This window comes from Lontra canadensis, unplaced genomic scaffold (assembly GCF_010015895.1).
Source record: "Lontra canadensis isolate GAN:19392208 unplaced genomic scaffold, GSC_riverotter_1.0 scaffold36, whole genome shotgun sequence".
Classification (NCBI taxonomy): Eukaryota; Metazoa; Chordata; class Mammalia; order Carnivora; family Mustelidae; genus Lontra; species Lontra canadensis.
Genome location: NW_022631030.1, coordinates 9,819,919 through 9,882,885, shown reverse-complemented (window position 1 = coordinate 9,882,885; position 62,967 = coordinate 9,819,919). Strand labels below are relative to the sequence as shown.

Here is a 62,967-nt window from a genome sequence, read left to right as displayed (position 1 = left end):
AAGTACAATTCACAAAGTACACAGTACAAACAATTCAACAAGTACAAACAAGTCCATCAAAGAATAAATGGATAAACAAAAGTGTATTTTATCTTTTTTTTTTTTTAACATTTTATTTATTTATTTGACAGAGAGAGATCACAAGTAGGCAGAGAGAGAGGAGGAAGCAGGCTATCCACGGAGCAGAGAGCCCGATGCGGGGCTAGATTCCAGGACCCTGGGATCATGACCTGAGCCGAAGGCAGAGGCTTTAACCCACTGAGCCACCCAGGCACCCCTTATTTTATCTTTTTAAAGATTTTATTTATTTGACAGAGAAAGATCACAAGTAGGCAGAGAGGCAAGCAGAGAGAAAGGAGAAACCAGGCTCCCTGCTGAGTAGAGAGCCCGATGTAGGGCTTGATCCCAGGACCCTGAGCTAAAGGCAGAGGCTTAACCCACTGAACCACCCAGGTGCCCCCAAAATGTGTATTTTAACTACAATGGAGTATTATGCAGCCTTTAAAAGGAATGAAATCGGATACATGCTACAACATGGGTGAACACTGAAAACCAATGTTTAGTGAAATCAACCAGACACAAAAGGACTAATATTGCATGACTGTACTTCTATGAAGGACCAGAAATTTTCAAATTCATAGAAATAGACAATACAATTGGTGGGTGCCAGGAGTTAGTAGGGAAAAGTAAATGAGGAGTTAGTGTTTCGTAGGTATAAGAGTTTCAATGCAGAAAGATGAACAAGTTCTGGGACGCCTGGGTGGCTCAGTTGGTTGGACGACTGCTTTCGGCTCAGGTCATGATCCCAGAGTCCTGGGATCGAGTCCTGCATCGGGCTCCCAGCTCCATGGGGAGTCTGCTTCTCCCTCTGACCTTTTCCTCGCTCATGCTCTCTCTCACTGCCTCTCTCTCAAATAAATAAATAAAATCTTTAAAAAAAAAAAAAAAGATGAACAAGTTCTGAGAATGGCTGATGGTGATAATTACATAACAGTGTGAATGTACTAAATACTACTGAACTGACACTTAAAAATAATTAAAATAATAAATTTTATGTTGTATATATTTTACCACAGTTAAAACTAAAACCCAGCAAATTTCTTTTTTTAGATTCAGACAAGATTATTCTGAAATGTATGTGAAAAGACAAAGGACTAGAATATCTAAAACAACTTTGAAAAGGTTAAACTGGAAGGAATCAATCTACCAAATTTATAATATATATGTGTAGTAACCAAGGCTGTGCAGTATTATTGGACAGACAGACATACAACAATGGAACAGAATAGAAAACTCAGAAACAGACCTACAAATACACCCAAATGATGTTTTTACAAAGATGAGAAAGCAATTCAGTGGAGGAAAGATAAACTTTTCATCATATGGCAATGGAACTAGATATTAAGAGGCAAAGGAAAAAAAAATTAAACTTGACCTAAGGCATATACCTTATATAATAATTAACTCAAAATGCATTACAGCCTTAAATGTAAAATGAAAAAATAAGAACTTTTAGAAATAATAAAGGAAAAATCTTTGAGACCTAAGTCTAGACAAAGGATTGTTAGACTCTGTGTCTAACAGATCCCAAAAATGTCATTCATAAAATGAAAAATTAGTAACTGGAATTCACTGAAGTTTGAAACCTTTGCTGTTTTCAAACCTGTTAAGAGGATGAAAAGGCAAACTACAGAATGGGAGAGCACATTTGCAAACCACATATCCAACAAGAAACTAGTAACTAGGACATATAAAGAATTTCCAAAACCCAATATAAAAACTTTCAATTAAAATATGAATGAGATAGGATGCCTGGGTGGCTCAGTTGTTCATTAAGTGTCTGCCTTTGGCTCAGGTCATGATCCCAAGGTCCTGGGATCAAGTCCTGAGTCCAGCTCCCTGCTTTGCAGGAAGTCTGCTTCTCCCTCTGCGCCTCTCTCCACCCATTCTCTCACCTCTCTCTCTCACTTTCTCAAATAAATAAATAATTTTTTTTTTTTTTAAATATCCTGTAAGGGGCGCCTGGATGGCTCAGTGGGTTAAACACTCTGCCTTCTACTCAGGTCATGATCTCAGGGTCCTGGGATGGAGCCTCTCATCGGGCTCTCTGCTCAGCAGGGAGCCTGTTTCCCACTCTATCTCTGCCAGCCTCTCTGCCTACTTGTGAACTCTCTCTCCATCAAATAAATAAATAAAATCTTTAAAAAAAATTTTTTTTAAATGAGGAAAAGAGTGGGGGAGGCACTTCATAAGATACTCAACCTTATTCAAACTCAGGAAAGAGCAAATTAATACCAAACAAATATTACACACCAGTAACTTGGCAAAAATTAGACTGACAGCATCAAATGGAGGGGAAAATCTAAAATACTAGAAACACATATTCTGTTGCTATGAAAATTCTGATACTTTAATAGATCATTCCAAACGGTTTTCCAGCAATTGCATCCTCTTTTCATGGTCATATAAATTGGTTCAATCACTTTTGAAACAGTTTGCCATTATTCTACTCAAGTTGAAGATATGCATTGTCCTAAAACCTATTCATTCCACTCATAGGTATACACACTATTCTCCAGGACCTACAGAAATTCACAGACATATACAACAATGTTCTTAGCAGGAGTGTTAATAATAGTGTCAAACTGTAAATAATCCAAACATCCATTAGCAGTAGAGAGAATACATAGTAGTGATATGTTCATAAATGGCATCCTATACAGTAATTAAAATCAATGAATTTGATACATGCAAGCTATTCATGTTAATGAAAATAAAAAAGCAACACATAAAAATTATATACAGCATAATTTCATTTATATGAAGTTCTGAAACAGGCAAAACTAAACTGTATATAAATAGGGGCACCTGGGTGGCTCAGTAGGTTAAGCATCTGCCTTTGGCTCAGGTCATGGTCCTGGGATCGAGCCCCGCATTGGACTCCCTGCTCAGTGGGGTGTCTGCTTCTCCCTCTGCCCCTACCCTGCTTGTGCTCGCTCTTAAACTCTCTCTCTCTCAAATAAATAAAAATATTAAAAAAAATAAAATAAAGATGCATAAATAGCTAAAAAAGCTAAAGAAACCAAGGAGAAGATTATTATAAATTTTATGATTACTTCTGTGGGAAACGAGAGGGTTCTGAGTGGGAAGTTGTACAAGGAAAGGCTTGTGAGGGTCAGAAATGATTTTTCTGCAATTGAGTTTGATTAAACAGATTAACTTTACAAGTGCTTGTTAAACCATACACACTTTATGTATTTATATTTATCTCAACAATCATACCCACTTCACACACCACAATATGCATATATGCAATGCAGCACACGTTGACCTTTCTATCAAAATTTTAGCTGTTATCTTTGGGTAATAATTCTATTCCTCTCATTTTTACATTTTCCAAATTTTCATCGATAAGCAAACATTACTTTTCATAATGGGAGTAAACACATTCTCCCAACAACACAATGAACACTGCAGAAAAATTATGGCAGTTTATGTTTATTGAATGCCTTTTGTGCAATATGTTATACTATACTCTTTAAATACATTAACTCATTTAAGATTAAAAACAACTCTAAAATGTAGTTATTATCAGTCTCTTTACAGAGGTGGTTGCCAATGCTCACATAATTATAAATGTGAGGGCTAATCTGTCCAAGTCTGAATGGAACTTCCTCCCCATTCTTACACAAATTCCAATAGCTGAGAATTCACCTTCCCCTTACAATATCCTGTAGCATTTTCTTCATCTGATATTTAATTCATTCATTTATTCAACAAATATTTATTTAGGCCCTACTATATTCCACGTACTGTTCCACATACAAAATATATAAAGGGGCACGAAGCGGGGGGGGGCGGATATGCAAACGGGAAATGAAGTCTAAGTTTACATTTTGGTGGGGGAGACAGACAATAAATAATTTGAGATAGTAATCAGTTCTATGAAGAAAACAAAACAGCAGGACAGTGATTGGGAATAGTAAAAACATTTGGGCTGAGATCTGAATGCCAAATAAGCCATGTGAACTGCTGGAAGGGATTCCAGGTGGTGGCAGCTGTAAACATAAAAGCCCTGAAAGGGGAATGAGCTTGGCCATGCTTCACGAATAGAAGTAGAAGTAGATGGATTCTCTGCCTGTAGTATGATGAACGAAGAGGACAGATGGTATATCTTGCAGTCCAAGCAAAGAATTTAGATGCCATTTTCGATGTAGTGGGAAGTCACTGGAGGTTTTTAAACAAGGGAATGTCAGAGTACAATTTATCTTTAAAAAAAAAAAAAAAAGTTAGGACCTATGTCTAGAAAAGACTTGGAGGGAGAGAGGGTTGGGAAATGCCAAGAGTGGAAGTGGGAAGACATTAGTTTTTAGTAAGAAATCCAGGGAGGAGATGAAGGAGCTTGAATTAAGAGTGGCAGCAATCAAAATGGACAGTAGTCTTCAGCTCCCAGATCTATTCTAAGGATATACCGGATCAATGAGTATCTATTTCTTCACTTAACAACTATTCATTGCATGCTGTAAGACATCAGGCACTGTTCCTATAGGTGCTGGGGACACAGAACTGAACACAGCATATAGGATCCCTGACCTCAAGGAGCTTATATATTACATACTGCAATGAGGGAAATAGACATTTAATAGGTAAATAAAAATATCTTATAACATCAGATAGTAAGTGTTATGATGACAAGTAAAGAATGATAGAAGTGGGGTAACATTTTAGATAAGTCAAGGAAAGACTTTGCATAATGGGTGACACTTAAGCAAGGACTTAAAGTGAAGCGCAAGCCACACAAATGTTTGGGAGTAAAGCACTCCAGGGAAAGGGAACAGCAAAGGAAAAGATCTTGAAATAAGAATATGTGCAAAGCAAATGCACCTAGGGCAGGATAAGTGAGAAAGTGGCAAAGCAGGCCCAGATGCTGGTAAGACAGCAGATCCCATAAAGCCAGGAGGTAAAAGAGAAAATTTTGAATTTTGTTTTAAGTGTGATGAAAAGCCATTAGAGTTGAGAACAGGGGAAGGATTCCTGATTCACATTTTTGAAAGATCATTCTGGCTGCCTTTTTGAACTGTTGAAGGATAAGTAATATGAAAAGAGAGGTAACAGTGCCTTCAACTAGAGTGCTTCTAGTAGAAGTGTGAAGTAGGATAGATTGTGAATAATTTGCTAAATTGAATAGGATTTGCTGTATTAAATGTACAATATGAAAACCAAGTCAAGGAAGGTTCCTGGGGTTTTGGCTTAGAGAACCGGAGAGCTGAATGTAGCATTACTGGCATAAAGAGAAACTAGGGAGGAACAGGTTAGAAGACACAGACCAAAAGCTGGTTTTGGTCACATGTTCACTATGAGTCAAGTGGAAATGTCAGCTTGGCTGTGTCTTTAATAGTCGAAAGCTCACAGGAGAGGCCAAAGTCTGAGATAACTGTTTTTGAGAGTTACTAAAGACAATTTTCAAGAACAAAATTTTTCATATTTGAGAATTTACTGGCTCAATTCTTAGGAGTCACCTATCACTTCAAATTTATTTCTCCTATGGATATACTGCAGTTAACACAATTTACCAGTATACACTAATAAGCAATAAACTCTAACAATAAAATTTCACAAGTTCTTAGCTTCAGACTAAGATGATTAATTTTATAAATTACCAGGAAAAAGGAATACAGGGCCCAACCTAATACATTCAAAAATTAATATATATTTTATCAGAAGAACAAAGTCTTAGTAAATCTAATAGTAAAAGAATTAGGAATCAGATCTATTTTTTTCACAGTTTCCTTACTTCTCCCTCCTTTTTTATTCCCTACTACCTAGAAGCTTGGTCACCAAGAAGTCCACAGAGTTAGCTATTCATTTTCAAAATAGAATTTATTTCTGTAATAAAGAATTAAAATATGGCTGTGAAAGTAGAAAATAATATAGAAAAATATTTTAAATGTGCAACAGTAATTTTAGAGTAAAGGTAGTTAAGCACTAGAGTCCATGCTCAACATCTACTTGAAAGACCAACCAGTATTTTATATATTATTAACTACAATGGAGAAAACATATCTACTTGCAATTTTAATTAACAGTTATAATTCAAAAACAGATTTATATATCTGATAAGGCCCTTGTGAAAATATAAGTACAAATCTTGAGGATATATTTTTTGAAGTTGGCTTCACTTTATAGACTGAAAAATTTACTGTCCAAAAGTCACAGGATTGCTTTATTACTAATCCATCCATATAATTAAATCAACATAGAGGAAATACCTACTTTTTGGATGAAACCAAATGTCTTGTCAATAATGCGACAAGAATATCATCTTTCATTACATTGGTATAAAAGCTGGTAAGCTCATGTATCCCCAAAGCTTGGTTTCCATCACATGGGTCTTTAGACACTAAACACAGGATGAAGAAATATCTAACGAATTCTATCCATCGGTTCCCCAAAGCTTTACTTACAGTGAAGATATAGATGTTGTTTGTATGAAGAACATGCAAAAAGAATTGGAAAATGTTTGGCTAGAGGGAAGTCAACTCTTCAGAGACTATTGTTTGCAGTTTGCAGAATAGGATAATCTTCTCTAGGAAGAATAATGTCAACATAGCAGCACTATATTCATCAGGAATCCAATGGATCTCTCATGTGGCAGGAAGCCAAACCTTCTGGCTGCTCACAACATCACTCAGCTTCCCTTTAATCTTCAGGAAGTGTCTCTTGAATTCTAATCCATCACCCTATATTAGGAATAATATCCAAAAATGACATAAAAAAAGAGACTGCCATAAAATCAAACTCTCTTTAGTGGTTAAGAAGAGACAAACGTCCTTAGCTATGTCCAGCTACAATTCTCATCAGGTCCTCTTATGAAGACCAAATATCCTAGAAGAAATGGCTACATAAATAATTCCAACTTGCTTTTGGACCTATCACCATTCGCAACACACTGGGCTCAGAGAGAGAAACAATTACACCTTGTTATTTAAAGCATTGATATCTATGGACCTAAGTCACTGTTTTCCATTGGCACTGGGGGTTTAATTTAAATTTAAATTAAGCTACACAACCTACACTGAAGTCTTGCCAAAATACTGTGGCAACAAAGCCAGTCATTCAGTTATGAGAAGAATTTTATTACACTACAATCTTAATAATTTAATTCCATACTAAGCATCTAGACAATGGTAATGCAGCAAATTTCCAATTTTAGAATGTGACCTGTTTCTCCAACCCCCTTTAGGAGTCATGTACAATCTCTCAGGAAATAGAGAAAATGCTTTTTTGGTCTTATATACCAAAGCCAAACTATAACCTCAGAATCAGTAATCCCTAAAGAAATAATCAGAAATGTGAACAAGACTCTCTCTCTCTCTCTCTCTCTATATATATATATATGAATTATAGACTTACTTATAACAGATAAATGTTCATCAGTTATACTGTACATTTTGACAAACATAACTGTTATTAAAAAGATATATACATGGATTAAATAAGAAATTTAGAATGCTTTAAAATATTCAGGGTAATTACTGTTGGACAGTATAATTTAGGATTATTTTTATTTTTACTTATTTACATTTTCTACAAAAAAATTCTATAATAAGGAAAATGTCATTTGGAAAAACTATGTTTTAGAAGGATAATAACAAAACAAATGTTCAGAATACTGAATGAAAAATAACAAGTTACCACATATTTATAAATGCCATGTATATAAATATAATACCATTTAAAAAATTCTACCATGGGGCACCTGGGTGGCTCAGTGGGTTAAAGCCTCTGCTTTCGGCTCAGGTCATGATCCCAGGGTCCTGGGATCGAGCCCCACATTGGGCTCTCTGCTCAGCGGGGAGCCTGCTTCCTCCTCTCTCTCTGCCTGCTTCTCTGCCTACTTGTGATCTCTGTCTGTCAAATAAATAAATAAAATCTTTAAAAAAAAAAAAAAATTCTACCGTAATGAAGACTACCATAATGAAATAGTATTAGGTCTTTGTTCTCTCTGGATGATAAGATCAAACTTTATTCTTATTTTCTCCATTTTATATTTTCATATTTTTTAGGTTTCTACAATGAACATGTAATACTTCTTTAATATCAGCAAAACAGTTTAAAAAAAAAAAAGTACCTTAGAAAGCCGAAAGTCAACCAAGATCTTCTCATCCATTTCTACCAAATTCACTTTGAAAATCAGTTTATTGTTTCTCCTATCAGTTGTTGATACAGTAACCTAAGGCAATAAAAATAAGGTTAGCCCAAAGGACAAAACCATTTGTAATACTTCTCATTTCAAGGAATGACTAAAAAACACCCTGGTATACCACAATTGTGCAACAGTGAAACTCATGTTCTGGGAAAGTACGAGATGCTTCACACACACACTGCTGGTGGGAACGCACAACAGAGCAGCTGCTTTGGAAAATCACTTGGCAGCTCCTCAAAAAGTTAAACACAGAGTTACTATATACCTTAGCAATTCCATTAGCAGGTATATACCTAAGAAATTGGACATGTGTTGTTATGGGTTGAATTGTATCCCCTCAAAATTCATATGTTGAAGCCCTAACCCCTCAGAATGTGACTGTATTTGGAGACTGGGCCTTTAAAGAGGTAACTGAGTTAAAATGAAACCACTAAGTGGGCCCTGATCCAATATGACTGGTATCTTTGTAAGAAAAAAAAATTAGGATACAGAGAGAGACAGATACCAGGTATGCATGTGCAAGGAGGAAAGGCCAGATGAGGAAGCAGCAAGAGGGCTGCTACCTGAAAGGCAGAAGAGAGGCCTCAGAAGAGACCAAACCTCCCAGCACCTGGATCTTGGACTTCCATCTCTCAAATTGTGAAAAAATAAATTTCTGCTATTTAAGCACCTAGTCTGTGATTATTTTGTTATCACAGCCCTGGCAAAGTTCATAAAAAATTTGTACAAAAATGTTCATAGCAACATTTCTCATATAATAGCCAAAAAGTAGAAACATCCCAAATGTCCATCAACAGGTAAATGGTTAAATAAAATGTAGTCTTCTATCCACATAATGGAAAATTATTCTCCTATAAAAAGGAATGAAGTACTGATAAATGTAAACAACACGGATTAACCTTGAAAACATGCTAAGTAAAAGAAGACAGATATAAAAGGCCATTTATATGATATTATATAATTCCATTTATATGAAACATCCAGAATGGGCAGTCCATAGAAACAGAAAGTAAATCAGTGTCCGCCAGGAAATGAAGGGAGGAAAGAATGAGGAATGACTGCCAATTGCCAGAGTTTATTTTTGGGGCAATGGGATGTTCTGTAATTAAATGATGATGGTAGCACAATCTTGTGAATATACCAAAACACTAAATTACACACTTTAAAATGGTTAAAGTGATGATTTTTAGGTTACATGAGTTTCACCTCAATAAACCTACCTGATTTAAAAAAAAAAAAAAAAATAGGGGCACCTGAGTGGCTCAGTGGGTTAAAACTCTGCCTTCAGCACAGGTCATGATCTCAGGGTCCTGGGATCGAGCCCTACATCAGGCTCTCTGCTCAGCAGGGAGCCTGCATCCCACCCCCACGCCCGCCTACTTATTATCTCTCTCTGTGTATCAAATAAATAAATAAAATCTTTTTTAAAAATTAAAAAAAATAATAAAATAATAAAATAAATTACCTATACAACTGAGAGGAAAATCAGGCTGGCCTCAGATTTCTGCATAGTAACAACTTCCCCTACCTTTTAATTTTGAAAGCTTACAAATCTATAAAAAAAAACCTGAAAGAATCTACAATAAATAACTATATACCCTTCACTGGTCTTATCAACATAGATAAGTATATGTTTATTTGACTTTTTTTATGTGGTTGTCTTTTTTTTTTTTAAGTTTTCAACCAAGCTACTGAAAATACACTTCTTCAACATGTTTCTCCTATGAACAAAGACATTCTCCTACAAACCACAGTATTATAACACCCAAGAAATTTGGCATTGATACAAAAATATTGTTTAATATAAAACCATATTTAAATTTCTCCAATTATCCCAATAACATCCTTTATAGCTTTCTTTTCTTTAAATCCATGATTTAGTGAAAAATCATGCATTACATTGTTTTTCAGACCTCTTTAATACGTAATATTCACCTCTAATTGTTTTTTGTAACATCAGGTTTTTGAAAAGCCTAAACACATTAGAATTTCAATGTTACAAATATGCTATAATAATATAAACAACAAAAATTGGTAGGCGGGAGCAGGGGAGATGGAAGAAATACGGGATTGTTAATATATTCATCTTTCAGAGAAGGGAATCTTTCCTACTGTTACAATTTAAGTATATACAGTTTTTAAAAACATGACTTGCCTCTCTTGATATTTTTAATAAACGTAAAGAAGACTTTCAATATTATTTCTTTTTTTTTTTTTTTTAAAGATTTTATTTATTTATTTGACAGACAGAGATCACAAGTAGGCAGAGAGGCAGACAGAGAGAGAGGAGGAAGCAGGCTCCCCGCCGAGCAGAGAGCCCAATGTGGGGCTCGATCCCAGGACCCTGGGATCATGACCTGAGCCGAAGGCAGCGGCTTAACCCACTGAGCCACCCAGGCGCCCCTCAATATTATTTCTTAAGGTAAAAAACATTTTACTTAAGTCTTTGCAATTTCAATTGTTTTTCTTTCTTTCTTTCTTTACTTATTTATTTTTCTGTCAGAGAGAAAGAGAGAGAGGAGGGGAGAGAGTATGAGAGCACAAGCAGGGGGAGTGGCAGGCAGAGGAAGAAGCAGGCTCCCTGCTGAGCAAGAAGCCTAAGGTGGGACTCCATCCCAGCACCCTGGGATCATAACCTGAGCCAAACGTAGACTAAATGACTAAGCCACCCAGGCGTCCCCCAGTTGTTTTTCAAAAACACTCTGATAATGATCATGTTTTACTTTACATTTTTCTTCAGGAAAATCTATGAAACATACCTGATTCATACAACTCTTTTTCCACTGATAGCCCAATTTCTCACAAGTCTCTTTCAGGCATTGATAAGATTTGTCTGCATCCAATTTGGTAAAAAATCGTGTCATCCTTTTAACCAAGCGCTGCCAAGGGTTCTACATGTCAGACAGAGGAAACTTGAATAAATCTGGTATCACCAAAAGCAGTCATATCATAGCTATTCGGTCTGAAAATTCTTTTCTGTGACTTAAGATTCTTATACAGGAAAGCAACCTTTAATTCTCTCTTCCTTGTTAAAAAAAAAATGTGTATATGCTAAAGTGTTAATACTGTATTTCTAAGATTTATACATTTTTTTTTTTTAAAAGGCTTTATGACAAAAACTAGAGGTTCTTCACCACTTATCTGAAAAAACTGAATTCCCTTACCTGTGAGGATCCTGGAGTGCCAAGTAATTGACTATTCAGGAGCATGTGATCAGGACACGTGGGTTGGGAAAAACTGATCCCTTGTACCAGTTTATCAATATATGAAGGACTGGTGTCCCATAATGAAAGACCTGTCCGTGGTTCTGGCTGGGAACTGGAATACTTCACATTTTCTTCACTGGAGCATTAAGATATGGGAAAAAAAAAAATATATATATATATCTTCAGGTAAAATCAATCAGGCCAAAACAAAAAAAAAAAAATCAATCAGGCCTTTCTTAGACCACATTACCATTCTCACACTGATAAAAATTACACTCATTATTAAGAAAAAATATATAATGTATTATTTCATATGAGAATACTACATTCAACAACTATTTGATCTTTATTAATTAATCTTACCTAGAGGCACTATTCACTGGAGAGAAGTCCAAATTGGATTGAATGTGCTTAGAAAATCTAGTAGGAGATTCTGATACACCACCTGAAGTGACTCGGGGCCTCTTTGCCCCTAAAAAAAAAAAATGTACATGTTGTACATGATTACGTAAGAAATATGGTCATTATATTTATTTAAGAAATGTGGTCATTATAAACTTAGAAGGATTCACTTATCAAATTATACATTTCACAAATCCTGACTTGTAAGTATGTTTCAAGTGTGGGATTTTATACTAAGGCCATAGTTTTAATGGTACCATTTATAGTAACAGACAATGGTCTATGAAGACAAAGAGACCAAGTTAAAAAATCAAAACATTTTAAAATAAATAATTGATGATAATGGCAATAAACATTATGAATCTACTCTATCCAACATTCTTTGCCCCCCTGAAAAAGGTACCAAGAATAATTATTACACAGAATATGATGCCACTATAAAATCATGGTTACTCCCTTAGCTGGATCCTCAACAGTGACAACTGTTGTTGTCAAAGACAACAACAAAGACAACTTTGTTTCTCTAGTCAGTTTCCTCTCCCTTTCTCCAAATGATTACTTCAAAACTTCTATACTCTTATTAAATTCCCACAACTACCCATCCTTTCCTCCCTTCCATGCTCCTATCCAATGCCCATCCCTCTACTTATATGTGAGCCTCATACCCTCCTTTCTCTTCAGGGATCTTGATGCTCCTTCATTCCTTCTCTCTTAGACCTTCAGCCTTTTCCTCTCAATTGGAACTGTCCCTAAACCATTTAAACACACTTAATTTAGCCAAACATTTTATTTATTAATTCATTCATCCAAATATTTTATTAAGGCTACTATGCATCAGGCAGTAAGATTAAAGAAACAGCATGCTGGCATGCTGATCAGTAAGGAGAGAAAGAAAAATTAATGATGCAGGAGGAAGGCAGAAGAATTGCTAGACAACATCCCTGAGTAAGCAAAAGAGAACTGGGACTTTGTTAATATATTCATCTTTGTGCACAAGACAGATTTGACTTATATCTGGAGCAATTTATTTATAGCAACTGAGGAGAAAGCGGCGTATATGAGCACAGAGGCACCTGGTCAGGTGAGTATAGATGGTGAAGAGAGCTTGTGGAAGTTCTCTTATGATTGTTTCTACTTCTCAGTGAAACAGGAAGTACTGTCACCGGCTGAGAGTGTGGATGGGGAAGGAGGTATTAGAAGTTGGAGAAAAAAGAAAAGGTATAAAAATGCGATTTAGGAGAGTGAGGTTGTGAAAGAAGTGGAGAAATGCATGTAATTGTCTGGCAGAGTTAAGGGCTCACTTGAGATTAGTGATCCTGAATTTAAAGTGAGCACTGTTATGTATTTTGGTCCAAATACCATCAGCTGTGCAGGTGTAAGTGTAGAACAGGCAGAAGACTGGATTAAACTTGGGTTGGGTTTTGACCAGTAAGCATGATGAAGAGAGAATAGGATCAGAAAGCGGAAGCTGAATGTAAAGAAGTCATTATAATGGCTGACCTTGGGATTTAAAGTAGTGAGGATGGGGGCGCCTAGGTGGCTCAGTGGGTTAAAGCCTCTGCCTTCGGCTGAGGTCATGATCCCAGGGTCCTGGGATCAAGCCCTACATGGAGGGGCGGGGGGGGGGGGTCTCTGCTCAGCAGGGAGCCTGCTTCCTCCTCTCTCCCTGCCTGCCTCTCTGCCTACTTATAATCTCTATCAAATAAATAAATAAAATCTTAAAAAAAAATAGTGAGGATAGAACTGAGGACCTAGTGAGGTAGCAGATAAGAGACAGTGAAAAGGAAGAAGTATTAGTGGATTGCATTTCCACTATAGGGTGAAAGGATTGCTACAGTCAGGGTACTAGAGGAGGAAACCAGAAAAAATTTTGCCAGTAGTCAAAGCAGGATACTTGGGGCGCCTGGGTGGCTCAGTGGGTTAAGCCGCTGCCTTCGGCTCAGGTCATGATCTCAGGGTCCTGGGATCGAGTCCCGCATCGGGCTCTCTGCTCAGCAGGGAGCCTGCTTCCCTCTCTCTCTCTCTCTGCCTGCCTCTCCATCTACTTGTGATCTCTCTCTGTCAAATAAATAAATAAAATCTTAAAAAAAAAAAAAAAAGTTTAAAAAAAAAATAAAAAAATAAAAAAAAAAAAAGCAGGATACTTGAAGAGAAGATCACTAGAGAAGAGAAAAGCAAGGAAATAAAAGATCAGGATGCTGGAAGAATCATCCAAATGAATATTTAAATCACCAAGAACCACAACAAAATGTACATTATCAGTCTTATTGGAGAGAGTGACAATGTGGCAGGAATTTTCATTAGGGGTTCAAAAGCTGATTGTAACAAGGATGGAACTGTGGGTGGTAATCTGATAATAAGAGATTCAAAATGAAGTTGGGGAGAAATGTAGGAAGAAAAAGGGAGAAAGTGGCAAGGATGTCCGTCCCACCCCATGTTTCAAGGGCAGGAGCATGTGGGAAAGAAAACATCTACCACTGGAGAGGAAGCCTATGTTCCCAGGGGAGAGCTGGATTACTATTAGAACAGAATGAAAGGTAAAAGATGCATTCGGAGAAGAATTAAAAACTCATTCATCTCCAGCCATTATCCTCTCTCCTTCCATTCACAGCCAGACTGCTTGAATGAGCTGTCTACACTCTGCTTCATTATCTCTCTTTTAGACTATAATCACTGTACTCGACAATTACTCCCACCTCTCCACCAAACCTGTTCCTGCCACAACCATGAATAACTACTGGGCAAACTTTTAGGCTGCATGTTATCAACTCACTTAACAGTATCTGCTACTATCATGCATTTTCTTCTCTTAACTTCAATTCCTCCATGTTCTCTTGATGCTCCTCCCATCTCTTTGGCTATTTTTCTGTTTCCCTGGCCTCTACCTACCACTTACATGTTGGCATTGCTTAAAGTTTCATATGCTCAATTTCATCTACCAGTTTAAATTACCATCTATCTGCAGAAAACACCAAATATTGACATCTCAAGTCTGGTCCTATCTCCTGAGTTACACATATACACATATCCCCTTATTAGACAGTTGTACTTCTCAGATTCAAAATATCCAAAATCAAATAAAATTTCCCCCCAATTCTATTTTTCTTGAATTATATCTCAGTAAATGGTACCATCATTTTCTGAGTTAGTCAACCCAGAAAGGAGTCCTCCTAGATTCCTCATCCTCCTTCATTTTCTACATATAAACAATCACTAATCCTATCAATTCTAATTGGTAAATTTCTTTGGAATCTACTTCTTCCTTTCAATCCCATTGCCACTAATCTCATCCAAGGTACCATCTTCTCACATCAGGATAAAAAATGTCAAAAACAATGAAAAAAAAAAGTAGCCAGAAAGATCTTTTAAAACCAAATAAATAATCATGTACTTCCTGGCTTAAAAATCTCTCAAAAGATTCCTCAATGGCCTTAAGTTTAAAGCTCAAAATCCTTAATGTGGTTTAAAAGGTCCCCCTCCACAATTTGGTCACTACCTAGCTTTCTAGCTTCATTTCAAACCTCTCTCCCTTCTTTATTTGCTCATCTACTCAATAAACATTTACTTAGAGCCTACAATATACAACACACTGTGCTAACCACTGGTGACACGATGATGAACAAGCCAGACATGGTCCATGCCATACTGGCCTACTTTTAAGTTCCTCAAATGTACCACCTTCCAAATTCTAAGACTCTCCAGATGTTGCTTCCTCTGTTCAGAATCTGCCACTCATCTTGCTAGTACCCAGCGGGCTAGTTCTCCTTCAATCTTTAGACCTTAGATTTAATGTGATTTCCTCTGGAAGACAAGTTTTCTCTATTACTTAAGACTTAAACACTTAGCTATAGTATTCTGACCTTCTATTAATAAAGTTCGAAATTATTTTTTGCATTTCTGTTTTCCCCAATAGACATTATAACCAACCTACATAAAGACAGAAACCACAGACATCTTGTGTTACTGACTTGTAACACTGACAGCAAGTGTCTTTTCTTTCACAGAAAAAAAATACTCATATTTTTCAGGATATTACCTTTCTTGAGTGGTTTATTGTACCATCTATCTTTTTTGATGTCTGGGATGGTAATCCTTACTGATGGATTCTCAACTAGGATTTTATGCAGCAAAGCTGAAAATAAAATATTAATACAACATTTACAAAAGAGTCATGCAGATTAGAAACTTGTGCTGTGGAACATTTTCTCTAGTAGTCTCCTTATATCCAAATATTTCTGGGCAAGAGAAGAAATAAACCTACTACATTATTGCTTTAATTTCATGTAGTTGCTCTTTGCTACATTCTCAGATCCGATTTTTGGTTGTCTGCAAACAAGGAGAACATGAGCCAGTTGCAAATATTTCTCCCCGTGTACGACATTAACAAAAAGATACAAAAACCCTCATCAATTTTCAATACCAAAAGTTATTATTTTAGTATGTCATGTTATGTCCTCATTCACCCAGTTTTATGAGGAAAATCTACTTTCCAATAACTTTTTAAGAGAAAATAACGTAAGCAACTATCATCCTAAAGTATCTTATCTTCATAAAAAATTCATACGTTTCCAAAACATAAAATTATTTTCTAATGGACCAAGGTTTAAATGAAAAACTGAAACTATAAAAACACAAAAACACAGGGAACTTTCTTCTAAGTTAGAGGTAGGGAAGACCCTTCCAAACATAACAATATAGTCAGAAAACCACAAAGCACAAAAATAATAGATTTGAATAAAAATATAAAACTTCTGCATGTGAAAATAGCATAAACAAAATAAAAATGCATGGCAAATTGTGAAAAATATCTCTAACAAATGCAAAGATCTAACGATATTAATGTTTAAAAAAAAAAAACTCATATAAAGTATTAAGAAAATCTCCCCTGGTAGAAGTGAGTAAAACAGATAATCCACAAAAATGGACAAAAAAGTTAGCAATGTCTAGCTTTGATATTAATTTTGATATTAAATTTAATTTGATATTAAATTTAAAATAAAGATAAGAAACAGTGACTATAGGAGTACCTAGGTGACTCAATCTGTTAAGCAACAGACTCCTAGTTTCCACTAAGTTTGTGGTTTCCGAGTCCTGAGATTGGGCCCAATGCTGGGCTCCACACTCAGTGCAGTCTGCGGAAGACACTCCCTACCCTTCCCCACTACACACATACACCATGTGCACTCTCTCTCTTGAAAATAAATAAATCTTAAATTAATTAATTAAATAAAATAAATAAATCTTTGGGGCACTGGGTGGCTTAATCAGTTAAGTGTCTGCCTTTGGCTCAGGTCATGATGAGCCCCAAGTCAGGCTCCCTGCTCAGTGGTGACCCTGCTTCTCCCTCTGCCTGCTGCTCTCCCTACTTGTACATGTGTGCTCTCTCTTTCTGTCAAATAAATAAATAAATAAAGTTTTTCAAAATAAAGTCTTTCAAAATAAATAAATAAATAAATGAAATCTTTTTAAAAATTTTAAAATATTAACTAATGAGATTGTAATGAAATGGTACAAAGTTTCTAAAAAGCAATTTGGCCAAGTAAGCCATAATAATTAAAAACTGCCTACATCCCTAGCACTTCTGGATTTGTTTTTTAATTAAATAATTTAAAGGTATGTGCATTATGTGGATGATCATCATATGTCTTTCAGAAGTGAAAAATTTCAAAAATATACAAATCTCTAAAAAAAGTGAATTGGATGAATATAGTAAACATACCCACACAGTAATATTCCATCACGGCCTTTAAAAACAATGATGTAGACCTAAAATTATAGTCACTGGAAAAATGTCCATGACTATAGAGCATTAAGGCAAAAAAAAAAGGTTATAAGATAGCATATGTAGTGTGATCTCATTTTCTATAAAAACGTACATACTTATAAATAATATGCATATATAACAAACATATATATTTGTTATACATCTTTACAACAAAGTGTAGAATTGCATATCAAAATATTAAAAGAAGCTACTTCTGAGTGCTGGGATTATACAGTTGTTGTTGTTTTTAATATTATTTTCTAATCTGCTTGCAAGGATCACAGATTACTTACATGATTATCTAAAAGTTAGAAAGAAAAAAATATAAAGAAAAAATTCAATCACCAGGCTTCATTATCTAAGAAATCAGTACTTTCAATCAACAACCCAGTTACCTAGAGGAGCTGAATCAATTTTTTTCCAAGGGTTGAGGTATGTTTTTTTTTCTTTCCAATCAGAGTATTCCTGACAACTGTCACTGGGCTGGTCCCATGGCAATTCTAAAAAAGAAACAAGTCTCAGTTTTCTGTGTGTTCACTTTATTACATAGTAAAGATTTTAAAGGAAAATAGTCAATGATACAAACCCATTAAAAGTTTCCACCAAATTAATTCAATATGGTTTTCAAACTAAGAATGCCAATTCACAAAAATTTTAGAGGCGCTTCAAAGATAAACCAATTCTGCTCTACCGTTTCCAAAATTATTCACATGAATCTTAGAAAGGCTGCTATTGTGATACTTCATTTAATTGCTATATATACCTCATTTTTAAAAAGCTTTGGGATTCAAAGTTCCAACTTAGTTATAAATAAATTCAATATTAAAATACTATCACATAGGGGATGCCTGGATGGCTCAGTCGGGTAAGCATCTGCCTTTACCTTGGGTCATGACCCCAGAGTCCTAGGATCAAGTCCTGCAGGGGGCTTCTTGCTCAGCGGGGTGTCTCCTCCCTCTCCCACTCCCCTGCTTGGGCTCCCTTTGACAAATAAAGAAAATCTTTAAAAAATAAAATAAAGGGGCACCTGGGTGGCTCAGTGGGTTAAAGCCTCTGCCTTTGGCTCAGGTCATGATCCCAGGGTCCTGAGACAGAGCCCCACATCGGGCTCTCTGATCAGGGGGGAGCCTGCTTCCCCCTCTCTCTCTCTGCTTGCTTCTCTGCCTATTTGTGATCTCTTTCAAATAAATACATAACAAAATAAAATACTATCGTATAAATATGGTTCCCTTGGTTTGTTTCATTTATTTTGGTATAACAAATCTGGCTTTCCGTAGGACAGGAGTTCCATCATGATTAAAGAGCTCTTACCTCCAGCCAACATTGCTGTAAGTACTATTCCACAGGACCAAACATCAACTGGTTCTGCGTGAAATTCTTTTCTCTTTAGAAGTTCTGGAGCAACATAAGGTAAAGTACCGCACATCTTGTTCAATAAACGTTCACGATTATTATGCCGAAACACCGTTGCCAAGCCAAAGTCAGAGATTTTGAGGTTATCTAAACCAAAGGAAAAATTGAATGGCACTGGTATAAATAGATATACTTAAAGGAATTAGCATTTTATTGGAAAATCACTGGTATTACTTACAAAGTGTATAGCACTTTTCTACCTTAAAATGACAAAAAAAAATTTTTTAAAAAGATTTTAATTATTAGAGAGAGAGAGCACAAGCGAGAGAGAACAAGCAGGGGGAGGGGTAGAGGGAAAGGAAGAAGCAGGCTCCCCACTGAGCAGGGAGCCCGATGTAGGGCTCTATCCTAAGACCCAGGGATCATGACCTGAACAAAGGGAGATGCTTAACTGACTGAGCCACTCAGGCACCCCAAAAAAGAAATTTTAAAAAAGAAGAAATAAAAAATATCATCGCATAACTAAAACTAGAAAAAGACCTCATTATTAAAAGACCTTATTAACTTAAGAGAAAAATCATCAATACACAAAACAGTATGGACCAGGTTAAAGAAAGAAACGAGTCAAAAGGGACTGCCCTTCTGGAAAAAGGGCACTCTAGTTGTGGTTGAAAGCACAGCCAAGACCTTCATCAACTTGTACAGAGGGCAGGAAGGAGACACCAATAACATGACAGGCACAACTTTCTCAGCAGCAAATAAACCCAGCTGGCAGGAAGAAAATATGTAAAGATGTACCAAAGCTTAAGATCCACAAACCACTAGAACTTCTTGTCAAAGTTTAGAAAAGAAGGAACACTGCACAAAAAAAATAAAACAGAAAAGCAAAATTTCCTCTTAACTTCCCATCTTTAACACACACAAAACTGCAGGCAGGACTTTCAACTTGTTCTGTCCTTAGTGAATGTTCAGCATAACTTAGCAACACTGTGCTAGCCAATGCAGGTAAATAAATTACTGAAGATTAAAAATAAACAGCAATTGAAAAAGTTATAAAAATACAAAGCATTACAAGATCTTATTGCAAGGGACTCTAATCTAATCTTAGGAGGGAGGGAAGTCCCCCTATTACGAAAGTGTCAAATGGTACAGCCTTTTTAGAGGGCAATCTGGCAATCTGGCAATTTTGAAATAGTCACTCTTTGAAATAGCAATTCCCATTTCCAGGACCACAAACACAGAAATATTCCCTAAAATTCACAAACATAAGGATATTCCTAGCAATATGATCTGTAAATAGCTTAAATATCCATCAATAAAGAAATGGTAAAATCTTATTGCACATGTATACAATGAAAACTAAACTGATAAGTTGCTTTTTTTAAAAAAGGCACCTGGGTGGCTCAGTTAGCTGAGTGTCCAGCTCTTGGTTGTGTCTCAGGTCATGATCTTGAGGTCCTAGGATCAAGCCCTGTGCCCAGCTCCCCACTCAGTGCAGAATCTGCTTGTCCCTCCCCCTCTGCTCCTCCCCCTGCTTTCTCTCTCTGGAATAAATACAATCATTAAAAACAAAACAAAACTATCTGTAGTACTGACATGGAACAGTGTATAAGTGAAAAAAAAAGACAAGTGCCATAGCAAATATCCATTATAACACAACCCAATTTTTATATTGGACCTGTGCACAAATCTATAGAACAGATATTGCTGTTCTATCTCTTTAAATCTAGAAATAATTTTAACGTCCTAAAATAGGGTTTTGATTCTTTGAAAATCAAGTATATCCACACAATATAATATGTAAGACATTGATGATGTTTACCTGCATTTGAATTGGGAGGCAGCTACTCTAATTATCCTTTTAATAGCTATACATGACACAATCTTGACAAATCACTAAGATTAAGAGTGGCAAGTTATCAGTGAAAATGCTAATAGGTAACTGTAACATTCCTTGAATTTTGTTGTTTCCATATGTCTGCAACATAATACTCAGTTTAAAGACCTGCATATAATAAATTCTAAATTGAGGAGTGTGGTTATCTCTGAGAAAAAGGGAATACATTTGTGAAGGAATACAGAGGATTTGGACTATATTCGTAATGTTTTCTTTTTTAAAAAGACTATTATTAAATATTGAGCAAGAACAAATATACATATATATTTCCTTTGAAATCCCCTATAATTACTTCCCTCAATATATTCCCTTCCCTACCTTCTCAGAAGTGACTACCATTCTGATTTTTGTTTTAATACGCTCTTTTTTTGTGTGATTTTCTCCATATTTGTATTTCTAAACAATATATTTGATTTTACATATTTTTGAACTTCATATAAATAGAAGCATACTTGTATGAATACTTCTATGAAACATACCCATGTCATTACTTGTACCTAAAATCATCCATTTCATAATTTATCTATTCCATTGTTGATAGACATTTCCATTGTTTCCAGCGTTTTGCTATTTTACACCACTGCTTTGAGCAATGTACATAGGTTTTTTTTAAGATTTTATTTATTTATTTTTGCATGAGAGAGAGCATGAGGGGGAGGGGCGGGGGCAGGGGGGTCTGCAGCAGAGGGAGAAACAGACTCCCTGAGGAGCAGGGAGCCTGATGCTGGGCTCCATCCCAGGACTATGGGATCATGACCTGAGGCTAAGGCAGACACATAACTGACTGAGCCACCCAGGCATGCTAATGTTTTATTTTTTAAGCCAGATTGGTATATAGGTAGTTATTTTATTTTTATTTTATTATATCATATATGTTTTATATAAATTTTTATATGCCTGAACTTTTTTAAGTAAGCTCTACAGCCTGGGTACCTAGGTGGCTCAGTCAGTTAAGCGTCTACCCTCAGCTCAGGTCATGATCTCAGCGTTCTGGGATGGAAGCCCACATCAGGTTCCCTGCCTAGCAGGGAGTTTGCCCCTCCACCTGCTTACATATGGTCTCTCTCAGATAAATAAATAAAATCATTAAAAAAAAAAAAAAAAAAAAAAAAAAAGGAAGCTCTACACCCAACATAGAGCTCAAATTCACAACCCCAAGATCAAGAGTAGCATGCTCTACCAACTGAGCCAGCCAGGAGCCCCATGCCTAAATTTTTTTTTAAGTAACTGTAAAGGTTTTTATTTTTTTAAAGATTTTTTTATTTGTCGGAGAGAGAGGAGCGAGAGCGAGCACAGGCAGGCAGAGGCAGAGGGAGAAGCAGGCTCCCTGCCAAGCAAGGAGCCCGATGTGGGACTCGATCCCAGGACGCTGGGATCATGACCTGAGCTAAAGGCAGCTGCTTAACCAACTGAGCCACCCAGGCGTCCCTGTAAAGGTTTTTATATAACATAAATACAAAATAAAATAAAGTCCTGAAAAATAAAACCCACATGCATATCAAAAAACCATATATTCTATGATCTAACTTAAGTTTATACATACGTGGGTAAAGATGTGTATATCTCCCTCATCCTCAACCCAAATAGATTCTCTTACTATCACCATTTATAAAGAAGGACAGTAAGGAGAGAGAAGGTAAGTAATGCCAGCTTGCCCACAGCTATACAGCTACTATGAGGTGGCCTAGATTAAACCTAGGTTCAAATGACTCTAAATCCTGAGCTCTTAACACTATGCTGTACTTCCTCTCACAGTTAGAAAAAAGTAATCCTTTTTCCCCAAACCCACATTTACTCCAAAAAAAAAAAAAAAAAAAAAGGCTTAATTTGTAGATGAGGAAGGAGATGAATTGACTGTAGTATACCATCAAGGATAGCTATTAGCATTCAGAGGCGCCTGGGTGGCTCAGTCAGTTAAGCATCTGCCTTGGGCTCAGGTCATGATCCCAGAGTCCTGGGATAGAGCCCCATGTCGGGTTCTCTGCTCAGTGGGGAGTCTGCTTCTCCCTATCCCTCTGCCTGCTGCTCCCCCCACTGGTGCTCTTCATCAAATAAATAAATAAAATCTTTTATAAAAAACAAACAAACATAGAAACAACCCCGGGAACAGAAAAATGGATTAACTGTAAATAATGCACAGGATGAAAAAAAAATTTTTTAAAGTCTATTAGCATTCAAAAAGTTAATAGAAATGGAATGAAAAATGGAAAATAAAGGAATTCTCCAACTGTGCTCTCATTTCTTGGGACTCATCAGTCAATTACTCAGTTCCTTTTCCTCATACACTGAATTTTCTGAATATCTAAAATTTTGCTATGTGCCTTATAAAGCAACTTGCAGAAGCTAAATAACCAAAGGAGGATCTTATGCAGCTAGGCAGACAGCTTAATAAATGTTTATCTAAAAGATATTCATCAAAAATTAACAGTGGTTGGGGTGCCTTGGTGGCTCAGTGGGTTAAACCTCTGCCTTCGGCTCAGGTCATGATCTCAGGGTCCTGGGATCGAGCCCCACATCGTGCTCTCTGCTCAGCAGGGAGCCTGCTTTCCGGTTCTCTCTGCCTGCCTTTCTGCCAACTTGTGATCTCTCTCTCTGTCAAATAAATAAATAAAATTTTTAAAAAGTATTTTTAAAAAATTAACAGTGGTTATAAATGATTGATGGCTTTCTGGTGATTTTTTTTTACTTTCTTCTTATACTTTCCATCTTACTTCATTAACTAGTATTTTTATAAAGAAAAAAAACCCAGATTTTTAGTATGAAAACAAAGTTTTCATATTCCAAATATTATTACATATTCACATCTCCATTACTTATTAAATAAACTGGCTTTCCTTAACTCATCTCCTAGTATGAAGGCCAATTAGAGTTGAGAAAAAGGCTAGGAGGCTGATAAGAAAGTACAGTGACATGTCATGAAAAATACTGCCAGAAACACTAAACCTTAGGGTTGGACAAGATCTTAAAAATACTTTGGTCCAGGGCACCTAGGTGGCTCAATGGGTTAAGCCTCTGCCTTCAGCTCAGGTCATAATCTCAGGGTCCTGGGATCGAGTCCCGCATCGGGCTCTCTGCTCAGCAGGGAGCCTGCTTCCTCCTCTCCCTCTCTCTGCCTGCCTCTCTGCCTACTTGTGATCTCTCTCTCTGTCAAATAAATAAATAAAAAATCTTAAAAAAAAAAATTACCCTGAATGTAAATGGACTAAATGCTCCAATCAAAAAACACAGGGTATTAGAATGGATAAAAAAGACAGAATGGACATGCTGCCTACAAGAGACTCATTTTAGACCTACAGACACCTGCAGATTGAAACTAAAGGGACAGAGGCACCTGGGTGGCTCAGTGGTTAAGCATCTGCCTTCTGCTCAGGTTATGATCCCAGAATCCTGGGATTGAGCCCTACATTGGCTCCCTGTTCAGCCGGAAGCATGCTTCTCCCTCTCCCTTTCCCCCTGCTTGTGTTCCCTCTCTGGCTGTGTCTCTCCCTGTCAAATAAATAAATAAAATCTTAGAAATAAAAAAGAAATTGAAGGGATAGAAAATAATTTATCATGTTAATGGAAGTCAAAAGAAAGGTGGAGTAGCAATACTTAGGTCAGACAAATGAGATTTTGTTTTATTTATTTTTGAAAGTAAACTCCATACCCAGCCTGAAGACCAAAATGGGGCTTGAACCTACAGCCCTGAGATCAAAACCTGAGCTAAAATCAAGAGTCAGATGCTTAACCAATTGGGCCACCCAGGTGCCCTGAGCCAAATGAGATTTTAAGCCAAAGACTGTAACAAGAGTTGAAGAAGGGCACTATATCATAATAAAGGGGTCTACCCAACAAGAGGACCTAACAAGTATAAACATTTATGCCCCCAACTTGAGAGTACTCAATATGTAAAACAATAACAAACATAAAAGAACTCATTGATGATAAAACAGTAATATAGCAAGGGACTTTAACACTCCACTTACAGCAATGGTCAGATAATCTAAGCAGAAAATCAACAAGGAAACAATGGCTTTGAATGACACACTGGCTCAAATGGAGTTAACAGATATATTCAAAACATTTCATCTTAAAGCAGCAGAATACACATTCCTTTGAAGGGCCTGGGACATTCTCCAGAACATACCACACACTGGGTCACAAATCAGGCCCAACAAATACAAAAAGACTGAGATCACACCGTGTATATTTTCTGACCACAAAACTTTGAAACCTGAAGTGAACCACAGAAAGAATTTGGAAAGACCACAAATACATGGAGATTAAAAAACACCCTACTAAAGAATGAATGGGTCAACCAGGAGATTAAAGAATAAAAAAACACATGGAAACAAATGATAATGAAAACACAAATAAGCCTTTGGGATGCAGCAAGAGCAGACTTAAGAGGGAAGTGTATAGCAATACAGGCCTACCTCAACAAGCAAGAAAAATCTCAAATAAGCAACCTAACCTTACACCTAAAGGAGCTGGAAAAAGAACAAATGAAGCCTAAAGGCAGCAAAAGAAAGGAAATACAAAAGATTAGAGAAGAAATAAATGATACAGAAACAAACAAAAACACCCCAGCAGAACAGATCAATGAAAACAGGAGCTGGTTCTTCAAAAGAATAAAATTAATAAACTCCTAGCCAGACTTACCAAAAAGAAAAGAAAAGGATCTAAATAAATAATGAGAATGAGAGAGATTACAACCAACACCACAGAAATATCAATAATTAGAATACTATGAAAAATTATATGACAAGAATTGGGAAATCTGGAAAAAATTGATAAATTCCTAGAAACATATAAACTACCAAACCTAAACTGGAAGAAATAGAAAACTTCCACCAATAACCAGCAAAGAAATTGAATCAATAACCAAAACTCTCCCAAAAAAACAAAAGTCCGGGACCAGATGGCTTCCCAGGGGAATTCTACCAAATATTTAAAAGAGAGTTAATACGTGCTCGCTTCGACAGCACATATACTAAAAGAGAGTTAATACTTATTCTGCTCAAACGGTTCCAAAAAATAGAAATGGAAGGAAAACTCCCAAACTCATTCTATGAGACCACCTTATTTTCATTCTAAAACCAGACAAAGACCCACTAAAAAAGAGAACTACAGGTCAATATCCCTGATAAACATGAAGGCAAAAATTCTCAACAAAATACTAGCAAATCGAATCCAACAGTGTATTAAAAGAATCATTCACCCCAGTGAAGTGGAATTTGTTCCTGGGCTGCAATGTTCAGTATTCATAAATCAATCAACATAATACACCACACTAATAAAAGAAAGGATAACCAGCATATGATCCTCACAATAGATGCAGAAAAAGCATGTGACAAAACTCAGCGTCCATTCTTGATAAAAATCCCCAACAAAGTAGGGATAGAGGGAACATACTGCAACATCATTAAAGCCATATTCAAAAGGCCATATTCAAAAAGCTAATATTATCCTCAGTGGGGAAAAACTGAGAGCTTTTCCTCTATAGTCAGGAACTACATCTACATCTACAGATGTAGCTCTACAGACACGGATGGCCACTCCCACTGTTATTTAACATAATACTGGAAATCCTAGCCTCAGCAATCAGACAACAAAAAGAAATAAAGGCATCCAAATTAGCAAGGAAGAAGTCAATCTATCACTATTTGCACATGACATGATACTCTGTAGAAAACCTAAAAGATTCCACCAAAAAATTACTAGAACTGATAACACAAATTCAGTAAAGTTGCAGGATACAAAATCAATGTACGGAAATCTGTTGGATTTCTATACACCAATAAAGCAGCAACAGAAAGAGAAATCAAGGAATTGATTGTACCAAAAACTGTAAGATACCTAGGAAGAAAACTAACCAAAGAGGCAAAAGATCTGTACTCTGAAAATTATAGAACACTTATGAAAGAAATTGAAGAGGACATAAAGAAATGTAAAAACATTCCATGTTCATGGATTGGAAGAACAAACTTTGTTAAAATGTCTACACTCTCCAAAGCACTCTACACATTTAATGCAATCCCTATCAAAATACCACTACAATTTTACACAAAGCTAGAATAAATAATCCTAAAATTTGTATGGAACCACAAAAGACCTGAATAGCCAAAGCTATCTTGAAAAAGAAAAGCAAAGCTGGAGGCATCACAATTCTGGACTTTATATTACAAAGCTGTAATCATTAAGACAGTATGGTACGGCACAAAATCAGATACATAAAAACCAATGGAATAGAATAGAAAATTTAGAAATGGATCCACTACTATTGGGTCAACTATTCTTCAACAAGCAGGAAAGAATATCCAATGGAAAAAAGACGGTCTCTTCAACAAAAACTGGACAGCAACATACAAAAGAATGAATCTAGGGATGCCTGGGTAGCATTGTCCATTGCACATCGAACTCTTGGTTTTGGCTCAGGTCATGAGATCACTGCACTCAGCATGGAGTCTGCATGAGTTTCTCTCTTCCTCTCTGTCTGCCTCTTCCCACCTCACACTCTCTCCCTCTCTTAAATTAAAAAAAAAAAAAAAATGGGGGCGCCTGAGTGGCTCAGTGGGTTAAGCCTCTGCCTTCGGCTCAGGTTGTGGTCCCAGGGTCCTGGGATCCAGCCCCGCATCAGGCTCTCTGCTCAGCAGGGAGCCTGCTTCCTCCTCTCTCTCTCTGTCTGCCTCTCTGCCTACTTGTAATCTCTGTCTGTCAAATAAATAAATAAATAAAATCTTTAAAAAAAAATGAAAATAGACTACTTTCTTACACTATACACAAAAATAAATTCAAAATAGCTGAAAGAACAGGGGTACCTGATGGCTCAGTCAGTTAAGCGTCTACCTTCGGCTTAGGTCATGATCCCAGGGTCTTGGAATCAGGGCCCACATTAGGCTCTCTGCTCAACGGGGAGCCTGCCTCTCCCTCTCCCTCTGCCTAATGCTCCACCTGCTTGTGCTCACGTGCACTCTTTCTCTGTCAAATAAATAAATAAAATCTTTAAAAAAAAATTGATTAAAGACCTAAACATGAGACAGGAAACCATCAAAATCCTAGAGAGGAACACGTGCAGCAACCTCTCTGACATTTGCAGTAGCAACTTCTTACTAGATACATCTCTGGAAGCAAGGAAAACAAAAGCAAAAATGAACTATTGGGATTTCATCAAGGCAAAAAGCTTCTTTACAGCAAAGGAAATGATCAACAAAACTAAATAAATAGCACCTTTGGAATGGAAGAAGATATCTGGAAATGACATATCTGATAAAGGGTTAGTATCCAAGATCTATAAAGAAGTTATCAAACTCCTTCCCCAATAAACAAATAATCCAGTTAAGAAATGGGCAGAAGGGCGCCTGGGTGGCTCAGTGGGTTGAGCCTCTGCCTTCGGCTCAGGTCATGATCTCAGGGTCCTGGGATCGAGTCCCGCATCCGGCTCTCTGCTCAGCGGGGAGCCTGCTTCCCCCTTTCTCTCTGCCTGCCTCTCTGCCTACTTGTGATTTCTCTGTGTGTCTAATAAATAAATAAAATCTTAAAAAAAAAAATGGGCAGAAATGTGAATAGACATTTTTCAAAGACATATAGATGGCTAACAGACATACAAAAAGATGCTCAACATCAGTGATCATCAGGGAAATGAAGTCAAAAGTACAATGAGGTATCACTTCACACCTGTCAACAACAAAGGAAACAACAGATGTTGGTAAGGATGCAGAGAAAGGGGAACCCCCTTGCACTGTTGGCGGGAATGTAAACTGATTACAGCCACTCTGGAGAACAATATGAAGGCTCCCTAAGAAGTTAAAAATAGAACTGCCCTGCCGTGCCTCCCTGGTGCAGTTGGTTAAGCCTCCCACTCTCAATCAAGAGCCCACTCAGGTCATGACCTCAGGGTCCTGAGATCAAGCCCCAACTCGGGCGCCGCCCTCTGCATGGAGTTGGCTTGCCTCTCCCCCATCGCACACCCACACACTCTCGCTCTCTCTCTGATAAATACATAAATAAATAAAATCTTTTAAAAAAAGAACAGGGGCGCCTGGGCAACTCAGTGTGTTAAGCCTCTGCCTTTGGCTCAGGTCATGATCTCAGGGTCCTGGGATCCAGCCCCGCATCAGGCTCTCTGCTCAGCAGGGAGCCTGCTTCCTCCTCTCTCTCTGCCTGCCTCTCTACCTACTTGTGATCTTACTCTGTCAAATAAATAAATAAAATCTTAAATAAAATAAAATAAAAAATAAGAAATAATTTAAAAATTTAAAGAAAGAATAAAAACAGAACTACCCTACGACCCAGCAACTACACTACTACGTATTTACCCAAAGGATACAAAAATACCAATTTGAAAGGACATATGCACCCTGATGTTGACAGCAGCATTATCAGCAATAGCCAAATTACATAAAGATCCCAAGTGTCCAGCAACTGATGAGTGGATAAAGAAGCTGTACATATATTTATGAATATTCATATATATATGAATATTACTCAGCCATAAAAAAGAATGGAATCTTGCCATTTGCAATGACATGGATAGAGCTAACGACTTAGCTCTGCTTAGTGACTTAGTGACTTAACTAAGTGAAATAAGTCAGTCAGAGACAAATACCATATGATTTCACTCATATGTGGAATTTAAGAAATGAAACATGAACGTGGGGGTGGGGAGAGAGGCAAAACTTAAAACAGAATCTTAACTATAGAGAACAAACTGAGATTTGCTGGAGGGGAGGTGGGCAGGTAGATGGGTATTAAGGACGGCACTTGTGATGAGCACTGGGTGTTATATGTAAGTGATGAATCACTAAATTCTATTCCTGAAACTATTATCACTCTATATGTTAACTAACTGGAATTTAAAGAAAAACTTGAAACGAACAAACTAAATAAATAAAAAGAACAACAGGTTAAGGCTAAAAGTCCAGGGTATTCCAACGGAAACTTTCCTTTATTAATTCATTGAAAAGCTATTTAAGACTATTCGTACAGCTATTCATTTAATGAGCTACCCTTGCATCTAGGTTAGATTTCTCTATCTCACCCATAACTATATTAGGAAGTCCTTGTGAAATCGAAATATACTGAGTTTCTCAAACTTCCTCGACTTTTCAGATTTTCTGCCCTAAAATTTCAAAAATGCAAAAGCTTCAAACCTGCCTTATGTGGATTAAAATAATTTAGGCAGGGACGTCTGGATGGCTCAGTCAGTTAAGCAGCTGCCTTTGGCTCAGGTCATGATCCCAAGCTCCTGGAATCGGGTCCCACATGGGGCTCCTTGCTCAGCAGGGAGCCTGGTTCTCTCTTTGCCTGCTGCTTTCCCTGCTTGTATTCTCTCTCTGGCAGATAAATAAATAAACTTTTTTAAAAAATTTAAAATAAAATAAAACAATTTAGGCAGCAGTGACAAAAAGCTGAACTTACCCCTTTCATCCAATAGGAGATTTTCTGGCTTAATATCCCTGTGAGTTATCCCAATACCATGCAAATAAACCTAAAAGAGAAACAGAAGGAAGCACACCAAAATTTGGTAACTTACTTCGTTCATGACAATTTTAAGCAAAAGGAAAAGAGACAACTGTACCTACCACCCCCGCCATGAGTTGATGGAAGAACCTCTGAGCATCTTGTTCAGGCATGCCTATGTCTGGCTCTATCAGAATTAATTATGAAAGTTAGTTTGTCAGGTAAACATAATCAGGCATCAAACACAGAGTCTCCTAATTCTAAGGTTAGACTTTTGTGATGGTACTCTGGCAAACAGAATCTTACAGTAACAATTAAAAGACTCTGGTGTCCACTGACTCATACAATACTTAGTAACTCACATTTCCTAATCTGTTATGTGGCAAAAATAAATTAACATCACAGGAAAGTTACAAAGAAAACAACAAACTGCTACCCAAATTAAGAATGGAAGCCATACCCTGAAAGCCTCTGCTTATCTTACACTAACCATCATTTATTTGGTATCTTTCAAATTCTCCCCTAATTTCTTCTAAATGCTATAAAAATATTTTCCCCGCCCCTGAAATGTAATTGCCAAAGTGTTAGCCTGGGCAAATATAAACTAAGTTCACCAAATATTTAACAACAAAATGAAATTTCATACACTCACTCTTACTACAAAGCCATGAATGCCTGCAAAATTCTTTCAGGAAATACAGTTTGATTAAGAAATGTCCTACTGTCCGTTATCTTTTTATATTTTCATCTCCCTCTTTACCTCTTGATTTCTTTTACACTGAACTCTCTCCTGAGATACATACTGGAGAGTCTAATAATCAGTTTTTAAATATGAACACAATAGCTTTAAATAATAAATTTAGATCCACATAATATTAATCTTATGTACTTCTCAGTGTTCTGCAATATCAAGCCTTCAAATTTACATAGAACACTGAAGTAACAAGTACAGAATTTACTAAATATAGGCAAAGCAATCCTAGAAAATTCTCAAGTTAATTTCACTTAAATAAATAAATACAACAACACACTATTATTTTGGTTCTGTAAATGTATATGATTTCGTGTAACTGGAATGTCTACAAAGAAGAATCACTGCATAGGTAAATAATACGTTGCACTAATGATACTTCGCCGTGAGATTAGTTTATCATTCTTACTCTACAAAACAGCAATTCTAATCAAAATCACATACACAATTTAGGGGAAAAGTTTTCCTTGATGATTCCATATATGCTTTAATGTGCTAATATAACTTGCAAAAAACAAGAAAACTTACTCCAATTTCACTGTTGCATAAGCAGTTCTGAATGGACAATGACCAAATCGCACTCAAAATGAAAAAACAAACTTAGAAACTTATTTAGTAAAAATAGTTATTATAAACTTATTTCCCTACCTATTCTGTCAAAAAGTTCTCCTCCACTACAGTACTCCAGAAATAGATACTGGATATTGCCTTCTCTCCTGTGACCATAAAATTTCACCACATTCTCATGATTTAGCATTTTATTGATACAGATCTCTTTCTTAATATTTTCTGGACAGTCTACGGCACGCTTCATGTCTACAATCTTGACTGCAACTGCTTCTTCGGTTCTTCTATTCACAGCAAGTTGAACCCTCAAAAGGAAAAGGAAGACATTTGAATTCTATTTCTTTGAAAACTTCAAAAGATTAAATAGGAATCAACAATTTTATCTTCATTACTTTCTCTACTCAGTAGAAACCAAGAAAATGGTTTCTGCCATGTTCTCAACAGAAACTACTCCTTTCTGAAATGTGAAGTATGATGACTAATGCTCTAAAGAAGTCATTATGTTGTACATCCAAAGGTTATTTAATACATACTTGAAAAACAGGGCACCTGGGTGGCTCAGTCAGTTAGGTGGCTGCCTTTAGCTCAGGTCATGATCCCAGAGTCCTGGGATCAAGCCCCACATCAGGCTCCTTGCTTGACAGGGAGCCTGCTTCTCCCTCTCCCTCTGCCTGCCTGCCTGCAGCTCCTCCTGCTTGTGCTCTCTCTCTCTGACTCTCTGTGTCGAATAAATAATTTTTAAAAAGAAAAAATAAACTAAAATGGAGTAACAGTAATTCCATGCCACATCACATATGCACATGCTCTATTCATTTAATTTTAATAACACTACCTAATGTTTATTAACCTCATACTATATATGTCTGTGGTAACTGTTCTAAGGGGTAGGTACTGTTACTTTCATCTTAGAGCTGAGGAAAACAGAGACACACCTTTAAGAAGTTTGCCTAAGAACACAAACCGGTGTGTTAGTATGTGATGAATGAAGATTTGAAACCGGGCATTCTGACTCCAGAGTCTGTTCATTTGCTCATTTAACCACTATGCTTAAACCCCAAGAAGGAATATGTGGGGGGAGAAAGTGACTTTACAGGTCTCTTCCAGCTCTTTACAGAGAAAATGTTTTTAAAAAAGGTGTGTGGGGGGGCGCCTGGGTGGCTCAGTGGGTTAAAGCCTCTGCCTTCAGCTCAGGTCATGATCCCAGGGTCCTGGGATCCAGCCCCATATCGGGCTCTCTGCTCAGCAGGGAGCCTGCTTCCTCCTCTCTCTCTGCCTGCCTCTCTGCCTACTTGTGATCTCTGTCAAATATATAAATAAAATCTTTAAAAAAAAAAAAAAAGGCTTGGGGGATTAATTCTTACAAAAGATAGTGCGGCTCTAGGACTTCAAACGCCAAGATCTGTTCTCTAAGATGCCACTGTGTTAGAATAAACCATTCCAGAACAACGAGTATGTTCTCGAGACAACAGGGAGAAAACTAAAGCAAGTGTGAAGGCAGGGAGAAAGGACTCGAACTCACTCTCCATAGGCACCTTCTCCCAGGGTTTGCACCAAGTCCCAGTCTTCCACAAAGGGCACCGCCATGACTCCACCACGGACCACGGCTGTCAAAGGCAGGAACACAGGAAAGACGGGGATGAGGATAAGCTTCAACCACCTGCCATGACTCCTCAATATAACAGTTTGGTTTCCCCTTACACCTCGCCCGTAATTTACCCAAGGCTTTAAACCGCGAGCAAGTATTCTAAATTCTGGCATTCTGTGGTGGAAATCACCATCCCCATTCCCACGCAGAACCAAGCAGAAACTGCCTTCCTCAGACCTCTGAGAAAAAGCAGCGGCTCTGTTGAGGAGTCGGGGACACAAACGCTTTGAGGGGAATGACTGGGGACGGGCAGAGGGTGAGACGGGTGAGGGGCCGCGAGCTAGTGGAGACCGACAGAGTTTAACTCCGACGCCTGCAGCCCCTCCTCCCCCCGTGCTCAGCTCCAATTCCCACCCCCCACGCCGCCCCAAAGGCCGGGAGGAGCCTGGGGCGGGGCCAAACTGCCCCAAGAAGCGGAAGGAAGGGCTGGCAGGCCCTCGAGTCCGCCGGCGCCCAAACCTCCGGGGTCTCAAGCCCACAGAGGGGTAGTCTCTCCAATCCCTACACAACGGGACTCCCCTGGTCCCACACCTTTCCACCCTCCGAAACCGCCTCTCAGCGCGAGTGTCTCCGATCCCCTTCGCTAGTCACCGATAACTTTCTCTCGCCATGCCCCTCCCAACTAATGTAGACCCCGAACTCCTTCTACAGGCTCCTTTCCCACCCTACCGGCCGCCCCTCCTCACCAGGCCGTCCTTTGGCCGCCACCACAGGAATCCAAATGCTGCGCTTTTCCCGCCAAAACTCTGCGGGCGTCACGCTGTCGCAAACGCGCGCACCCCTGCCGTAAAGGAGGAGAGCGCGCGTCCCTTCGTCCAGCTGCTTTAAAGGGTGGGCATAATGGGCTTCCGGCGTTGGGAGGTTGCCAGCGATGCGTAAGCCGGGCATCCCGGGCTTAGTTTGGAATCGAGGGGAGATCCAGGCTGGAGAGGTTTAAGAACCGTCGAGCGCATCAGCGCGAAGGATCTCTGCGCCCAAACGCTAGCAGGTATCTTGTGCGTGGGCCGCTGCCGGGGGCGGGGGGGTGGGGGCTCGCGCTCCTGGGCGGAGTCGAAGCCCGCTCGGACGCCGGCAAACTGGACTGCGGGGTCCTCGTATGCCCTCCCGCTACTCTGGACCTGCACAGCCCCCTGCCCTTTGCCTAGCGGCGGGGCAGCATTATGCGAATCGTACTCAGACGTGCTGCTTCTGAAACTTTAAAATGCGGTACGGCTCAGGCTAGAGCTGAAAAGTAGACCAGCTGTTCCGGACCGATCCTGTGAAAAATGTTAACTTTATGGCGGGAGCGAGAAGCACCCAAAAAAGACTGGCTGCGCTGCAGTGTGGGTGGAAGACATCCAGCTGAAGCAGGCTACTCTTTTCGTAGCGTGAGGGCGTGTCAGGATAACTAGTTTTGCCTTGTTTCCGGGCTCATAGACCATAACTTACCCCAAGCTTTTTGTGGGAACAGCATCGCCATACCTGCTTTCCTCCTTCTTAGTATAAGGACAGGTGGAGGCAGAGGACTGTTTGCCTCATTTTACGATGCAGATTTTAAACGCAGAGTAACCAGTTTGAATGGGAAAGAAAATTCTGGGCAAAGGGACTTGGCTAAGAACAAAACAATGTGCAAAACCTAGGTATCCTCCCCACCCTTGACAGTAAACTAGACTGGGAACTCAAGGTGCAGGCAAGATCATCTCCATTAAACTCTCCGGTTCTTAAAATTGGGCCACTTCCTTGAGTATAAAGCTCTTGATTGTGATACTAGTAATAGAATAAAATGAGTGTACATGTTACCAAAGTTTTGAAGCAAAGTCAGGGACAAAAAAGGCAAGGCCAGAGCTCTTCAGAGTGCTTACTAGAGAGGTTTTTAACCATGATGTCAACACTAGGCTTCATGTAATAAAGTAAATTTTCCAGGTCATTTACTGTTTTCTCTCATTTTCACACTGTGTGCTACAAAAATACAAAGTAAAGAAGAGGAGGACCTGCACAGTTCCTGTGTCTGAGTAGAATGAAGGTATCTTAGCCTGAAAAAAGAATAATGTATACAGATTTCGGGCAGAACACCAATAAAAAGATAGCATGTGAGAGAATCAGTGCACACAGTAGCCTCTCTTCCCTTCTCAAACCTTACTAGAGAATAGTAAATATTTAAAAAGCAATTTAATAAAAAATAGTAAATTTGTAAAAGGCAATAACCCACAGAATGGAGTATGAAAAATAAAATTTGGGAAATTGAGAAGTTTCAGATGAATGATAACTTAAAAGATGAATCTTAAAGGCAGCAATAGGAAAGGAAAGCAACTTGATTTGCATCACAGAACTCCCAGAAGGCTCAGGCTGGATTAGTGACTCTAGGTAACTGAATGTGGAGGTGAAGGTGGGGCTAAAAAGAGGATAGGTTCAAAGACTATGTAAGAAGTCTACAGTAAGGAACCTGGGAACCCCTCCCTCCTTTGTGCACCCAAGGAACTGCTCTTCCCCAAAGCTGGTGTAAGACTTGAGAGGGTAAACCCTATCTTAACTGGAGAGCATCAGGCATAGTTAAAGGCTTAATTACCCTACTGAAAACAAAGGTATTAAGTTTATGTACTGAAGGCTGAACCACAAAGCCTTCTTGCCCCACCATACTCCCAGAAACCTGCCAGGTGGACGTATATCCCTAAGAGGATATACAAGTCTTCTTGAGGAGATCTTACCTATATAAAAGATCTAAAAAATACCAATATCAGGGATTCCCTATGTAAATAATTATATAACAACAGAAATATATTCCTATGTAACAATATGAAACTCAGCCAGATCACAGGGGAGAGGCCCACGTTTAGTGAGCCCCACGCCAAACAGAACTTCCGATCCACTTTTTGGGTCCCACTATCTAAGAAGAGCAGACAACCAAAAATTTGAAAAGGTCTTTAATATGATAGATATTAAAACAAAGGTATTTTTTTAAAAAGCTTTTGGACATAAAAAAGTGACAGCAGAAAAAAAAGGAAACTAAATAGGTTAGAAAAAAGTTTAGAAAATATCCCAGAAGGAAGGATAAAGGTGGAAAACAGAAGAGTAAATATAGACTATCAGGAGACTAACCCAGTAAGTCCAATATCCAAGTAACTTAATTTTCAGGAGAAGTTGCGGGAATACACAATTAAGAAAATTTCCCAGAACTGAAGAACTTGATTTGCCATAATTTAAAATACCCAGCACAATGGATGACCCATTCCCAAGTGCATCATTGGTAAAATTTCAAAACATTACATAGAGAGGATCTTAACAGGTCTGGGTGGGAGTTAGAGGAATGTACACATAAAAAAAAAATTTAAGAATCAGAATAGCACTGCAGGGGTGCCAGGGTGGCTTAGTTGGTCTGCCTTTAGCTCAGGTCATGATCCCAGGGTGCTGGGATAGAGCCTCGTATCAGGCTCCCTGCTCAGTTGGGAGCCTGCTTTTCCCTATCCCTGTCCCCTGGCTCCATGCTCTCGCTCTCTATCTCAAATAAATAAATATTTTTAAAAAGAAACAAAGAATAGCACTGCAATTCTCAACAACATTTAGAAGACAGAAAACAAGGGACCAGTATCTTTAATTCTAAGGAAAAGTTATTCCCAACCTGGAACTCTGTACATAGCTAACCTATCAACTGAGTATGACAAGATATGAAAGATCTCAAGAAATTGATCTCCCACATGTTTTTTCCTCAGGAAGGTAGGTAGAGATGATAAGAACGAAGTTAGAAGATTAACACAATATGACAGTGAAAGGATACACCAACCCAACAAGTTAGGTAGCAAATCTAGAATGTAAACCAGTCCAGACTGGAACATATCAAAACAGAAGACCCTCTAAGAATGAACACCTAACAAGTCTGAACACATTGAAAGGATGATGGTACAAATGAAGGAGAGTTTGGGGAGAAATGAGCATCAAGTACAAAACACAAATGAAAAAAAAAAAAAAATACCCTCCCCCAAAAACTAATGCCTGAAAAAAAAAAAAAAAGGAAAAACCACATGGCCTAGTTGTGGAAAACCATAAAGTAAGAAATACTGATCTAATCTAAATCGTAACTGTGATAGAAGCGTAAGATGGTAAGAATGTGTGTGTCCACAGGAATCACAGACTGGTCAAAGAGCAACACCCTCCATTTTCACACCACCAGATGATACCTAAAACTGAAAAACCAACACATAGCAAAATAAAGCAAGTTATTTAATGATATGGAGGTAAGTAATATGAAAATCAGCAGAGTTGAAAGTGGTTGTCTCTGGGCGGGGTGGAAAAATGTTGTTGCTTTTTTAGAACTATGTGATTTTTCTTACACTAAGTGCACTAGAACAATGAAAGTAAAAAGTAAATTTTTAAAAACCATAGCTTCATGTAACCTAAAAGGCAACAATATTAAAATCGTAAGACTAACAACTGTAGTGATTATCCCATATATGCTTCAGAGGAGATCACTTAACAGTTTTTACCTGGTATTGCTCATATTGGTTAAAACAAAACAAGCTCAGAATAACCTCTTCCACTAGGGAGAAACTCTATATATAAAACAAGTAATATATTTATGTATAGTAAATTAAATCTTAACACCAATCTAAATTTCACCCACAGGTCAAACACTTAGTATATAAATTGATTTGGAAGCTTAAGTTTCCTGGGTATACAAGAATACCTGAGCATACCCTTTAGGGGCACCATTATGACTTATCTAAAAGTCATGTAATTGCTCCTGTTTTTTTAAAACAGGTAACACTCAATAGTTACCTTATATTTTTAATGACTTAGGGTTTATATACATCACTGATACATGTCTTATATTGTAAAATACATACAATGTCCTGCTGTACTGAATATAAGGCTATTTGTCCGGACATTGAATATTGATGGAACTACTGTGGTTTGAGTTAAAATGTTTTTAAGTTTCTCTTCTCCTTTACTGAAGTAAGGCTAGCACTATCTCCAGGTACTTGGAGCAATTCCTCCTCCTAATCTATAGCTTATTTGCAAGAGGTTCAAAACCAGATCATTGAATTTATTAGCGGTATATAATAACAACATGGGCCACATATTTAGATGAGACTAAGAGAGAAGCTCACCTTTAAATAATCACAAGAGTTTTAGCATATAAGCTAAAGGAAATGAGCAAAGAGGCGTTTACTATATCGTGGATAAGAGTACTGAAAAGCTGGATTTCAAATAGAAATGTATGATTATATTTCAGCTGATTCAAAAGCACCTGACCATCAAATTCTATACATAATATTGGAGGCGTTTCATTTTCTCTATGAGAACAATTTCACTGTCTGCCTTGAGTCTTCAAAACACCAAGTGATTGAGTCTCACTTGTTTTATCCTTGCTCGAAAACAAAACAAAAACAAAAAAAAACCTAGCCAGTCCCAAAGAATACTAGTGAGAACAGGTGTGGCTAGCCACCTTCTGTCCCTCATAAAAGCAAAGAGCCTCTAAGGACAAGAGATGTTCAAACAAAGACAAGATGGCAACACAGCTGACTTTCCTGCCCAGAAATTGTACTCCTCTGGTTCCACAAACATTTATTCATTTAATAAGTTTACTGAACACCCACTATATGCAAGACATTGTGTTAGGTGCTGCAATTTTTAAAATGACAAAACTGTTTGTACAAGAGGGATCTGAGCTACTCTTTGATAGTGTTCCTGATTTGACAGAGACAGAATGCCCTCCTCTGTCTCATTTAGGGAGCTAAAAGCATGGATGAGGTTTACTTTCTGTCCTCCTACCAGCCCAGCACAAATTTCTGCCTTTCTCAAATCAGTCATAAGTCAAAACAAATAAGGCACATTTTAAAAAAAAAGGTCCCCCCTTTAATTGACCAAAGTAAAGCCATGACATTTCATTTGGTAACCTGCTCAGAATTATAAAAATCACTCCATTTGGCCCAGCCCATACTGCCCAGGGCAAAACTTTCAGACAATACTAATCCCATCGTGCTCGGTTGTTATAAACTGCATATTTAAAAAAACATCTTCAGCGTCCTAAATGTGACGCTCAGTGCGAAGCATATCAGACAGAGGTGGATGTAACAGTTATGTCCGTGACAAGCCTCGATTATCCAGGTCCTTTACCTGCAATATAAAGATGTCATTTTTATATTTAAAATCAAATCAAATTGGAAGAGCGTCCCTGAGTTGGGTTCTGCTACCTGATTTGGCTTTGTGACTAAGTGAGGGCTGGTTTGAAACCAGCTACTCCCATGCTTAGCCTTTTGGAATACCTCTGAGGAGCAGTTTAAATGATCTACCTGCCAAATACATCAAGGGTTCTCAATCTTTTCTTATGTAAGAGATGTAACACACTTCGGGGCGACTCTATGCCAGAATTATTCAGTGGGAGAAGAAAATGTAGTGTACACGCACATACATACACATACGCATGCATGTACACACATACAACACAAACACACTTCCTTTCTTCCCCCCGCCAGGCCTGATAATCACAAAAACAGATCAAGTACAGCAGTATAGCCCCAACTAGAAAAATATCACTGTAACCACAGCTAAAATGATAGCAGATTAGGGTGTCCACTCTTGAAGAACAATCTAAAATAAAAATAGTAACATTCTGAGTTGTAAGCTACTTTTCTGACTTTAGAAATGTCCCTATATTAAAAATACGTGGCCCATTTTTAATACTAGAACCAATCCACAAACATGAGTTGCTTTTTCAGTGTAGCATCTGCTCACCTTATATATCCTGACTAGCCAGTGTTCAGTGGTATATGCTTCCTCCAGGACATCAAGTTCAAAGTCTTTATTCCCAATCTCAGCATTCCGGACACGGTCAAAGCCTGGTGGACGCTCTAGAAAGGGACAAATATAAGAAGAAACACTTCTTTCTACAGTGCTGATTTCCTAAGGAAAGAATAAATCAATCTGGTAAATCATCTACTAACTGGAATGTTATTTCTCAGCCTGAAGTTTGTTTAGAGAGTAGGGCCTACATAAAAAGACTTCAGGTAGTTAGAACAAATCAAGTGTTACCCTGACTCAAGTCCTCTCCAAACTGATGCCTGAAAAAGTCCATGGAGGATATGTTTTCTAAAAGACAGGGGGTTGGGGCACCTGGGTGGGTCAGTGGGTTAAGCCTCTGCCTTCGGCTTAGGTCATGATCTCAGGGTCCTGGGATCAAGCCCTGCATCGGGCTCTCTGCTCAGCAGGTAGCCTGCTTCCCACTGCACCGCCCCCCGCCCCCCACCCCGCCGCCTACTTGTGATCTCTGTCAAATAAATAAAATCGTTTAAAAAAAAAAAAAAATTGGAACACCTGGGTGGCTCAGTTCATTAAGCAGCTGCCTTTGGCTCAGGTCGTGATCCCAAGGTCCTAGGATAGAGTCCCACATCCAGCTCCTGGCTCGACCAAGAACTTGCTTCCCCCTCCCACTCTGCCTGGTATTCTCCCCGCTTGTACTCTCCCTCTCTGTTAAATGAATAAATAAAACCTTAAAAAAAAAATTCTTCCAAAAAACAAACAAAAAAAAAGACGGGGGGCTGATTTCCAGCCCTTCCATTCCTGAGGACTGCTACCCAGAAGCCTCTGTGTTACACTAGTAACCCTTCCATGGATCAGAGAAGAACCAAACAGAAGTCAAAGGCCTGCATTCACTTCAGGCATTGTCCCTAGTACAGAACCAAGAAATTAAAATTAGAAGCAAAGACTTAACCTAATCAGATTACTCTCTGGGCATTTATTGAAAGAAGTGAAAAGTCCTTTATATCACTGCACCCCACCTTCATTCCTCTCTCCACTACAATACCTTTTCCTGAGACACAGTGAAATATAATGGTAAAAATCACAGAATCTAGAGCCAGACTGCCTGAGTTTAACCTAACTCTGCCACTAGTTCCATGATTTGGGGCAGGTTAAGTTCCTTATTTGTACCTCAAATTCCTCATACATAAAATGGAAATAATATTAGTATCTATGTTTTGGGTTGTTGTAAGGATCAAACAAGTTAACAGATGTTAAGCACTCAGAGCAGTGCCTGGCATATGAAAAAAACTATACATATTAACATTACTGTTCTTACTAATGTTATTATGCATCACTCACTGGCTTCTGTATAGACTTGTCCAAAGCGGTAGTAACACATCTTGTACATAAGGCAGTTGAGTAGCACTGGAGAACCCTCACGGTCCACACGGAATTCCCCAGTTGGAGTATAATAATCATGTTCCTTAATATGTTTGCCTGTGTCTGTGCTCCCTCCAATCCGGACCATCCACAGAAACTTGTTGATGTCTACAAAAAAGCAGAAAGAGAACGGCTGTGTCACAAAGTTTGCTAGAGCTAAATCACCTAATGAAAGCTATTATTTCTTTCCTTCCTTTTTTTTTTAAGTACAGCTGACATACAATATTAGTTTTACGTGTACAACATAATGATGGGACATTTGAAAAAGCCACTATTTCTAAGAAAATCCCTCAAAATATTTTTATAATGAGAAATGGCTAGTCCTCTAAAATAGGAAATACAATGTGGGGGTAAAATTTTTCCCTCAAAATTTACATTTCCTATAGATTATTAAGACTTCTGAAAGCTATTCGTCCAGACTTAAGTCACACTAGAAATTATTCCCAAGTATTAGTTGGTCTGAGCTGTCCAATACAGTAACTTTATATATTAGCCACATGTAGCTACTGAAACTTGAAAGATGGCCAGTCCAGGAGCACCTAGGTGGCTCAGTTAAGCATCTGCCTTTTGCTCAGGTCATGATCCTGAAATCCTGGGATTGAGCCCCATATCGGGCTCCCTGCTCAGTGGGGAGTCTGTTTCTCCCTCTCCCACTGCCCTGTCCCTTGTGCTCTGTCTCCCTTCCTCCCTCTCTCTCAAATAAATAAATAAAAATCTTAAACAAAAAAAAAAAAAAAGGTGGCTAATCCAAATTAAGATGGGCTGTTAAGTATAAAGTACACACTGGATTTCTAAAAACTTAGTCCAAAAACAAGACAAGTAAAATATCTTGGTTAAATAATGGTGTTTTAGATATATTCAGTTGAATTACTAAAATTCATTTCTTAGTTTCTTTTTACTTATTTTGATGTGACTAATAGAAATTTAAAAACAACAGGCGCCTGGGTGGCTCAGTGGGTTAAAGCCTCTGCCTTCAGCTCAGGTCATGGTCCCAGGGTACTGGGATCGAGGCCCGCATCAGGCTCTCTGCTCAGCAGGGAGCCTGCTTCCTCCTCTCTCTCTGACTGCCTTTCTGCCTACTTGTGATCTCTCTCTCTGTCAAATAAATAAATAAAATCTTAAAAAAAAAAAATTTAGAACAATGTATGTGGCTCCCATTGTATTTCTATCAGACAGCACAGACCTAGAAAGTAGCAACTTTATCAGAACTAACATGCTACCTTCTTGACCTACAGTTGCAAAATTACAAACCTCCGAAACATATCTAGGAGAAGTCAACCATACTACCAAGGTCCATAAATACTGACACCACCAGCAACTGAGGTTATCTCTCTTAGAATGTCACCTCTGAATCTTCTCCACAAGCCTTAGGGAAATGGATGGTTAGTATAAAAAGTATTATTGATCCATAAGAAGAAAGGTTCCTACTGTACCAAGGCAAAGGGTTCCAGGGGATATCTCAGTGCTTAAGAACAGACTCTGGATCTAAACAGCCTGGGTTTGAATTTTAGCATTGCCAATTCTAGGTGGGTGACCTTGAACAAGTTACTTAACCTCTCTTGAACTTGAAATAGAGAAACAAGAGTACATACAACAAAAGGGTAATGAGTAAGAGCATGTACAGCACTTAGTATACCATTTGTCACAAAGTAAGCATTCCATATATAATACTGCTTTCCTCATGTACTATAGTGTCTGCATTCTTACCTCCATCTTACTAATGGAAAACAGAGGCACAGAAACTTACCTACATCACACAGAGAAAAAGAACCAAAAACAAAACACCAGAGAGCATCAACTGAACTATCCAGGAGTACTGAGACTGTAGTTTCCTAAAAGTTATGTCTGAAGCAAAAACCTGACAAGTTGTAAGAATGGAAGAGTACATAGCAAAAGAAACCATCAGCAACATGAAAAGGCAACCTATGGAATGGGAGAAAATATTTGCAAACCATGTATTAACACAGGGAATTAACAGCCAACATATATAAAGAACTCCTACAACCCAATAACAAACGCCCCAAATAGTCTGATTAAAAATGGGCAAAGGACCTTAATAGATATTTTCTCAGAGATATTCAGATGGCCAACACGTACATGAAAAAGTGCTCAACATCACTAATCATTAGGGAAAGACAAATCAAAATCACAGTGAGATATCACCTCATACCTGCTAGAGAAAACAAGAGATAGCAAATGCTACCAAGGATGTAGAAAAAGGGGTAACCTTGTGTACTGCTGGTGGGCACATAAACTAATACAACCACTATAGAAAACAGTACACAGGTTCTTCAAAAAATTAAAAATACAACTACAATATAAATTTACCTCACATATGTAACATGGAATACCATTCAGCCATAGAAAAAAAATAAAAAGGAAATCCAGCCATTTGCAACATGTGGATGGGTCTTGAGAGCATTATGCTACACTTAGCAAAAATCAAATAGCGAAAGACAAATACTGTATGATCTCATTTATATGTGGAATTTAAAAAAAACAAACTCAGAAACGGAAACCAGAATTGTGGTTTCCACAGGCTGGAGGCGGTGGGGGGTAGAAGAAACCGGGTGAAGGTGGTCAAAGGTGATAAACTTCTAGTTATAAGATTAGTAAGTTCGGGCATATAATATACAACATGATGATTATAGTTAAGAATACTGCATTATATATTTGAAGTTGCTAAGAGATTTTAAAAATTCTCATCACAGGGAAAAAAAAATTTAGGGGTGTCTGGGTGGCTCAGTCGTTAAGCGTCTGCCTTTGGCTCAGGTCATGATCCCAGGGTCCTGTGATCAAGCCCTACATCAGGCTCCTTGCTCAGTGAGGAGCCTGCTTCTTCCTCTCCCTCTGCCACTCCCCTGCTTGTGCTCTCTTTCGCTCTCTCTCAAATGAATAAATCTTTTTTAAAAAAACAAATAAATGCAATACAATTTTTATACCCAAATGCATGTTAATCCCTTTAGAAAATGTTGTTTTTGGAACTGGTATCACATAGCATAAAAATGCTCCAAAGAGGGGTGCCTGGGTGGCTCAGTCAGTTAAGCATCTAACTTGGCTGGCTATAAATGATTACACACAAACAGTGCTGGTACAATTGCTGAAGTTCAAGTCTGTGGACACATGTCCTTATCATCATTCTTCCTGTGCTTATACAAGACACATGTGGAGATCATCTTTAAACGTTATACTTGGCACTTTATATGTAGTATATATAGAGACATATAATCTAAAAGTTAAACATCTCTAAGAAGCAGTAGTCAAAGAAAATGAAGATTAAAAATATGAGGTAGTTATTAAATGCAGGAAAACAAAATGCATTCTTTTAGGTAAGAATGTAACCATGGTATGGTTGACTCAGCAATGAGTGTTTACATAGTCCCAATTTTGAAAATACTTTATCTGGATTTAACCAGAAATTAAAAATTGACCCCACTAAGAAGAATCTAGTGGAAAAGGAGGAAATGGGAGTAATAAAAAGAAGGAAATTTCCTCTCTAAAATTCTAAGTGGATACAGCATATCTAAAATAATCAAAGAATAGAGGAAAATACACATTTTTAGAAATAGGAATATAAGTACGAGAAGAAACAACTGAAGAAATCACTGCCTCTGGAAACGGATATCATAGGGAGTTTAGGTTTGGGGACTGGGTAGTAGCTACCACTTTTCATTATAAACCTTCAAAAGTGTTCAACACTTTCAAGTATAAAATAAGGTATTGCTTTAGTTTAAGTTGTTTTAAGGGAGAGAACCACACTTTGACAAGTCTTCTAAAAATATGGTTTTACTATTAATCATAGAGAACATGGTAACATATGCCATACACACACACACACACACACACACACACACACACACACACGAAACATTTTAAACTGGCATATGAAATCTATGGCTTAAACCCATTAAAAATGCTAATTCTTAAGTTCATTGTCAGATGCCTTATGTTCTTTTTTTTTTTAACACTGTATTTTGCTTTGCTATTCCTTTTTGTTTGTTAGATTTATACAGACTGTGAAATGAACACCACAAAAGGTTCAGCTAATTAAGCTTTATGTTCTTTGTTTACTGGTTGTGGAACTATTCCTAGGTCTTTAGACAATTATAGCATGCCATATCTATATGAGAAATTTTACTTTTACCTCTTACTTGTTGAAACAAACAAACAAACAAAACATATAAACCCTAAAGCTGCAAATACTTAGGAACTTCCCCAAGCAATATGTTGATATTAGTAAAACAAAACAAAACAAACAGAAAAATTGGAGATTCATCTAGTTTTCTTAGAATCTATGACCTGTAGTTAGAAATAGAATCAAGTACATACCATCAGAGGAATACCCAGTAAGGCCTCCAAAAATGACTAGCACATAGCTAACATCAAGCTCCCTCATGATCTCATAGGCTTTTTCTTCTGTGGATGCCATTGCCTAGAAAAATAGATGCACATTTCTCAGAGCAGAATTCCAAGTCATATAATCCCTCAGAGAGAAATATTCCCGACTAGACTCTGTGCACCAAACACTCAAATGATTCCTTCATCTTACCTGTCCTACTCGAGAGATATGGGTATTATTCCATGTGTTATTGTCTACTAAAATTGTCCGATTCGCCATAGCCGTAATTTGGTAGCCATAATCCCACCATGACATGACCTTCGCATCCTGAAAAAAGAATGGGAAATGAAAATAAGCTTGTTGCCTCCAAAAATCAAATACAAGAAAAGACCTGGAAGGGCATCTGAAAGTAAGTGAAGCAATGCCTAGCCAGAAAATAAATCTTGGCACGTGGTCCTACATTTATAATATAATCATGAAATCTCAGGGCAGATTATATAATCCAACATTCCCAATACTTTCATCTCAGATCACCTTATATAAACAAGCATAATAGGATGGAAGGTATAGGGGACTGTGTAATATTTCCAAATAATCTGGAGTCATGAGGTAATTATAGTAAATAAATGATCTTTAACAATACACAAAAAGCAGTTAATATCAAGATGGGGGGGAATATAAGCCACAGAATATAATGGACAAGAGTTTAAAAATTCTTTGCTTTGATTAACAGTCTAACTCAGAAGGGTTATTTCCAGTAGCTCTGCAAAGAAAATCACTTCAGATTCTCAAAGGGTATAAACAAAAACGTTGAAAGTGCTTATCAGGTGATGACTTCATGGAAAATTTGTTACTTTTTTCTTGCTTCTATTTTCTGATTTCTTTTACAATTAGGGTGGTCTACCTCATGATAAAAATCACCTCTCTGTCAGAGTGTAGAAGATTACACCAGTAAGGATACAGAAAAAGTTCTGAATTGAATGGAGGCTGACCATCAGGGCTCATTCAACACCAGGGTTCTATAGTTCAAATTTCTCCAGGTTTTCTACCCATCTAAAAGCTATACAATTCACTATCACAGTAAATGTCTCCCACTTCCCCATACCCCTCAATCCAACTCCTCCCAAGTTTTTACCTCTGGAGTATTGTGACGAAGCCAATAGTAAGCTTCTCGAAAGTCATCAAAGATGATCCTACTGCCATCCCCACCACGGGCAGACAGCACAATGGAGGGAGAAGAGTAGGCCTCACTGGTCACCCAGGTTGAATGAAAGGTGTAGGTAATAAGAAAGAAAGCCATGACCAGTATCATCCCACTTGCCACCTAAACAAGGAAGAATTGTATTGTAAAGCAAATTAGATTTAAACAACTCAGAACAGCTTCTTACACACAATATAAATGAGATGAAGCAAAACAAGTCAGGGGCTATACAAGTTCACTCTGACTACTATGACAATACTCTATTCCCTCACTCAATATATACACACACATACACATACACACACACAGAATTTCCCAAGCCTGTTCTTAGTGTTGCTTAATTCTCACTTCATTCTTAATAGGGTAAGTGGAATCCTGTTGCTTCTTGCTCTTCTTGTCTGGACGACTTATGTCCAAATTCTTCATGTAAGTGGACAGCACTTGGGAGACTCCAATGCCAGAAAGAATGCACATAACAGGTGCCAACACTAGCATAAGACGCACCTGTAAGAGACAGGAAGCAAGCAAAAACAGTCTAATCAGAGTTTTACAAATTACAGATTTCAACCTATTAGTACATCATGACATCACTTCAGTGGTTTTCAACTAATATGATTTCTCAAGAAAAAATGTGAGAAAATACTTGATATATCTACAGTAGAAGTATGTATTTCTTAAACTGTTTTCAGTTATATATGTATATGTGTCCCAAATAATGGTATGTTAAAGAATGTATTTAACTATGGTTTAAGAAGCACTGTTTTACTACAATATATAAAATCTCTCCGCTTTCAACAATCTAACACTTGACAATCTTCCCAAGGCTTTAAGGGGAAAATGTCAACTCTTTTCTTAAGACACACAGAAAGAAAGGGGAAGAAACCTGCCCACAGTCACTTTCTTCAACAGAGTGTACGTACCCCATCCTGACACAAGGTTATGAAGCCAAGAACACTGGGGCCCCATAACCAGAATGTATCAGTCCGTTATACACCCTTGAGAAGGAGCAGCAACAGTGAGCAGCTTTACAACTCAGCCCCTCAAATGCTCCGAGGGAAGCACGTGCACAGTCATCAGTACATTCTGAATCCTGCCATGCCCCTCAGAGTCGGGGCAGGGATGTTGTTAAGACTGAGGGCATTCCTCACCATGACAGCCGAAAAGTACATGCTGGTCACACCATACATGATGATGAAAATCCGGGCATCAGACAGGTTGCTAAAGCAGTAATAGAGACCAACTGCAAAAGTAAAAATAAAAAGAAGTAAGCAGCTACAATAAATAATCATAGACACACGCAAGGATGTTTACTACAGAACTCTTTAAAATAACAAAAAGTCAGAAAACACCTAATATCCAACATAAAAGATCTAATTTTTTTTTTTTTAAGATTTTATTTACTCGAGCGCCTGGGTGGCTCAGTGGGTTAGGGCCTCTGCCTTCAGCTCGGATCGTGATCCCAGGGGCCTGGGATCGAGCCCCACATCGGGCTCTCTGCTCGGCAGGGAACCTGCTTCCTCCTCTCTCTCCGCCTGCCTCTCGGCCTACTTGTGATCTCTGTCAAATAAATAAATAAAATCTTAAAAAAAAAAAAAAAAAGATTTTATTTACTCATTCGACAGACCGAGATCACAAGTAGGCCGAGAGGCAGGCGGAGAGAGAGAAGGGGAAGCAGGCTCCCTGCTAGCAGAGAGCCTGATGTGGGGCTCAATCCCAAGACCCCGGGATCATGACCTGAGCCAAAGGCAGAAGCTTTAACCCACTGAGCCACCCAGGCAACCCAAAAGATCTAATTTTTATAGTATATTTATATAATAGAATATAATACATCAATTAAAATATTGCTACAAGATATTATGGACCATTTGCCTTCTTACTTATCTCTGTACTTATAAAAACAAATAATATATTTAAATATCATATCTCTAAAATAATACTCAATAACAGAAATTATGAATCTTTATAAAATGAAAAAAATTGGGGAGAAACTTTATCATCTCATTTTTATTCAATAAATTAACTGGATGAGGGGGGCCTGGCTGGCTCAGTCAGAAGAGCATGTGACACTGGATCTCGGGATCATGAGTTTGAGCCCCATGCTGGGTGCAGAGATTAGTAAAAAAAAAAAAAAAAAAAATTTTAATTAAAAAAATAACTAAGGGGTGCCTGGACAGCTCAATCGGTTAAGGTCATGATCCCAGGGTCCCAGGATCAAGCCTTGCATAACGCTCCCTGCTCTGCTGGGAGTCTGCTTCTCTCTTTGCCCCTCACCTCGCTTGTGCTCTCTCTCTCACTCTCTCTCAAATAAAATCTTTCAGAAAAACAAAAAAAACCAACCCTAAAATAAATAAATAACTGGATCAATATACATAAAAATGTTAACAGTAGCAATAGGTATGTGGTGAGAACTGAAATTTTTACTGTTTTTAAACCTGTTTATATTTTTTACAAGAGACAACCTAATTTCATAAGAAAAAATAGAAGTTATATTACTTTAAAAAAAAAAAAAGGAGGAAGCACCCCACCTCTAGTAAATCCAAAAACCTATCTGGATTGGCTAGAACATAAGTAGCTGAGTCTTTACAATCAGCCATGCCTATTCTCAATCTTCAATACTGCTAAGGAATAAACAGAGAAGAGTCATGGATAGGGAATGGGAGAGAGAGGTACACTGAAAGTACTCAAAAACCAAAACCAAAACCTGAATCCAAATGCAAGCTGAATTTTAACTTATAACACAAATGAACAGAAAACTATACGGCTCTGAACTTGCCAGCATCTCTAACTGTTCAACTTCTGACTTCTACTCTGCCTCAAATATTAGAAAAATGCTTAGCCATCCTTTGCATGGCATAGGGTAAAGGGGAAAAAACAAAAAACACAAGGATGAGGGTAATTTACTTATTTAAATCAAATGGTATTTTTTTTTTAAAGATTTTATTTATTTAATTGACAGAGAGAGAGATCACAAGTAGGCAGAGAGGCAGACAGAGAGAGGGGGAAGCAGGCTCCCTGCTGAGCAGAGAGCCCAATGTGAGGCTCGATCCCAGGACCCTGGGATCATGACCTGAGCTGAAGGCAGAGGCTTTAACCCACTGAGCCACCCAGGCGCCCTCAAATGGTGTTTCTTACAAAAGAAGGCCACCTCAGAACAAGGCAGACAAACCTGGAAACATGAAGACCAGAAGCTGAAGATCAAAATAGTACGAGGACCAGGTCGTGGGCTGGTGTTCAGACACAGAAGCAATGATGGGGATGTTGTTCTTAGCATAAGAAGGATCCAGCAGTGAGTAGAAACGCCCCGTCCAGGGAGATATTTTTCCTGGCAGCAAAGAAGCAACAAACATTTCACAATCATCATTCCTGAAACAAAATAACCTCTGATCCTAACTAATCACAATTTTCCATTTTAATAAGCGTCTCTGAGACAGAGAAGGATTAGGTTTTTGCTAAAATGCCATCATTACTTTCAGAATATCATTCCATCCTTTCTTTCAAAGTTGAGAGTACTTTTTGTCAGCACCGCTAGCAAAGTAAAATCTGGCTGTACATAAACTCAGAGATGGGAGGCAAAAGTGCGTCCTCCAAGGGTTTTAGGTCAAATTTGGCAACCATGGCCAACTCTATAAACTAAGCTCCATCCTCCAGTGCTGCTCCAAAGTAGACAATACATAGAGACATGGGCAGTATCAGATCAGCTCAGAAGTGAGGAAAACATGGTATGCTAAACAGCCATGGGTTAGTGCCTATGGGATTAGACAAGACCATGTTTGTAGGATATGGCCAGCGGTGTTGATTTTTCCCACCCTACCAAAAAGAAAGGAAAAAAAAAAGAGGAGAAAAACTAGCAAGGTGAGATACAGTCCTTTTACCAAGCGTGTTTCTGACATTAAGAGCTACTCTAACAAGACATTCTACACAGAATTCAAACACTGGGGTGACAAGTGGACTGAATGTGAGGAAGCAGAACTTCATAATCTTGGGAGGAAAAAAATGACTCTTTCTGTGGTCAAGAAATAACCCATATTTTTGAAGTTTACTACATGTTCCATACCCATTCACACAAGCTGTGAGCCTTCCCTACCTGTCAGCATGAGGAGAGCTCCCACGGTGAGAAGGACAAAGCCTACCAGGGAGATGACACTTCGGAAAAGAACTTCAAACTGCTGTGGATTCAACTTGCTGCGCAGATAATCCACGAAGGCATGGATCTGGCAGAGACCAAAAACCCCAAAGGCCGCCATGTGCTCTGATGAAAGGACGGGCTGTAGGTAAAAGCATGTATGTGACAATGCTGAAAAGCACTGGATCCAGCCTAGACCTGAATTATCCTGACCTAGTTTGGACCAAACAAAGGGTCAAATGAGTTCTGAGGGGGCGCCTAGGTGGCTCAGTGGGTTGGAGCCTCTGCTTTCGGCTCGGGTCATGATCCCAGGGTCCTGGGATCGAGCCCCGCATCGGGCTCTCTGCTCAGCGGGGAGCCTGCTTCTTCCTCTCTCTCTGCCTGCCTCTCTGCCTACTTGTGATCTCTGTCTGTCAAATAAATAAAATCTTTAAAAAAAAAAAAAATGAGTTCTGAGGCTCAGAGGATTTAGCCAATGGAGGGAAGGGTCTAATTCGCCCACTGCATTTTCCAAGGAGTACTTGGGGTCCTCCAAAGCTTGCCATACGTTATCATTATCATACCTCTGGCCTTTGCTCGGGCTATTTCTTTAGCCTAGATAGCAAGTTTCTCATTTTTCCACAATTTACATTCACAGAAATTCTCATCACTCAAGGCCCAATGCAAATACCACTTCCTCCTGATCTGCCAAACTGAAATCCATTATTCCCCTCTATGTTCAATGCACTTTAGATCTCTTCCATTACTTACTAATTCTTTCTTTGCTTAGATCAATGGTTCTCAAACTAGTGAGCACCATAACCATGGGGAGAGCAAAGAAGAGAGTGTTAAGACAGACTGTGGAGTCCTCACCTAGAGTTTGATTAAGTGGGTCTCTGATGCAGCCCCAGAATTTATATGTTTTTAATAAAAAAATTTGGAGTTAATTTGCTTCTTCAGAATACTGAAATTTTTATTATTTTTTGTAATCTCTATACCCAACATGGAGCTCAAACTCACAATCCCAAGATCTTCAAGTGGCATGCTCAACTGAGTCAGCCAGCTGCCCCCAGAACTTGCATTTCTAACAAGTTCCCAGACACTGCTGGTCTAGGAATTACATTTCCAGAATTGTTATATTACCGAATATAGACATCTGCCTGTTTTTCCTTCCCTGCAAGACTATAACTCCCTTAAGGAGCAGGACTATATTTTTAATTTTTATATTTCACTGATTAGCAAATTGCATACAGCAGGTGATCAGTAAGGAAACACTGCTGACCTCTGAATAAGAGTCCCATTTCTATCAGAATTTTACATGAGAAATCAAACACACCACTTAATTCTTTGGTTTCACAGGTGTGTCTTAACACTATGAGTAATGTGGTTTAAACGTTTGTGTTCTGCTTCCTAAAGGACTTTCACACAGGCCCCATCAAGAAGTTCAGGGGTCATTACTAATATAGCGACTCATCAACATTAAAAAGGACTGGAAATAACTTTGCATTTATATCAACTCAGCTCAAAATGTCTCTCCTCCAACAAACCTAAGCCAAATTAACATTCAATTCTAACTTTATGCAACAAATCTTAACGCACCCTGGAAGCAGACTTTAATGACCAATGATTCTGTTGCTTCAGTTAACACGACAGTCCCAGGTTAGACTATGAGTAAGTCTTACTCTCTTCATCAGAATCCAAGATAAATCAAGCTAGTTGGAGCTGTTTAGAGAACATAGAAGATAAAACTCTACTTGGGGTGCCTGGGTGGCTCAGTGGGTTAAAGCCTCTGCCTTTGGCTCAGGTCATAATCTCAGGGTTCTGGGATCGAGCCCCGCATCGGGCTCTCTGCTCAGCAGGGAGCCTACTTCCTCCTCCCTCTCTGTCTGCCTCTCTACCTACTTGCGATTTCTGTCTGTCAAATAAATAAATAAAATCTTTAAAAAAAAAAAAAAAAAAAAACCTCTACTCAGTCTAGGGCTCACCTGAAAACCCACAAAGGAGATCTGCATGGAAAGAATGGTGCCCAGGCAGTAAACAGTACAGTAGGCCACGTAGATCCGATGGGAGAAACGTCCTGTGAGCATCAGCACCAGTACATGAAGAGGGATCAAGTTGATCAAGAACACATAACCTCCCCATGAAGAGACCTATGACAGGATAAAAAAGAACAGTTCCTCTCAGTACTCCTCCTCAGGCCCCCACTGTAACTTCGGATATTACCTGTGACCTTACGAAGAACATCTCTTTACAATAACCATAAACTTCATTTATGCCAAGTGGCTTAAAGAGTTTAAATAACTGACTTCTTTAAATAGGAAAATCAGATTCACACCTATTACTGTAACTCAATCCCCTATTCTCTATGCCTTCTGCCATCATGATCACAAAAGAAGTACGTAACCCTCAGGGTTAATCCAGATGCAATCGATTATAATGTTATAGGGAGGATTTAAGGATTCATAGCAAGGAGAAGCAGTTAAGAGAAGTCTAAGTGAATACATAAGACTGAACAGGAAAAAATATAACCAATATGTACCCATAGGACATATGGTATCTGGAGAACTTTAAAAATTAAAAACATTATCGATACCTTGCTATTACACAATGGATGGATATCCACACCTGCCTTGGACTGGGCTTTGTAGGGACACAAGAGACAATAAAGACTTCTAGCCTCCAATTCATGGTCTCAAAGCCCAAGAGCTATTTCCAGTTTCTATCAGTTGATCCCAACAGAGACACTCGTGGAAGAAAGGAGTGAAAAGTTACCATGTAGAAATAAGCAAGGGCACACTTGGCCGCCCAATAGATGGAACCAGTCTTTACTGCTTTGATCCACATGTAGTAGGTGAGTAGCATGCAAAAGATGGCAATCCCTGCAGAAAGAACAGAGTAACAATTCAATAAAAGGCCATACTGGCACAATGTTTAAGAATACTATTCTGGCGGTGCCTCGGTGGCTCAGGTGGTTAAGGGTCTGCCTCGGCTCAGGTCATGATCCCAGGGTCAGGCATCAGGCATCTTCACCCTCTGACCCTCCCCCATGCTTGTCTGTTCTCTATGTATCAAATAAATAAATAAAATCTTAAAAAAAAAAAAAAAAAAAAGAATATCCATTTCTTAGGGCACCTGGCTAGCTCAGTCAGTTAAGCATCTGCCTTTGGCTCTGATCATGATCCCAGAGCACTGGCTCCATGCTCAGCAGGCAGTCTGCTTCTCCCTTTTCCTCTGTGCCTCCCCACCACTCATGTTCTCTCTCACTCTCTCAAATAAATAATAAAATCTTTTTAAAAATATATAATAGGGACACCTGGGTGGCTTAGTTCGTTGAGCTGCTGCCTTCAGCTCAGGTCATGATCCTAGGGTCCTGGGACCAGGTCCCACAACAGGCTCCTTGCTCAGTGGGGAGCCTGCTTCTCTCTCTGCCTTTGCCTGACACTCTGCCTGCTTGAGTGCTGTCTCTCTCTCTGATCAATCAATAAATAAAATCTTTAAAAAAATAAGTTGGGGGTGCCTGGGTGGCTCAGTGGGTTAGAGCCTCTGCCTTCAGCTCAGGTCATGATCTCAGCGTCCTGGGATTGAGCCCCGCATCCGGCTCTCGGCTAAGCAGGGAGCCTGCTTCCTCCTCTCTCTCTGCCTGCCTCTCTGCCTACTTGTGATCTCTGTCTGTCAAATAAATAAATACAATCTTTTAAAACATTAATTAATTAATTAATGTTTTAAAATGTATAATAATAAAATCTTTTTAAAAAAGACTATTCATTTCTCCTAAAACAAAGCAAATGATTACAATGTTAAAATATTAGTAACATTCAACACTAAACTAACTCTACTTTTATGAATCCAGAGAAGAGCAAAAGGCCTTACATAAGGAAAATTACCAGCTACCTTTCTGGAGGAAATGACAGAAAGAGAGATTATAAATTTGTCTGAGGTCCCTTCCTCCCATTTGTAATCTTCTCACCCAGATACCATTTTTGCTACTGCTAAACATCAGATACGAACTCATATTCTACTGCACTTCCTCAAGATCTACTGAATAATGAGATGAACAGATCATCTTCAGCATTTGAAGTCTTACCTTCATTATCGTAGGAGCCAGCCACAGATCGGGAGATATACCCAGGAACTACAGCAATCATGGCAGCAGCAAGAAGCCCAGCCCCTGCATCCTTTAAGAAAAGAGGGGTAACAGGAAGTTAACATCATTCACTCCTGATAGACGAGGATCCACTAGTCCATTCTACTTAAAATGGGCCAAGAGAACAGTCCAACAGTTTCCAAGGTAGAAGTGATGCTAGAAGTGCTAGAAACGTTCGCAGCACGAGAAAGCTAAAAACTTCACAAGCCATAGCCCACGATAAGACCAGTTTCTCTGAAATGGAATACACATCTGCTAAGGACAGACAAATCATGTAAGCTGTCAGACATCAGACACTGCCCCAGAATGGGCTGTTTGGCTGGAGTATTCCCAGGCTTATGAGTACTATCCCTAACAGTATCTGCACACTGTTGAACAGTCACTCCTCTCAAAGGTATGCAAGGACAATCAAAGGAAGACAATTATTACCTAAGTTAAAAAGCCAAAAGGTGATCATCTATCTGGACTAAAGCTGACAGGAGCTTGGATAATAAAGTTGGAATATCACAAAGCAATCTGTGAGCTCAGAAGAGAGGAACAACAAAATATAACTCATCACTCCAAAAGCGAGTAAGGACTTGTCTGTTGAAAGAGTCAGATTTGGAAGAAGGGCAGCAAAGAGAAGGATGAAAAGGTTTCCAAACTAAACTCAAGTGTCCCAAGACCTCCTACTAGTTTATCACCTCTCAGGTATCTCCCTGACATTATAGCCACAAACTAAGAATAGCATCCAAGAAGCCAGGATCAGCAATCTGGAACCTAGAAATAGAGAGTCAGTACTGTGAAGCCTACTACAACAGTGGTTTAATAATTTTTAAATAATGTTTAAAAAAATCAACAAATAACTGCTAAATGTGCACTGCCAGTAGGAAATATTAACCATTTTGGAACACTTCCTGTGTTTTTCCTCTCCCTTAGGTTGTAAGAACTTCAAAATCTAAAGCTCACACTTCACATTTTAAATGTTTTTCTTTTCCTTATGTAGAAATTTACATTTGACCTTCAAATGTTCTAAGGACAAACAGTTGTTAATACAGAGAAACCACACATTCTAGGAAGGGGCTGGAGTGAACCCAGTAATTCAGCCTAGCCAAAGCTGTCTTTAGTCTCTGGCTCTCTGCCCTTCTCTGGCCCTTGGTCCCCCACCCTCTAGCATCTACTAGAGGGGTTCAACATTCATTCCCAAGCCTATCACCCCAAATCCTTCACCTTGAGCTCTTTGGTAAGGTGGTACGTGACGATAGTGGTGAAGGAAGAGAAGAGAGGGGCCAGGAACACACAGACATTCCGAATGTCGATGGTGATGTGGAAAAAATGGAGTACATGGTAGATTGCAGCAGAAGTGATCATTAAGCCTGTAACAGGAAGAAGAAAACCCATTAGGTTATCTTAGTGAGACAATGAACTTAAGGGAAAGAGAAAGAGAAAACCAAAGTATCAATAAAGTGGTAACATAGATCCGGACAAACCATCAGAAATACTAACACAGAAACTGTGGTAGGCCTATAAATTCCAGAATTTATGAAAATCCAGCCATCCCCAACTCCCATACATGTTCTCCTGTATACATAAGATCCATTTTTAGGAATCTTAATCAGAATGAAGTTACAGTCGCCACAAAACGAAGATATTAAAAATAAGGGAAACTGTTCCATAATATAGAAATGCCTTCTCTTAAAAAATTTTTTAAAAATCCTGTTCCTCTCACCTGGATAAATTGTTCCTCCAATGATTCGTCCCAAAGGGTACCAGGCCCGGTCATCAAACCAGTTATGGAATTTATAAAATCCCTCTTCAGCCAGGAACCGGGTAGTCCGATAATTAAAGTATCTAGGGCAAGAAAGAAATGATGTGTGTCTCCTCCCCTTCGTACTCAAACACTTGTACCAATTTGAAGAGAATTTTGTTCCTCAGGTTTCACCACTGAGAAACTTAACCATTACTCTAATAAAAATCAATTTGGTACCAAAAATTATGCCAAGAATGAAAATCATTTTACATTACCCTAAGTCCCCTCAATTCTAGCTCTATCCTTGTCTCAACTAACGCACTGCTTCTCTAAGAAGGAACTGCCACTGGAGCCTAATTCAAGCAGGATAGTTCTTCACCAGCCTGACAATTAGCAGGCATAAGCACCAGTCAGAGAATTGAAGCACCAAACACAAAACACCTGAGATGCAGGCACCAATAAATTTGGCCCTTTCCAAGAGATAGGAACATACAAAAGAACATTTTGATGCCACACAGGAGTACACAAGGACAACTTCAAGTGATCAGCACCTCTGAAGGTGTTGATATAACACCCACACACCTTACAATTTTTTTAATCAACTAAGTAACACAAACTTTTTTTTTTTAGTAACAAAACTTTTTTTTTTTTTAAGATTTTATTTATTTATTTGACAGAGGGAGACACAGCGAGAGAGGGAATACAAGCAGGGGGAGTGGGAGAGGGAGAAGCAGGCTTCCTGCCGAGCAGGGAGCCCGATATGAGGCTCGATCCCAGGACGCTGGGATCATAACCCAAGCCAAAGGCAGATGCTTAACGACTGAGCAACCCAGGCACCCCGTAACAAAAACTTCTTAATGAGTGCTTAAACTTACAACAAGTCCTACTCATGTTATCTAAAATAGTTCTGTACGTCACCCACATAATAACATAAAAATATAAATTACACAAAAATATGTGAGGAACACCTGTCTGGTGCAGTTGGTGAGCACGTGACTCTTGTTCTCAGCGTTTTAAGTTTGAGCCCCACACTGGTTGTAGAGATTACTTAAAAATAAGATCTTTAAAAAGAATATTTGATATAAAATGCTTGGAGTTATACATGGAAAGACACAATTCTTTAGGTCCAAGGTACATAACCTCTTAAGTTTCTTATTTTAAAAGAATAAGAGAAAAAAATATTTAAAAAAAAATAAAAATAAGAATGACCAACAGACAATGAAAAGATGGTCAACATCACTCATCATCAGGGAAATGCAAGTCAAAACCACAATGAGATATCACTTTACACCTGTCAGAATGGCTAAAATATAAAAGACAAGAAATAACGTATTGGTGAGGATGTGGAGAAAAAGGAACCCTCATGCACTGCTGGTGGGAGTGTAAATTGGTACAACCACTGTGGAAAACAGTACAGAGCTTTCTCAAAAAATTAAAAACAGAAATACTGTATGACCCAGTAATTCCTCTACTGAGAATTTACCTAAAGAAAATGAAAACAGGAGCACCTGGGTGGCTCAGGCGTTAAGCATCTGCCTTTGGCTTGGGTTATGATTTCAGGGTCCTGGGATTGAGTCCCGCATTGGGCTCCCTGCTCATCGGGAAGCCTGCTTCTCCCTCTCCCATTCCCCCTGTTTGTGTTACCTTTCTCGCTGTTTCTCTCTCTGTCAAATAAATAAATATCTTAAAAAAAAAAAAAAAAAGGAAATGAAAACACTAATTTGAAAAGATATATACACCCATATGTTTACTGCACCATTATCTACAGCAGCCAAGATACAGAAAGCACCTAAGAGTCCATCAATATATGACTGGATTAAGGATGATATGGCATATATATACAAACATATACATACATACACAGATGGAATATTACACAACCATAAAAAGATGAGATTATGCCATTTCCAGCAACATGGATAGACCCAGAGGGTACTGGGCTAAAAGAAAGACCAGATGACAAAGACAAATACCATATGACCTCACAATTATAAACAAAAAGCAGAATCAGACCTGTAAAAACAGAAAACAAGCTGATGCTTAGAGGGGCAGAGGTTGGGAGGATGGGCTAAATGGATGAAAAAGCATGGGAAACACAGGTTTCCAATTATAGAATGAATAAGTCACAAGAGTGAAAGCCACGGCATAAGGAATATATTCAATGATATTTTAATAACATTGTTATGGTGACAGATGATAGCTACATTTGTGCTGAACACACCATAATGTATAAACCTGTCCAATCACTATGCTGTACACCTAAACGAATGGAACACTGTGTACCAACTACATTCAAATAAAAATTTAATTAAAAAAGTTAAAAAGTTAAAAAAAAAGAAAAATATATAAATAAAAATATAAATAAATAAAAGGAATTTTTAATTACTAAAGGTAATGATGACTAACCACCTTTCCTGCCCATCCCTCTAATCCTGTTTCCTTCTTGGTCAGTCAAGTTTTAGCAGCTGAAGTAAGCAGAAGTAGCAGATGGCAGAAATCTCTATCCTTCTATTTGTTGCTGATGAATGTTATTTTGGTAACTGTCAGAGAACCACAGGGATGAGGGTAGCAGGCAGTCAACATATGTGAGAACTATGTTCTTTACCTAAGGGCAGGCAGGACAAGCCAGAGAAAGTATAAATTAGTGGGAAGAGGTCTGGACTGTGGTCACAAGACAGGCCTCAGTTTCCTGCTCCACAAAAGAAAGCATCAAATCACAAGATCTTTATAGTTCCTTCTAGGTCTCTGGCTACAAAGCAGACAGTCTCATTTTCCCTGACCATCTCACCTCAATGTTACAGAGAAAAAGCTGTAACAGACTGTTATCAAGAAACAAAAGGATAGGGGCGCCTGGGTGGTTCAGTGGGTTAAGCCTCTGCCTTCGGCCCAGGTCATGATCTCAGGGTTTTGGGAATGAGCCCCACATCAGGCTTTCTGCTCAGCGGGGAGCCTGCTTCCTCCTCTCTCTCTGCCTGCCTCTCTGCCTACTTGTGATCTCTCTCTCTCTCTCTCTGTCAAATAAATAAATAAAATCTTAAAAAAAAAAAAAAAGAAAAGAAACAAAAGGATATATTTTCTCATTCATGAGAAAAAATATATAAATTGATTTGAGAGGCCCCAAAGAAAGTATTTGTGTGCCTCCAAAGTGCTTTCAAATACCTACACAAAATAACAAATTTGTAAATCAACTTTTATCAATGCTCCATAAGCTGATAGATGCTATTTTTAAAATATTTTTTTAAAGATTTTATTTATTTATTTGACAGACAGAGATCACAAGTAGGCAGAGAAGCAGGCAGAGAGAGAGGAAGGGAAGCAGGCCCCCTGCTGAGCAGAGAGCTCGACGCGGGACTCAATCCCAGGACCCTGAGATCACGACCCGAGCCGAAAGCAGCGGCTTAACCCACTGAGCCACCCAGGCGCCCCCTATTTTTAAAATATTAATGACACTTGAAGAACCTATGATTCTGGCTTTCCAAATTTTTAATTAGGCCTAAACTTAAGGCAATACAACATAGTGACTCTTGTGTCTAGAGATGGACAAACCTAGATTCAAATCTTGGCTCCTCCAAACATGTAGCCTTCAACAGCCTCTCCCAGCCTCAGTCTCCTCATTTATATAAAGGAGAAAACAGCACCTCCATCTCACAGGGTTGTAAGGACTTAGAAATAAACTGTGAAACAGTGCTTGAAACAAAATGAATACTCCCCTAAAATCCCTAATCAAACTCATGGCTTTAAATTCTCTCCAGTATCTTAGAACTTAACCAATAGGGCCCAATTCCTATCATATAAATTGTTAAACAAAAAGTCATAAATCTCAAGTTCAAGACTTGTGATTTTTCTTTTGAGTCTTAAACACACACCAGGCCCCTTTCCCTCAATTTGTATCACCCACTGTGGGCCACACTGAGCAGCCAGACTTCTCTTAGCCTAGCCACCTAATGAGTTCGAGAGACTTACTTGGTTAATTCCAACAAAAATGTCTCAAAAGGAAGCAATTATCTCCTTTGGAAAACTTGAGGGTTTTTTGCTCTAAGTATATAGGGAGCACATCCCCAACACCAAGAGCTGATTAGAATGTAAAATTTGAAACCCATGAACCTGAAAGCTTTCCAAAGCAAACATCAGTCCAAGCAAAGGTACTCACGGATCAAACTCATGGATGACACTTTCAAATCTCAGGACAGCAAATAGACGAGTGGAGAATGCTGCAAAACCAAGAGAGTTAGTATTTTAATGGTAGTCTGCCATGAAATATAGTAGATTAATGTATTAAAGGGATAACAGTATCATCAAGCAAAGAAGTCACAGGAAATATAAACTAATTCCTAAATAGGCAGTTCCTGGCTGGTTCAGTCAGTATAGCATGTGACTCCTGATCTTGGGGTCACAGGCTGAACCCCATGTTGGGGGTTGAGTTTAAACAAAAAATAAAGAAGAGAGAGAGAGCGAGAGAAACCCCTGAATAAATTATTTATCCATCTCTCCCACAAAGGGGAAACAAAAGAATTTCACTATCCCCTGACAATGACACCTACCACATAGGCAGGACACATTTAACTCCTTATTATTAAGGCGTTGAACAATGCATTCACCTATTAATACTGCACTCAACTTACATGGTCATTTTTTCTATATGTTGACCTCCCCTCCCCACAACTAACCTTTACTTTGGAGCAAACTAAGAGGTAAAGCAAATCAAGACTATACTTATGACTCATCAAGAGCTAGAAAATCTAAAAACAAACAAACAAACAAACAAAACAATAAGTTCTGAAGAGATTTTCAGAAATACTAAAGTAGGCAACTAGACTGAAGACAATTGTCTTTTACAAAATTCAGTGTCCAAGGGTCCCCAGTATATCTTTCAGTCCTAAGAGAAAAGAGAATGAGCACAGCATGTTTCCCATTCTTTCTCAGATGATCTCTAGTCCTGACTTCTATAATCCTGTGTTTCTTATATCTTGTCTTCAAAAAATTATACTGATGGATAACAGTAAAAAGAACACATCACAATCTACTGAAAAGAACCAGGCATTTAAGAAAGCCATTCTTGATTTTTTTTTTTCAAGATTTTCCCCTTTCCATCCCCAGAGAAAGCGAGGTCCACATGCACACTCACATAACACAGCTGCCATTGACAGAATGAGAAGCTTCAGAAGTGTGTCCTGCTTCTCATAGGACAACCGCAAAAATCCCAGCTTAGTCATCTTGACATCAGTGGGTAGCAGCAGATGACACTCAAATAGCTGAAATGGAAAAGTCAACAGTGTAGGGTATTAAACACTTTCAACTTATCGAATTCATTTTCTTATTTTATGGTGGCAAAAATCCATAAAGGAGACAGGGGCTAATGAACATGCCAGAGAGGGTCAGAGCTAACACTAACACCCAAGCCTTGCCTGAGGTATGAGTGACTGGCAAGGAAGTAAGCATAAGTCAGGTCTATGTGCCAAGACTCAAAAGGAGTGACTGGACTCTATCACCATAATTCTGCTTCCCACTCCTTCACAGCGAACAAGTACAGAATACTGTGGTACAACGGGAGTAAAGAGCAAACAGAGGAATAGAAAAAAGGTGGTTGGGGAAGAGATGCAAAGAAAATTGGAAAGATTGGAAATAATGAAAAAAAAATAATTAAATGAAGAAAGAGAGCATTCCAGAAAAAAGCAGAAATGTACGAAAGAAAGCCGGAAATGAATACTAAGTACAGAGGTGAAAACAGAAATCAGAGAAGTCAGTCATGATTGAATATCCCTGATTTGTGGCTGCCCTGCATTTCAGCAGCAACTGACTGGCTACAAGGTTCTTTCAGTTCCAAATCCCAGTGGGGTCACAGGGTCAACTAAAGAGCATGACTGTTCGCTAATGCAGGTAGTGAAGCACTCAAGAAGGAGAGATATGCATACATCGATCACTGCACTTTCAATTCCATATATCACACTGCAACTACTGCTCAGATCTACAGCCAATGCCAGCTGCCTGTCTCAAGACTTGTCTGTAACTGACACCGCTGATTTAAGCCACTGATCTGAGTGACAGCTCATGGAACTAGATGACAAT

The 62,967-nt window shown here is 38.5% G+C and overlaps 2 protein-coding genes across 2 annotated transcripts in view; both read right to left on the bottom strand.

Moving 5' to 3' along the window:
• Window positions 1-4,278: 4,278 nt before the first annotated feature.
• On the bottom strand, window positions 4,279-34,250 carry CHEK1 (checkpoint kinase 1). The gene is made up of 13 exons (XM_032868849.1): window positions 33,919-34,250; window positions 33,107-33,191; window positions 31,669-31,892; window positions 30,392-30,456; window positions 30,228-30,297; window positions 18,890-19,078; window positions 17,974-18,078; window positions 15,851-15,946; window positions 11,776-11,884; window positions 11,371-11,548; window positions 10,966-11,097; window positions 8,132-8,233; window positions 4,279-6,740 (listed from the first exon to the last, which is right to left on the bottom strand). Exons 1-13 carry the CDS (start codon window positions 34,118-34,120, stop codon window positions 6,645-6,647), a joined length of 1,653 nt encoding a protein of 550 aa, XP_032724740.1. The 5' UTR covers window positions 34,121-34,250; the 3' UTR covers window positions 4,279-6,644.
• Window positions 34,251-38,729: 4,479 nt separating this feature from the next.
• Window positions 38,730-62,967, bottom strand: part of STT3A (STT3 oligosaccharyltransferase complex catalytic subunit A) — a 25,752-nt gene continuing 1,514 nt past the window's right edge. The window contains exons 2-18 of the mRNA XM_032868848.1: window positions 62,027-62,153; window positions 61,052-61,112; window positions 56,881-57,002; window positions 56,382-56,527; window positions 55,113-55,203; window positions 53,801-53,907; window positions 53,014-53,178; window positions 51,011-51,191; window positions 50,093-50,248; window positions 48,075-48,166; window positions 47,275-47,430; window positions 46,861-47,049; window positions 45,936-46,052; window positions 45,716-45,818; window positions 41,306-41,494; window positions 39,941-40,056; window positions 38,730-39,322 (exon numbers count right to left, since the gene is read on the bottom strand). Of these exons, the coding sequence (XP_032724739.1) occupies window positions 39,284-39,322; window positions 39,941-40,056; window positions 41,306-41,494; window positions 45,716-45,818; window positions 45,936-46,052; window positions 46,861-47,049; window positions 47,275-47,430; window positions 48,075-48,166; window positions 50,093-50,248; window positions 51,011-51,191; window positions 53,014-53,178; window positions 53,801-53,907; window positions 55,113-55,203; window positions 56,382-56,527; window positions 56,881-57,002; window positions 61,052-61,112; window positions 62,027-62,114 (2,118 nt within the window). The 5' untranslated portion in view covers window positions 62,115-62,153 and the 3' untranslated portion in view covers window positions 38,730-39,283. The remainder of the gene's footprint in view (window positions 39,323-39,940; window positions 40,057-41,305; window positions 41,495-45,715; window positions 45,819-45,935; window positions 46,053-46,860; window positions 47,050-47,274; window positions 47,431-48,074; window positions 48,167-50,092; window positions 50,249-51,010; window positions 51,192-53,013; window positions 53,179-53,800; window positions 53,908-55,112; window positions 55,204-56,381; window positions 56,528-56,880; window positions 57,003-61,051; window positions 61,113-62,026; window positions 62,154-62,967) is intronic.

Coding starts and splice junctions, on each gene's coding strand:
- CHEK1 (XM_032868849.1), bottom strand. CDS start 34,120: ATGCCCGGCTTACGCATCGCTGGCAACCTCCCAACGCCGGAAGCCCAT. Junction 30,298..30,391: donor ATCAACTCATGGCGGGGGTG/GTAGGTACAGTT, acceptor TTTCTCTTTTAG/GTTTATTTGCATGGTATTGG. Junction 8,234..10,965: donor AAAAGAGTTGTATGAATCAG/GTATGTTTCATA, acceptor TTATTGCCTTAG/GTTACTGTATCAACAACTGA.